Genomic DNA, 68,273 nt, shown 5'->3' with positions numbered 1-68,273 from the left:
TGGAGATGTTCATGACACAGTGTACAGAGGGAGTAAGTCAGGACACTGTCAGTGCCACAAAGCAAGGTAGAGCCTACTCCACTGTTCAGCTACATCACATTTTATGCCACCCAAGAACAAGCAGAGGCAGAGCAAGCCGAGAAGGAGAGACTACTCAGCACAGCACAGCCAATCTCCAGAGATGAGATATGGGAGGCTCAACAGGAAAATCCAGCGATCGGAAAAGTGTGGGAGTACAAGATGAAAAAACAGAGGCCAAGTGCGATGTCATTCACACAGAGGACAGTGAAGTGAGAGCCTTGCTAGGGAATGGGGAGAACTAGAGATCAAACCAGATGGAACACTGCACAGGAGAAGTCATTCCAGATGTCAACTCGTTCTTCCCAAGCTCTATCATCCTCAAGTGACATCTGGGCACAGAAAGAACATTGAGCTTAATCAGAGACCGGTTCTACTAGCCCAAAATGCAGTTTGATGTGGAACACTTTGTGAAAATAATTTTGCGAGTGCCTGAAGAAGAGGAAACCAAACAGACCATCATGAGCACGAGTTAGTCTCTGTAGACTTCCATCACCTGGAGACGTGAAATGGAGCTTATGAGTACATTCTTGTTGTCATGGACCACTACACACGCTTTTCCCAAGCCTATGCAAACACAAACAAGTCAGCCAAGACAGTGGCAGACAAACTGTTCAGTGACTTTGCACTGAAATGTGGATTTCATGGGAATATACACCATGACCAGGGTAGATAACTTGAAAACCAACTGTTACATTGACTGAAAGAGCTTTGTGGATTATGAGGGTCACACACCACTCAGTTTCACCCACAGGAGATTTAATTGTACCCTTACCTCCATGCTCAGAACACTAACATAGGAACGGAAGACTGTAAAAGTATTCTACTCAACAAGTAGCTGAAGGTGTAATTTACCTGTAGAGTTGCAATGTAGGGGCAACATTTCTCAAGATTGGGAGAATGTGAGATATATGGTCAACATTTACATTTTTAGCAAATCATTTATTTATAGAAGTGTGGTTGTGCTGGTTTAATCAAACAGAGGGGGCTGCTCGCTCTACTGGTTGCCTCACGAGCTCTCACTACTGTAGTGCTCTTGCTAGCTTGTTGTAAGTTGAATGAGTGACAAACCAACTGTAGCTGTACTGAGAAGAGCAACCAGATCTAAAGTCATTGTTTGAAACTTGGTGTCAGGCCCAATAATTCTACTCACCACATCCAATTACAAAAATGGCAACAAAGGCCATGCTGAAAAGCCTTCTTTAGACATGTTTTACTTGTCTTATATTTTGTTTTGGAATTGACTAAAACAAGCAGACAAAAAAAATGGTGTTTCAAAAATGTCAGCCACGGGTATTGCCTCCTAGAAAAATGTGCATACATTTAGGCTGTTGTTTGTATGTGTTTTTTACACAAAAATGTGAGTATAATGTTTGTATGGATGTCAACCCCAACACATGCTCATGTCATTGTTACCAATCAACTGCATTAAAGTAAAAAATGACTAGTAACAATGATTTCTGTATGCTAGCTATGCTAACCAGCGTTTACGAATGGGAGTTCGTATTCAGTAATCACTTCTTCTAAACCTGAAAAGGGACAACTTCTACATGTTATGCAGCAGAAACAGCCAAACATATCCAAATCGGACTTAAGAAGGCACATTGTGGGCCTGTTATAATACATAAATCATGACAGATTTGACGAATATCCACTTTGTTAGATCAGATTTGATTCATGTGCGCCAACCTGTTCAAGGGAACGTCTGTATTCCATTGATTCCTTTACCGCATCTATAGGGCCGTAAAACTATTGTGTCACCAAGGCAGAACTTGAACTTGTACCCTAAAACTGTGATGTCACAAAAATAAAACTATTAATAATAATTTATACAATTTCTGTAGCTCTTTTCATAAATCTCAAAGCTCTCCAAAAGCAAAAAACAAACAAGCAATACACCATTATGAGTAGCCTAGCTATAGCTATAGCTAGCTATAGCTAGGCTACTCATGGTGATGTATTGGTTGACCGGTTGTTACTAGGGCGCCGTGTCAACCAACACAGGGGTAATGCACCTTTTAAAGGCCTTGTTGTTCCCGTGTTTGTTGAGACTGCATTCACAATAAACATTGCATATGTTGGCTTTATCGGAAATGACTGCATTGACGACAAAGCGCAATCTGATTTAATCGTGGCCTTAAACTCTAAGGGCTCTATTCAATCAGACCCTCAATAGCTGCCATCCGCATAGCGGTTGTTTTGGTGGTGTCGGAGGTGGGACTACATTAGAGCTGTCAAATCAAAAGGCATTAAACCTAAACCCAAATATTTGATTTCATAGAGGGAGAAAACACGTGCATTGTCATGTCACAAAGGGAGAGACAGAGAGAGAGACAGAGACAGAGAGAGACAGAGAGAAGGACAGAGACAGAGAGAGAGTGAGCATTGGATATAGGCTTGTCCCAAAAGAGAGACCTGTGGTACTGTACTGTAAGCACATCCAAACTCACCCAGCCATTGAAAAATAACTTCCTTTCATTCCCTCAGTGAAATCAGACTTGGTGGATATTTGAGAGGCCTGATCCCGGAAGGACCTGGACCCACCTGTCTCCCCTAGTCAGAGACACAACAGCTGGGCTGCTGACGCACCAGAGGATGGTTCACTGAAAATCTGTGAAAAATGGTTCCTACACAAAACCACTGAGCTGAGAGGCTTGCTGATAGTGGGGTTGGCAGGGTCATATCTGACAGGTTCAGATCATGTTTTTCCCCCTCCTGACGTAGCACGGCTCAGAGTCAGTTAGAAAGACGATCTGGATGATACTCAGTCTCAATCACTCTGCTAATGGCAGAGAGAACCAGACAATATGTGATTTGTAGGGACAGATACACCAATACATCAAAGCAAGAGGTGGTCTCTCTTTAAGCTCATTTCTGAGGTTAAAAAGACATTTACGTCATTGACGATGATGATCAATGGCAATCTCACAGGTGAGGTAAAGACTTGTAGTGTCAATGGATGAAGTAGTGAAGTTTTCATAATGTGTAACATTGTCTAAGACCGGACGAGTTATGTTACGTCCCCAAACCAATGCCTAGCCTTTACCTCAACGTAAAAAAGCCCACTGGTCACAGACGTCAATTCAACGCCTATTCCATGTTGGCTCAACATAATTTCATTCAAATGACATGGAAACAACATTGATTCAACCAGTGTGTGCCCAGTGGGAGTTTGTGGTTCGTACACAACCCTGATTCAACAGTCAGTCATACGCATGGTATAAACCATCTCTTCTCATCTCAACAATCTGTTGTACATTACCTGGAATGTTGTTTGAAAGGGAATGTCTCTTTAACTGATTTTACTCTAACTCTGTTGGGCAGCCTTGTATCAGAGCCAAACCCCTATGTTTAAAATGAACAACTGACATGCACCCAAACACAGATACACACATGCACGCACAAAGAGAGAGAGAGAGAGAACATCTGTCTGGTTTAGAGCACTAGAGAACAGTTACCTCACCAGCCACTAGGCCTCTGAGTGACAGGGAGAAGCCCCTTGGCAGCATCCCGGAGGACGACAGGGGAATTGAATCATCATAAAGAGCTATAACTTGCTTTTTAAAAGGCCAAAACATAAAGCTTAAGGAGAATGAGGAGCTCTGGCACGAGAGGCAGGGAAGTCGTTGACTTACTTCTGCATACGGTGGCTGATATCATGTGTTGTTACATGGTGAATGTGTCAACACACAGAGATGAAAAGTCTTAATATATGTTTTCAATTTGGAATATAGAAAAGGAGTTCAAAGCTCACCTTTAAGGTTGCTGTGCTCACATCAGCAGTCAGATCATATGCTGTACTGTCTGTATATCACTATCTGGCCAAGCACTGTGGGGTGTTTCCATAGAAATGTACTGGAAGGACTCATGTATCAATGTGGAGTCAACAAGGAGAACACAGCCTGATGCAAACAGCTATGTTGCTATATTGGCACTATTTGTGCCATTTCAGAATAGAATAGACACAACATGACCTCTGGCTGGGGTTCAGACCTATTCTGTGTATGTTCAGAATGTCTACCCACACTTAAACCTATTCAACTCAATGGTTAAGATAAGGATTTGAGATGGTGAAAGTGGTCCTGGCCTGATGATATAAGACAGAAAGACCAATAGACCCTTGTCCCATGGTGATGACCTGAAGAGCTCTATCAGCCAATGAACTCACTCTCACCCTGAGACCGCTGCTCTGCTGGCGAGGCACGTGGGCTGAATGGAGCAGTAAATAAAATCAAATAAAATTGCATTTGTCATGAAATTATAACTTGCGACCCCTAACCAACAAAGCAGATTAAAAATCAAAATGTTACAAAAAAACACAGTAAAAAAGGGAATAAGAAATAAAAGTAAAAAATAATTAAAGAGCAGCAGTAAAGTAACAATAGCGAGGCTATATACAGGGGGTACAGGTACAGAGTCAATGTGCGGGGGCACCGGTCAGTCGAGGTAATTGAGATAGTATGTAAATTTGGGTAGAGTTATTAAAGTGACTATGCATAGATAATAACAGAGAGTAGCAGCAGTGTAAAAGAGGGAGGGGAGGGGGGTGTAGCCATTTGATTAGTTGTTCAGGAGTCTTATGGCTTGGGGGTAGAAGCTGTTTAGAAGCCTCTTGAACCTAGACTCGGTGCTCCATCACCACTTGTCGTGCGGTAGCAGAGAGAACAGTCTATGACTAGGGTGGCTGGAGTCTTTGACAATTTTCTTTGACACCGCCTGGTACAGAGTCCTGGATGGCTGGATGCTTGGCCCCAGTGATGTACTGGGCCATACGCACTACCTTTTGTAGTGCCTTGCAGTCAGAGGCCGAGCAGTTGCCATACCAGGCAGTGATGCAACCAGTCTCAATGGTGCAGCTGTAGAACCTTTTGAGGATCTGAGGACCCATGCCAGATCTTTTCAGTCTCCTGAGGGGAAATAGGTTTTGTTGTGCCCTCTTCACAAATGTCTTGGCGTGCTTGGACCATGTTAGTTTGTTGGTGATGTGGATACCAAGGAACTTGAAGCTCTCAACCTGTTCCACTAAATCCCTGTCAACGAGAATGGAGGTGTGCTCGGTCCTCCTTTTCCTGTAGTCCACAATCATCTCCTTTGTCTTGATCATGTTGAGGGAGAGGTTGTTGTCCTGGCACCAACCGGCCAGGTCTCTGACCTCTCCCTATAGGCTGTCTCGTCGTTGTAGGTGATCAGGCCTACCGCTGTTGTGTCATCGGCAAACCTAATGATGGTGTTGGAGTCGTGCCTGGCCGTTCAGTCATGAGTGAACAGGGAGTACAGGAGGGGACTGAGCATGCACTCCTGAGGGGCCCCGTGATGAGGATCAGCATGGCGGATGTGTTGTTACCTACCCTCACCACCTGGGGGTGACACGTCAGGAAATCCAGGATCTAGTTGCAGAGGGAGATGTTTAATCCCAGCCAGGGTCCTTAGCTTAGTGATGAGCTTTGATGGCACTATGGTTTTGAACGCTGAGCTATAGTCAATGCATAGCATGGGTGTTCCTTTTGTCCAGGTGGGAAAAGGCAGTGTGGAGTGCAATGGAGATTGCATCATCTGTGGATCTGTTTCGGGGGTATGCAAATTGAGTGGGTCTAGAGTTTCTGGGATAATGGTGTTGTGAGCCATGACCAGCCTTTCAAAGCACTTCATGGCTACAGACGTGAGTGCTATGGGTTGGTAGTCATTTGTTAGGCAAAGGGACTATGGTGGTGTCACACCCTTACCATAGTTTGCTTTGTATGTTTCTATGTTTTGTTTGGTCAGGGTGTGATCTGAGTGGGCATTCTATGTTGTGTGTCTAGTTTGTCTGTTTCTGTGTTTGGCCTGATATGGTTCTCAATCAGAGGCAGGTGTTAGTCATTGTCTCTGATTGGGAACCATATTTAGGTAGCCTGTTTGGTGTTGGGTTTTGTGGGTGATTGTTTCCTGTCTCTGTGTTTGTTGCACCAGATAGGGCTGTTTCCTGTCTTTGTGTTTGTTGCACCAGATAGGGTTGTTTCCTGTCTCTGTGTTTGTTGCACCAGATAGGGCTGTTTCCTGTCTTTGTGTTTGTTACACCAGATAGGGCTGTTTCCTGTCTTTGTGTTTGTTACACCAGATAGGGCTGTTTCCTGTCTTTGTGTTTGTTACACCAGATAGGGCTGTTTCCTGTCTTTGTGTTTGTTACACCAGATAGGACTGTTTCGGTTTTTCCACGGTTATTGTTTTGTATTATGTTCATGCTTAGTTTTCTTATTAAAAAACATGAACTTCAACCACGTTGCATTTTGGTCCGCCTCTCGTTCCCAGGAAGAATCCCGTTACAGGTGGTCTGCTTGAAACATGTTGGTATTACAGACTCAGACAGGAAGAGGTTGAAAATGTCAGTGAAGACACTTGCCAGTTGGTCTGTACATGCTCGGAGTACATGGTAATCCATCTGGCCCTGCGGCTTTGTCAATGTTGACCTGCTTTAAGGTCTTACATCTGCTGCGGTGAGCATGATCACACAGTTGTCCGGAACAGCTGAAGCTCTCATGCGTGTTTCATTGTTACTTGCCTCAAAGCGAGCATTGAAGTAATTTAGCTTGTCTGGTAGACTCATGTCACTGGGCAGCTCTCGGCTGTGCTTCCCTTTGTAGTTTGTAATGGTTAGCCAGCCCTGCCACATCCGACGAGTGTCGGAGCCGGTGTAGTGCGACTCGATCTTAGTCCTATATTTGCCTGTTTGATGGTTCATCAGAGGGCATACGGGATTTCTTATAAGCTTTTGGGTTAGATTCCCGCTGCTTGAAAGTGGCAGCTCTACCCTTTAGCTCAGTGCGGATGTTGCCTGTAATCCATGGCTTCTGGTTGGGGTATGTACGTACAGTCACTGTGGGCTGACATCATCGATGCACTTATTGATAAATCCAGTGACTGATCTGGTGTGGTGTACTCCTCAATTATTATTTTTTTCACCTTCATTTAACCAGGTAGGCTAGTTGAGAACAAGTTCTCATTTGCAACTGCGACCTGGCCAAGATAAAGCAAAGCAGTTCGACACATACAACAACACAGAGTTACACATGGAATAAACAAACATACAATCAATAATACAGTAGAACAATCTATATACAGCATGTGCAAATGAGGTAGGATAAGAGAGGTAAGGCAATAAATAGGCCATGGTGGCAAAGTAATTAAATATAGCAAGTAAACACTGGAATGGTAGGATGTGCAGAAGACGAATGTGCAAGTTGAGATACTGCGGTGCAAAGGAGCAAGATAAATAAGTCAATAAATACAGTATGGGGATAAGGTAGATTTGATGGGCTATTTACAGATGAGCTATGTACAGGTGCAGTGATCTGTGAGCTGCTCTGACAGCTGGTGCTTAAAGCTAGTGAGGGAGGTAAGATTGTCCAGCTTCAGAGATTTTTGCAGATCGTTCTAGTCATTGGCAGCGGAGAACTGGAAGGACAGGCGGCCAAACGTAGAATTGGCTTTGGGGGTGTCCAGAGAGATATACCTGCTGGAGCGCGTGCTACGGGTGGGTGCTGCTATTGTGACCAGTGAGCTGAGATAAGGCAGGGCTTTACCTAGCAGAGACTTGGAGATGACCTGGAGCCAGTGGGTTTGGCGACGAGTATGAAGTGAAGGCCAGCCAACGAGATCATACAGGTTGCAGCGGTGGGTAGTATATGGGGCTTTGGTGACAAAACGGATGGCACTGTGATAGACTGCATCCAATTTGTTGAGTAGAGTGTTGGAGGCTATTTTGTAAATTGCCGAAGGCAAGGATTTGGATGATGGTCTGTTTTACGAGGGTATGTTTGGCAGCATGAGTGAAGGATGCTTTGTTGCGAAATAAGAAGCCAATTTAAGATTTCATTTTGGATTGGAGATGTGTAATGTGAGTGTGGAAGGAGATTTTACAGTCTAACCAGACACCTAGGTATTTGTAGTTGTCCACATGTAGTCAGAACCGTCCAGAGTAGTGATGCTGGACGGGCGGACAGGTGCGGGCAGCGATCAGTTAAAGAGCATTTAGTTTTAATTGCATTTAAGAGCAGTTGGAGGCCAGGGATGGAGAGTTGTATGGCATTGTAGCTCATCTGGATGATAGTTAACACTGTCATGATTTTGGCCTCTTTGGGTATAGCGACCCCATCCCCCTCTCCCTGCCTCCCCCTTGCCTCCTTCAACTAGGCTGCTGTGGTCAGAGGTAGTAAATTCCTGAGAAGACCTCCACATGGACACACAGTATAGAGAGAGTAGATTTTCATGGAGTACAAGGGAATTTCTTCCACCTCAAAGAACTTCAGGTACGAACAAATGTCTTGTTCCCGGAGAAAGTATAAAAGATTGGTGAAGACTCCAGCTACGAACTGGTCCGTTTGTCACAACTTGGGAACCTCATGGGAGACGATGTGGCCACATTACCATAACGCTGTTTATATAATAGCCTCAGATATGAGGTTTACATCTAATTGTTGTATAAGATGAATGAGTGAGTATGATACTGTTTGTTTAATTGTGTAATATGATTTTGGACTGTTTAATGAAGAAAAATACAATTCCCTTTTGATTTGAACTAAATCAGAGGACCGCCCCTGAGCCCAGTTAGGGTCAGACATCCTGGGACAGCCCTCTTCGGCCCTTCCGAATAAAACCCCCACTCGGGTTTTCGATCAGCAGACCGAGCTTACCTCAATTACGAGAAGGCTAAAGGTTGCAGACCATGTTTTATTCCATTAGGAGGGACAAAGGTTGTAGACCATTGCTGAATCCTTTAACCATACCATGTGGTTAAACTCTTAGACTATCGATACCGACAGAATAAGAACAAGTCTTTGATATTAATTACTAGTCTGCAGCTAGGAATTCAGTATCAATGAACGCGAAGAACGACAACCGCTGAAACATACATTCTATAACGGATGTCACTCTGAACAATCCACTATAACCACGACATAAAGAGAGAGGGAGAGAGACGGACAATTCTACAAAATAAATTAACTTTTCACTAGCGATCAAGACGACACACTGAGCGTAAATATATATATTGATTGCAATTGTTCCCGAATGAGTGAGCGTTCATGGGTAAAGGATTAGCATTTCAATTGTTATAATTACCACTCTGTGGTGACTTCTTAGTCGACTCCCACTTCCCCCTTTGTCTAACAAGCCGCCATGCCGGTTTAGCCCACTAGGGAACATTCTATCATTTCATGTAACCACATTTACCTTGTTTGTTTGTTTGTTTATGCATTTCTGTGAATTACTCAGTTAGTAATAAATAAATGTTTTAAGACAATTGATGTATGGATGACTCATAGCGAAGACTGGGTTCGTGCAGATAACCAACAATTTACGACGTTTGGAATGAGACTAACGTGAGGTAAAGTAAATAATTCATTAATTCGAAGAATAATTGATCAGATAAAATATCTGAAAAGTTATTTTAGGAAATTATAACTTTGTAATCTGAATATTTTTCCTTGGTGCCCCAACTTCCTAGTAATTACGGTTACATGATTAATGAGTCAAATTGTGTAATAACTAATTACAGAGAATCTTTGAGAAAAACTATCAGTCTTCAGTTAATGATAGTAAAGACACGACAACACAGTGTCCAACGAAGAGCCAGAGGTATACAGAATGGTGTCGTCTGCGTAGAGGTGGATCAAATAATCATCAGCAGTGAGAGCAACATCATTGATGTATACCGAGAAGAGAGTTGGCCCGAGAATGGAATGCCATCGGAAGAATCCAGGAACATATTCCAGTCTGTGCTAGCAAACAGTCCTTTAGCTTAGCATCTGCTTCATCTGACCAGTATTTATTGACCAATTCACTGATGCTTCTTGCTTTAATTGTTGTTTGTAAGCAAGGATCAGGAGGATAGAATTATGGTCAGATTTTCCAAATGGAGGGCGAGGGAGAGCTTTGTACGTGTCTCTGTGTGTGGAGTAAAGGTGTTCTAGATTTTTTTCCCTTTTGTTGCAAATTTAACATGCTGGTATAAATTTGGTGAAACGGATTTATGTTTCCCTGCATTAAAGTCCCCGGCCGCTAGGAGTGCCGCCTCTGATTGAGTGTTTTCCTGTTTGCTTATGGCGGTATAGAGCTCATTGAGTGCGGTCTTAGTGCCAGCATTGGTCTGTGGTGGTATGTAGACAGCTATGAAAAATACAGATAAAAACTCTAGGTAGATAGTGTGGTCTACAGCTTATCATGAGATACTCTCCCTCAGGCAAACAAAACCTAGAGACTTCCTTAGATATCGTGCACCGGCTGTTGTTTACAAATATACATAGATCCCCACCCCTTGTCTTACCAGAGCCTGCTGTTCTATCCTGCTGATACAGTGTAAAACCCACCAGCTGTATGTTATTCATGTCGTCGTTCAGCCATGACTCGGTGAAACATAATATATTACAGTTTTTAATGTCCCGTTGGTAGTTTAATCTTTGCCAATAGATGGCAAAGGGTTTTACTCGCTTGCCTATGAATTCTCAGAAGGCCGCCTGACCTCAGCCCTCTTTTTCTCTTCACGCAAATGACGGGGATTTGGGCCTGTTCCCAGGAAAGCAGTATATCCTTCACATCAGACTTGTCGGACTCGTTAAAGGAAAAAGCTTATACCAGTTCGTGGAGAGTAATCACTGTTCTGATGTTGAGAAGTTATTTTCGGTCATAAAAGATGGTAGCAGCAACATTAAGTACAAAATAAGTTTAAAAAATAAGTTACAAACAACGCAAAAAAATAACACAGTTGGTTAGGATGTCAGACATCCACTCCAGTGCCATTCTACATACAGCCACATGCTGCTCTCTTTGTCCCTCTTCCTCTTCCTCTTCCTCTTCTCTCGCTCATGAAAAACCCGCTGGAGACATTAGTGGGCCTGAATCAGACAGAGGGAGAATGCAAAGTATGATAAAATGACACAAAATAAACCATTGGGAAAAATAAAAGAAAGATTGATAAAGAGGAAAGAGAGAGCGAGAGAGGGGGAAGAGGGAAAAAGAAAGTAAGAGTGAAAGAAAGAGAAGGGAAAGAAAGTGAGAGACTGGCAAAAAGAGGAATAAAACACCCTTTTGCTTTTATTTTGCATATAACAATGAGGGTGTAGAGAGGATTCTAGGTTTCTAGGTTGGAAAACACATAGCTACCCAGCGTTCCAGGACTCGGAAGTTGCACTCAGATATTAAAACAGATACAGGATCAGCTTACCATCTCCAAACCCCAACCATAACCATAACAGGGGAAACACAAAACTCACCTCAGATCTGTGTCCAGGGTAAACTTCATCCTACATTACTTGTACGGAGATGGAGGCGTCAAACACAGACAGGGCCCCCCAGGGGTGGCAAGAGAATGTCAATATTCACGTTATAACGTGTGGTCACAATCAGGGTTCAAAGTCCACATTAATTATCGGTGGTTCCTGAGAGTTGGTCCAACATTGCCACATTATTCTGAGTTATTATGGGGGTTTCCACATTAAGAGGTCAAACTTGGGGGTGCCAGGATTTGTTATGGGAAGTCATGCTGTGGAAAAAGCTGTCTGACACCACAGTAAGTGCCAACCCTAACATTAGCTAACAGCTTGAGTAAACCCTGGGATTGTGGACAGGACCCGTCCAGAGCCTTCTCTCACCAAGACCAGGCCTTACTCTAGGCAGTAAACATCTCTCACAGAGACCAGGCCTTACACCTGGCATTAAACATCTCACTGAGACCATGCCTTACTCAAGGCAGGAAACATCTCTCACAGAGACCAGGCCTTACACCTGGTATTAAACATCTATCACAGAGACCAGGCCTTACACCTGGCATTAAACATCTCACTGAGACCAGGCCTTACACCTGGCAATAAACATCTCACTGAGACCAGGCCTTACACCTGACATTAAACATCTCACTGAGACCAGGCCTTACACCTGGCATTAAACATCTCACTGAGACCAGGCCTTACACCTGGCATTAAACATCTCACTGAGACCAGGCCTTACTCTAGGCAGTAAACATCTCACTGAGACCAGGCCTTACACCTGGCATTAAACATCTCACTGAGACCAGGCCTTACACCTGGCAGTAAACATCTCACTGAGACCAGGCCTTACTCTAGGCAGTAAACATCTCACTGAGACCAGGCCTTACTCTAGGCAGTAAACATCTCTCATCACTCCTCATATTGATCAGTTGATCTGTTGAGCAACACAGATCTTTCATAGTTTTTCTCATCATTGTCAAAAGCAATGTGGATGTGAAATAGGAGGATAGGTGACAAATGAAAGCAGAGTTTTTTATTTTAAGTCAGTTAAGAACAAATTCTTATTTACAATGACGCTCTACCCCGACGACACTGGACCAATTGCGCGCCGCCCTATGGGATTCCTGATCACGGCTGGTTGTGATACAGCCTGAGATCAAAGCCGGGTCTGTAGTGACGCCACTGCGATGCAGTGCCTTAGACTGCTGCGCCACTCGGTCCCCCATAAGAGTGGCGCAGAGTAGAGTAGGTGTGGGCTGCAGAACCCCACAGTGTTAAAACCTGATGAGAGCAGCTCAACTTCTCAGAATTTAGCTGTAGACATGTAGAAGAGGACAGATCTAGAGGAGACGATAGCCTGGTAGAAAGCAGAACAGAGAGAGAGAAAAAAGGATGGATAATAGCCATGTAGGGGGCCTTCATGAGCCTGTAAAGCTCCTCCTAACTCAAGGTCCCAGAATGCACTGCAGCTCCATGGGTTTTCCTATGCACCCCTGTCTGCTCCTTCAGACCCAGTCCCTGTACTATCCACTACCCAGCTGCAGTAGGCAGCAGGTATGCTCATGTCCCAGACACAATGACAAAGCCCAAGGAACTGTGATGTCCTGTCCTGACGTCACTGCCTGCTGTAGCTGAGTGGGTAGGAGATCAACACAATTCTAGGATCAGTTTACCTTCTCAAAATCCTAACCAACACCAGGTCAGTGTTTAGGGGCACCCTCCTATTGTGAGCCAATCTCACTCTGTGTGTGTGTGTCTGACAGAGTGCCAGGGATCACCCAGAGTGACTATAGCCAGAGAACTGAGCCCATAGCCAGAGAACTGAGCCCAGACTGAACCACCTGGAGGAACTCAGTGTGTTGGGTCTAATGATGTATACACACACTGTGGTCACGGAGAAGTCCCACACAGATGGCAGGTGTAGTGGAGCGATCTAGGTGTGTGTCTGCGTATGTGTGCCTAAGGCAAGACGGTGAAGGGGCATAATGTCTACAAACGGTATTAAGTCATCTGGGTCTCATGCATCTGATCCAAGATGAGTCACTCTCTACACGAACAAGGTTTGAGAAGGTCTTCAGGACAAAGTTGTGCTGTAATTGTACTTTTTCCCCCTGTACACTACTGGAGGCTGTATGCTCATTAATTATATGGACATTAAGTTGGCATGGGCATGGCAATGTACTGAGGTTAAAGGCAGATAGCCTCCAAATAACACTCACATGGCTCAACCATTTCCAAATGCGGGGTGAACCAAGACGAATCATAGTTAGGAAAGTATCCCCCCCTCTCCTCTTTGTGGTTCTGTCGTCCCTCCTCTGGTGACATCAGGCGGATAAGGCTGTTCCAGGAAGTGAAGCTCTTGTCCCTAATGCGAGCTGTCACAATGCATCAGCCACTCATCTTCAACACATTAGGCCTTAATGCCAAGACTTCTCACTGACACGAACACTGGACTTATACACATTGACTGACCCAACAAATGTATTTTCTATTAGAAGTGACTGAACATGATGCCAAAAGTTCAGTAGAGGTTCCACCAAATTACAGATCATACATCTTGCATGCATTATGGTGTGTGTGAGACCGTGCACGCATGTTTGTATCACATGCAACCATACTAAAGATAGGCGGCTCCTGGTAATGGCAGTGTGTGTGATTACTGGCACACATTATTTTATGTACCTCAAGCTGGCTGGCCCAATCCACAGCTCCTAATGCTGATCACTTTTTTCAGATTAGCGCTCATCAACCCGTCAATACTGGATCAATCGAACAGATTGACGAGCAGAACAGCTCCAATAGATTCAATCAGGTTGAGCCTTAACCAGCATTGACCAACATCTGCATATCAGATGTTTTGGCTGTGTGACTGCGGTATGAGCTGACATGTTGGTGGGCAGCTCCTCGTGTGTCACAAACCAATCCTCTATTGTCCCTATCGTGTTAGAAGTTGAAAACAGCACTAGAAAGTGAAGGCTCTATCGATAATAGAAATAATGACTGTCAAATGTAAAACCATTGATGTTAGGCGGATGCATGTTTCATGTTCATTTGGATGGAGGGATTTTGGCCTATCAGTCAAATTAGAGTGTTTGAACTTGTACCACGGCTGTCGGGTCGTAGTCGGGTGTGGTTTTGTTGCATCTAATGGTAGTGTCCTCGATAAGGTAACGCAACGTGCCACTTGTGGATTTGACAGTTCTAACGCAGTTCCACCTCAGACACTAGCAAAAACAACCACAATGAATATAGCCCTAAATTGAAGCTCTCAGTGAAACTGCTGTAAACAAACCACGTTTCCACAGACCTTACAGAACAATATGAGCAATCCTTGACACAAGTATGTCAACGGGAGACTTCTGTAACAAACACAGCACGAGTCATAATTCAGTATAAAACATGTATTTTTAATCATTGCTTTGTTTTAATCTAAATTTTTTAAGAATAAACATTGACAAAACTGCAAGTACTGCACTTTATGCACACCAAAAAATGTATATAAAAATGCACACACAGATTGCAAAGGCATGCCTTTGTCATAAGTGGAAGGTAAGAGCATGCTTTACCAGAATAACCTGTGTTTTCACTTACGGGGAGACATACAGAGGACTGAGAGAAGAGGACAGGAAAACATGAACATAAAACATTAAATATCTCCTAGATTTCTGTGGCTACGTCCCAAATTGGACCTTTTACCTTATATGGTGCACTACTTCAGGCAAGTGGTGCACTATATAGGGAATAGGTTGCCATTTGAGATTCGTTCTGTATATTCTTATGACCTATGACTATTCACATTCAAAACAAACGTGATAAAGTCAATCTATAGCGTGAAGAGTTGCAACTTTGAGGATTCACTCTGGACATAAGGGTCAAGCAAGTGACCCCGTGGAGGAACAGATGAAAGTACCAAAGGAACAACATGGAAACCACTCCTCTCGATGTGAAATGCTAACAGGTTGAAAGTCATGGATAATGGTCAAACTAGTGGTTCCAGAATGGACCTTTTCACATTGCTGGTGAATTCAATTGAAGTAAAAGCTGCAGCTAAGAGTTTGCTTCTCCACAGAGCACATGTTGTGTAGCCATTTACATTTAATGCTCTTTTTTGAATGTTTTCTATGGCATTATATCTGAAAAAAGACAGCCTGATCAAATCTTTGGTTTGCTTTCTTTTCCCTTGAAGATTGTTTCCATTCTAAATGTGTTTTCTTTTATATTTTGGTCCTCGGGCAAAATATTTCTCTCTCTGTGCTCCCTCTCCCCTCTTTTCCCTCTCTCTCTCTCCTCTCCCCTCTCTCCCCTCTTTTCCCTCTCTCTCTCCCCTCTTTCCTCTCGATCTCTCCCCTCTCTCCCTGTCTCTCTCTAATCGCGCTCGCCATCTCCCTCCCTCTCGTAACATTTTATTTCTACCGAAAACAAACTGATTCCTGATGTAGAGTGAGAGAGAAAGGGAGAGAAAGAAGGGAATTTATTGCAGCAGAATTAAAATGGAAGATTTACCCTACATTTTCCACTTTTCCTGAAATAAAGTGCACTACTTCTCACCAGTGCCATACATGGCTGAGACTTGAGATTTGCCAACAAAGTGCATCAAGCAAGTTTCTCCCCAACTTCAGGAGAACACTACCCAGGCTTACTACTGCCCGGAAACCCAGACAACAGAGACAGGCCCCATAGCACCAAGGACAGCACAGACACTGGCCAGTCAGCTGCTCTCAATCTCCCACAACCTACAGCTGTGTATAGAACAAGGGCACACAGCTCTGGTCCAGAGGGCAACAATATCGGCTGGTTTTAGTCCCTGCAGAGGACCTGTGTTACCTGAAGGCCTGAGTTACCTGAAGGCCTGAGTTACCTGAAGGCCTGAGTTATGCACCCCTGGTATAAACCATTACTTTGAGAACTGGCTCTAGTTCATACATAATATGTACAACAGCAGATACAGTGACAATGACACATTAAAGTACACATCCAACATTCACACTTTCCTCAACCCCTATGAGCTGAGATATGATGTTAAATGCAAAATAAAGACTTTATCATGTCTTATCTGCTACCTGAAGAACAGGTATCCTAGACAGCATTGCATTTTGTATGTCATCATTTCAGGCAACAAATATGATTCCAAATGGAGGGAGGCGGGTCTTCCCCCAAAAGGAAGACATCCAATGAGCAGCGGATCTGCCCCCAGCCACCACACCCATTCCAGCAGAGCTCACCCAATCGAGAGAAGACACTGAGAAAAGAGGAAGAAGGGCGGGACAAGAGAATAGGGCACCCCGTTTTTCAAGGCATACAGCTGAGAGTCCCGTACAGGTCTACGTGGACACGCTCTCTCTGCGTGTATCAAGAGCGCTCTCTCTGCGTGTATCCAGGGCACTGTGGAAGACACACACACACAAACACACACACACTGATTAGACTGGGCAGTGTGGATACTGAGCAGCAGACACTTGGCACTAACTAAATACAGTACCTCACATACAGACTAGACACACACACACACACATATACACACAGTCATACATGATCACACTAATACGACTGCAAAATCACCACGCAATGCAACCCAACACACTCACACACTTCTTTTCTCTGACACAGACATACCCTGTCAGTCAAAATGAGACCAGAGTGACCGTCTGTCTCCACTAACGTGGCCTGTCTCTCTGGGACAGACATACCCTGTCAGTCAAAATGAGACCAGAGTGACCGTCTGTCTCCACTAACGTGGCCTGTCTCTCTGGGACAGACATACCCTGTCAAAGTGAGACCAGAGTGACCGTCTGTCTCCACTAACGTGGCCTGTCTCTCTGGGACAGACATACCCTGTCAGTCAAAATGAGACCAGAGTGACCGTCTGTCTCCACTAACGTGGCCTGTCTCTCTGGGACAGACATACCCTGTCAGTCAAAGTGAGACCAGAGTGACCGTCTGTCTCCACTAACGTGGCCTGTCTCTCTGGGACAGACATACCCTGTCAGTCAAAGTGAGACCAGAGTGACCGTCTGTCTCCACTAACGTGGCCTGTCTCTCTGGGACAGACATACCCTGTCAGTCAAAGTGAGACCAGAGTGACCGTCTGTCTCCTCTAACGTGGCCTGTCTCTCTGGGACAGACATACCCTGTCAGTCAAAGTGAGACCAGAGTGACCGTCTGTCTCCACTAACGTGGCCTGTCTCTCTGGGACAGACATACCCTGTCAGTCAAAGTGAGACCAGAGTGACCGTCTGTCTCCACTAACGTGGCCTGTCTCTCTGGGACAGACATACCCTGTCAGTCAAAGTGAGACCAGAGTGACCGTCTGTCTCCACTAACGTGGCCTGTCTCTCTGGGACAGACATACCCTGCCAGTCAAAGTGAGACCAGAGTGACCGTCTGTCTCCACTAACGTGGCCTGTCTCTCTGGGACAGACATACGCTGTCAGTCAAAGTGAGACCAGAGTGACCGTCTGTCTCCACTAACGTGGCCTGTCTCTCTGGGACAGACATACCCTGCCAGTCAAAGTGAGACCAGAGTGACCGTCTGTCTCCACTAACGTGGCCTGTCTCTCTGGGACAGACATACCCTGTCAGTCAAAGTGAGACCAGAGTGACCGTCTGTCTCCTCTAACGTGGCCTGTCTCTCTGGGACAGACATACCCTGCCAGTCAAAGTGAGACCAGATTGACCGTCTGTCTCCACTAACGTGGCCTGTCTCTCTGGGACAGACATACGCTGCCAGTCAAAGTGAGACCAGAATGACCGTCTGTCTCCACTAACGTGGCCTGTCTCTCTGGGACAGACATACCCTGTCAGTCAAAGTGAGACCAGAGTGACCGTCTGTCTCCACTAACGTGGCCTGTCTCTCTGGGACAGACATACGCTGTCAGTCAAAGTGAGACCAGAGTGACCGTCTGTCTCCACTAACGTGGCCTGTCTCTCTGGGACAGACATACCCTGTCAGTCAAAGTGAGACCAGAGTGACCGTCTGTCTCCACTAACGTGGCCTGTCTCTCTGGGACAGACATACGCTGTCAGCCAAAGTGAGACCAGAGTGACCGTCTGTCTCCACTAACGTGGCCTGTCTCTCTGGGACAGACATACGCTGCCAGTCAAAGTGAGACCAGAGTGACCGTCTGTCTCCACTAACGTGGCCTGTCTCTCTGGGACAGACATACCCTGTCAGTCAAAGTGAGACCAGAGTGACCGTCTGTCTCCACTAACGTGGCCTGTCTCTCTGGGACAGACATACCCTGTCAGTCAAAGTGAGACCAGAGTGACCGTCTGTCTCCACTAACGTGGCCTGTCTCTCTGGGACAGACATACCCTGTCAGTCAAAGTGAGACCAGAGTGACCGTCTGTCTCCACTAACGTGGCCTGTCTCTCTGGGACAGACATACCCTGTCAGTCAAAATGAGACCAGAGTGACCGTCTGTCTCCACTAACGTGGCCTGTCTCTCTGGGACAGACATACCCTGCCAGTCAAAGTGAGACCAGAGTGACCGTCTGTCTCCACTAACGTGGCCTGTCTCTCTGGGACAGACATACCCTGTCAGTCAAAGTGAGACCAGAGTGACCGTCTGTCTCCTCTAACGTGGCCTGTCTCTCTGGGACAGACATACCCTGCCAGTCAAAATGAGACCAGAGTGACCGTCTGTCTCCACTAACGTGGCCTGTCTCTCTGGGACAGACATACCCTGTCAGTTAAAGTGAGACCAGAGTGACCGTCTGTCTCCACTAACGTGGCCTGTCTCTCTGGGACAGACATACCCTGTCAGTTAAAGTGAGACCAGAGTGACCGTCTGTCTCCACTAACGTGGCCTGTCTCTCTGGGACAGACATACCCTGCCAGTCAAAGTGAGACCAGAGTGACCGTCTGTCTCCACTAACGTGGCCTGTCTCTCTGGGACAGACATACCCTGTCAGTCAAAGTGAGACCAGAGTGACCGTCTGTCTCCTCTAACGTGGCCTGTCTCTCTGGGACAGACATACCCTGCCAGTCAAAGTGAGACCAGATTGACCGTCTGTCTCCACTAACGTGGCCTGTCTCTCTGGGACAGACATACGCTGCCAGTCAAAGTGAGACCAGAATGACCGTCTGTCTCCACTAACGTGGCCTGTCTCTCTGGGACAGACATACCCTGTCAGTCAAAGTGAGACCAGAGTGACCGTCTGTCTCCACTAACGTGGCCTGTCTCTCTGGGACAGACATACGCTGTCAGTCAAAGTGAGACCAGAGTGACCGTCTGTCTCCACTAACGTGGCCTGTCTCTCTGGGACAGACATACCCTGTCAGTCAAAGTGAGACCAGAGTGACCGTCTGTCTCCACTAACGTGGCCTGTCTCTCTGGGACAGACATACGCTGTCAGCCAAAGTGAGACCAGAGTGACCGTCTGTCTCCACTAACGTGGCCTGTCTCTCTGGGACAGACATACGCTGCCAGTCAAAGTGAGACCAGAGTGACCGTCTGTCTCCACTAACGTGGCCTGTCTCTCTGGGACAGACATACCCTGTCAGTCAAAGTGAGACCAGAGTGACCGTCTGTCTCCACTAACGTGGCCTGTCTCTCTGGGACAGACATACCCTGTCAGTCAAAGTGAGACCAGAGTGACCGTCTGTCTCCACTAACGTGGCCTGTCTCTCTGGGACAGACATACCCTGTCAGTCAAAGTGAGACCAGAGTGACCGTCTGTCTCCACTAACGTGGCCTGTCTCTCTGGGACAGACATACCCTGTCAGTCAAAATGAGACCAGAGTGACCGTCTGTCTCCACTAACGTGGCCTGTCTCTCTGGGACAGACATACCCTGCCAGTCAAAGTGAGACCAGAGTGACCGTCTGTCTCCACTAACGTGGCCTGTCTCTCTGGGACAGACATACCCTGTCAGTCAAAGTGAGACCAGAGTGACCGTCTGTCTCCTCTAACGTGGCCTGTCTCTCTGGGACAGACATACCCTGCCAGTCAAAATGAGACCAGAGTGACCGTCTGTCTCCACTAACGTGGCCTGTCTCTCTGGGACAGACATACCCTGTCAGTTAAAGTGAGACCAGAGTGACCGTCTGTCTCCACTAACGTGGCCTGTCTCTCTGGGACAGACATACCCTGTCAGTTAAAGTGAGACCAGAGTGACCGTCTGTCTCCACTAACGTGGCCTGTCTCTCTGGGACAGACATACGCTGCCAGTCAAAGTGAGACCAGAGTGACCGTCTGTCTCCACTAACGTGGCCTGTCTCTCTGGGACAGACATACCCTGTCAGTCAAAGTGAGACCAGAGTGACCGTCTGTCTCCACTAACGTGGCCTGTCTCTCTGGGACAGACATACCCTGTCAGTCAAAGTGAGACCAGAGTGACCGTCTGTCTCCACTAACGTGGCCTGTCTCTCTGGGACAGACATACGCTGCCAGTCAAAGTGAGACCAGAGTGACCGTCTGTCTCCACTAACGTGGCCTGTCTCTCTGGGACAGACATACGCTGCCAGTCAAAGTGAGACCAGAGTGACCGTCTGTCTCCACTAACGTGGCCTGTCTCTCTGGGACAGACATACCCTGCCAGTCAAAGTGAGACCAGAGTGACTGTCTGTCTCCACTAACGTGGCCTGTCTCTCTGGGACAGACATTCCCTGTCAGTCAAAGTGAGACCAGAGTGACCGTCTGTCTCCACTAACGTGGCCTGTCTCTCTGGGACAGACATACCCTGTCAGTCAAAGTGAGACCAGAGTGACCGTCTGTCTCCACTAACGTGGCCTGTCTCTCTGGGACAGACATACCCTGTCAGTCAAAGTGAGACCAGAGTGACCGTCTGTCTCCTCTAACGTGGCCTGTCTCTCTGGGACAGACATACCCTGCCAGTCAAAGTGAGACCAGATTGACCGTCTGTCTCCACTAACGTGGCCTGTCTCTCTGGGACAGACATACGCTGCCAGTCAAAGTGAGACCAGAATGACCGTCTGTCTCCACTAACGTGGCCTGTCTCTCTGGGACAGACATACCCTGTCAGTCAAAGTGAGACCAGAGTGACCGTCTGTCTCCACTAACGTGGCCTGTCTCTCTGGGACAGACATACGCTGTCAGTCAAAGTGAGACCAGAGTGACCGTCTGTCTCCACTAACGTGGCCTGTCTCTCTGGGACAGACATACGCTGCCAGTCAAAGTGAGACCAGAGTGACCGTCTGTCTCCACTAACGTGGCCTGTCTCTCTGGGACAGACATACCCTGTCAGTCAAAGTGAGACCAGAGTGACCGTCTGTCTCCACTAACGTGGCCTGTCTCTCTGGGACAGACATACCCTGTCAGTCAAAGTGAGACCAGAGTGACCGTCTGTCTCCACTAACGTGGCCTGTCTCTCTGGGACAGACATACCCTGTCAGTCAAAGTGAGACCAGAGTGACCGTCTGTCTCCACTAACGTGGCCTGTCTCTCTGGGACAGACATACGCTGCCAGTCAAAGTGAGACCAGAGTGACCGTCTGTCTCCACTAACGTGGCCTGTCTCTCTGGGACAGACATACCCTGTCAGTCAAAGTGAGACCAGAGTGACCGTCTGTCTCCACTAACGTGGCCTGTCTCTCTGGGACAGACATACGCTGCCAGTCAAAGTGAGACCAGAGTGACCGTCTGTCTCCACTAACGTGGCCTGTCTCTCTGGGACAGACATACGCTGTCAGTCAAAGTGAGACCAGAGTGACCGTCTGTCTCCACTAACGTGGCCTGTCTCTCTGGGACAGACATACCCTGTCAGTCAAAGTGAGACCAGAGTGACCGTCTGTCTCCACTAACGTGGCCTGTCTCTCTGGGACAGACATACCCTGTCAGTCAAAATGAGACCAGAGTGACCGTCTGTCTCCACTAACGTGGCCTGTCTCTCTGGGACAGACATACCCTGTCAGTCAAAGTGAGACCAGAGTGACCGTCTGTCTCCACTAACGTGGCCTGTCTCTCTGGGACAGACATACGCTGCCAGTCAAAGTGAGACCAGAGTGACCGTCTGTCTCCACTAACGTGGCCTGTCTCTCTGGGACAGACATTCGCTGCCAGTCAAAGTGAGACCAGAGTGACCGTCTGTCTCCACTAACGTGGCCTGTCTCTCTGGGACAGACATACCCTGTCAGTCAAAGTGAGACCAGAGTGACCGTCTGTCTCCACTAACGTGGCCTGTCTCTCTGGGACAGACATACGCTGTCAGTCAAAGTGAGACCAGAGTGACCGTCTGTCTCCACTAACGTGGCCTGTCTCTCTGGGACAGACATACCCTGTCAGTCAAAGTGAGACCAGAGTGACCGTCTGTCTCCACTAACGTGGCCTGTCTCTCTGGGACAGACATACCCTGTCAGTCAAAGTGAGACCAGAGTGACCGTCTGTCTCCACTAACGTGGCCTGTCTCTCTGGGACAGACATACCCTGTCAGTCAAAGTGAGACCAGAGTGACCGTCTGTCTCCACTAACGTGGCCTGTCTCTCTGGGACAGACATACGCTGCCAGTCAAAGTGAGACCAGAGTGACCGTCTGTCTCCACTAACGTGGCCTGTCTCTCTGGGACAGACATACCCTGTCAGTCAAAGTGAGACCAGAGTGACCGTCTGTCTCCACTAACGTGGCCTGTCTCTCTGGGACAGACATACCCTGTCAGTCAAAGTGAGACCAGAGTGACCGTCTGTCTCCACTAACGTGGCCTGTCTCTCTGGGACAGACATACCCTGTCAGTCAAAGTGAGACCCACGTGACCGTCTGTCTCCACTAACGTGGCCTGTCTCTCTGGGACAGACATACCCTGTCAGTCAAAGTGAGACCCACGTGACCGTCTGTCTCCTCTAACGTGGCCTGTCTCTCTGGGACAGACATACTGTAGCTTGTTAGATGTTTTTGGGATTGCAATTGTCTTCCCAGCCAACGTCATTCTGATTAAAGTCTGATTTCCACTCTCAGATATCAAGTTAAAGCTGACAGAATGAATTGAGCCACACAAACGTTTGATGCTGCCGCACAAAGTCTGCAAACTGCCGGTCCTTCGCGTAGAGCTCGATGATGCGGATCCTGTCCTGGATTTCCTGTGGAAGAAGGGTGGGTGTGGTTAACAGGGTGGGAAAGGTTACATGACAGACAGACGTTGTGTCCAATCGGTAGGTCTATGTCCAGAGAGTACAGATTAGATTAAGGAAGGCAACGATACGTATAAAATAAGTATGAGAAGGGATCCCACACATTGGCTATCACCGTCCCTCCACCCCACCAGCGCACGCACGCACACACACACACGCACACACCTACCTCCTTGGTCAGTTCGCTGTTCTCGTAGATGTGGCGTATCTCCTCACTGCTGAAGTCTGTGGAGGCCTCAGCGCTGGCGCTGCTGTAGACCGGGGCTTCTGGGTAGCGGCGGTAGTAGTGGCTATAGCCCGTCGTAGCCTCACTCTCATACATGGGGTTGTACTTAGTGGCCCTCTCTAGAGACGGGATACTCTCCCCTCGCCTGGGGGGACAGACAGCGACAGAGAGAGAGAAAGAGAGAGAGAGAGAGAGACAGAGAGAGAGAGGGAGGACAGAGAGAGAGAGGGAGAGAGAGAGAGAGAGAGAGAGAGAGAGAGGGAGAGAGAGACAGAGAGAGAGAGAGAGGGCGAGAGAGAGAGAGAGGGAGAGACAGAGAGAGAGAGGGAGAGAGAGAGAGAGAGGGAGAGAGAGAGAGAAAGAGAGAGAGAGAGAGGGAGAGACAGAGAGCGAGGGAACGAGAGAGAGAGACAGAGAGAGAGAGAGGGATAGACAGAGAGAGAGGGAAAGAGAGAGAGAGACAGAGAGAGAGAGGGAGAGACAGAGAGACAGAGAGACAGAGGGAAAGAGAGAGAGAGACAGAGAGAGAGAGGGAGAGAGAGAGAGAGACAGAGAGAGAGAGGGAGAGAGAGAGAGAGAGAGACAGAGAGAGACAGCTTAATCTACTAATAGGAGACAGAGACCGACAAGTCTTCTGATTGAATCATGACTGACCAAGGCTTGAATATTCGATGTCCTTCTTACAGTGAATATTCAGACAGGTTCAGTCTGTGGTGGTACTTACAACTAACATGACACCTCTAAAGCAGCTGTATTGTACTGTAGTATAACGTAGAGGCCAGGAGTGTTCCTGACAGGATTAGAGACACCTACACTTTGTTTAGCTACTAACACACAAACATGATTTATTTCATAATTTTTGTCATTTGTCATTACCTAGAGCGACTTACAATAGTGAGTACATACTATTTTGTATTGGTCCCCCATGGAAATTGAAACCACAACCCTGGCATTGCAAGCACCAAGCTTTACCAACTGAGTCACACAGGACCTCCACACACACATACTGTACACACACAAAACTCAGACTGTACCATCCCTCTGAGAGGCTATGACAAAGGAGTGGTGTGTGTTGACTGTCACCGTAAGGGGTCTTCTGTCTCATCCTTATCGTACTGATCCCGTAGTGTCCTCGCCAGGAAGAAGATCACACCGGAAGCCACCAATAGGAAACCGGCTACGGAGGCAATCGCTATGCCGACCACTAGTGGTTCTGACACGTACTCCTCACAGTGTTCTCCACGGTACCACCAGTTCTCCCCTACACGACATCTAGAACCACAAAGAACAACAGTCAGTGCCACTCACACACACAGCTAGAACACTACCAGGTCTCAATTAAATGACAGCTAGAATAGTAAGAATGATCTGTTAGAGCAACTCAATAACGCATATATAAACACACACACACACAGGAACTGGAAATGAAACGTTCCATCGAGGGTGTGTGAACTGGAAATGAAACGTTCCATCGAGGGTGTGTGAACTGGAAATGAAACGTTCCATCGAGGGTGTGTGAACTGGAAATGAAACGTTCCATAGAGGGTGTGTGAACTGGAAATGAAACGTTCCATAGAGGGTGTGTGAACTGTAAATTAAACGTTCCATAGAGGGTGTGTGAACTGGAAACGAAACGTTCCATAGAGGGTGTGTGAACTGGAAACGAAACGTTCCATAGAGGGTGTGTGAACTGGAAATGAAACGTTCCTTAGAGGGTGTGTGAACTGGAAATGAAACGTTCCATAGAGGGTGTGTGAACTGGAAATGAAACGTTCCATCGAGGGTGTGTGAACTGGAAATGAAACATTCCATCGAGGGTGTGTGAACTGGAAATGAAACGTTCCATAGAGGGTGTGTGAACTGGAAATGAAACGTTCCATAGAGGGTGTGTGAACTGGAAATGAAACGTTCCATCGAGGGTGTGTGAACTGGAAATTAAACGTTCCATAGAGGGTGTGTGAACTGGAAACAAAACGTTCCATAGAGGGTGTGTGAACTGGAAATGAAACGTTCCATCGAGGGTGTGTGAACTGGAAATGAAACATTCCATCGAGGGTGTGTGAACTGGAAATGAAACATTCCCTAGAGGGTGTGTGAACTGGAAATGAAACGTTCCATAGAGGGTGTGTGAACTGGAAATGAAACGTTCCATCGTGGGTGTGTGAACTGGAAATGAAACGTTCCATAGAGGGTGTGTGAACTGGAAATGAAACGTTCCATAGAGGGTGTGTGAACTGAAAATGAAACGTTCCATAGAGGGTGTGTGAACTGGAAATGAAACGTTCCATAGAGGGTGTGTGAACTGGAAATGAAACGTTCCTTAGAGGGTGTGTGAACTGGAAATGAAACGTTCCATAGAGGGTGTGTGAACTGGAAATGAAACGTTCCATAGAGGGTGTGTGAACTGGAAATGAAACGTTCCATAGAGGGTGTGTGAACTGGAAACGAAACGTTTCATAGAGGGTGTGTGAACTGGAAATGAAACGTTCCATAGAGGGTGTGTGAACTGGAAACGAAACGTTCCATAGAGGGTGTGTGAACTGGAAATGAAACGTTCCATAGAGGGTGTGTGAACTGGAAATGAAACGTTCCATAGAGGGTGTGTGAACTGGAAACAAAACGTTCCATAGAGGGTGTGTGAACTGGAAATGAAACGTTCCATCGAGGGTGTGTGAACTGGAAATGAAACATTCCATCGAGGGTGTGTGAACTGGAAATGAAACATTCCCTAGAGGGTGTGTGAACTGGAAATGAAACGTTCCATAGAGGGTGTGTGAACTGGAAATGAAACGTTCCATCGTGGGTGTGTGAACTGGAAATGAAACGTTCCATAGAGGGTGTGTGAACTGGAAATGAAACGTTCCATAGAGGGTGTGTGAACTGGAAATGAAACGTTCCATAGAGGGTGTGTGAACTGGAAATGAAACGTTCCATAGAGGGTGTGTGAACTGGAAATGAAACGTTCCTTAGAGGGTGTGTGAACTGGAAATGAAACGTTCCATAGAGGGTGTGTGAACTGGAAATGAAACGTTCCATAGAGGGTGTGTGAACTGGAAATGAAACGTTCCATAGAGGGTGTGTGAACTGGAAACGAAACGTTTCATAGAGGGTGTGTGAACTGGAAATGAAACGTTCCATAGAGGGTGTGTGAACTGGAAATGAAACGTTCCATAGAGGGTGTGTGAACTGGAAATGAAACGTTCCATAGAGGGTGTGTGAACTTGTGATGGTGGGTGTGAAACAGAGGGTTCACACTCATGTTGGCACACAAATATGTTTATGCACACTGTGTGTGTAAATGAATGTGAGCGTGTTCATTATGTCAGTATGTCAGAGTCTGCTTTACAATATGGAAATGTATTGTAATTGAATAAAGAGTGGGATCAGTGCCCCCCCCCCCCCCCCCCCCCCCCCCCACACACACACCTACCTGCAGATGGCCCCCTGTCCAGGTATGATGTCACACTTCCCGTCATTCATACAGAAGTCTGTCTGTAGGTCACAGATGCTCTGACAGGGCAGTCCGTCCACACTGAAGTATCCAGCGTTACACACACACTCCGCCTCGCCAGACCAGCGGTTCACAGAACACTGTGCAAACTCATTACACGCCTGGAACTTACACTGGTTCGCCTGGTCACCTGGCAACAACACACAGGAAGTGTTAGGGTAGATACAGTCAACTCCTGATAAGTGCACATTGGATAAATCCAGTTCACCAGTTCCAATTCAAATACATTATTTTGAATTGCTCTGGATATTTATTTGAAGTTTAGTCCTGAGTCATAGAATACAGTATATACTGCATAGTTTCTCCTTGCATTAGAACGGGGGGATATAACAATTAGTAGAGGTAAAAGGTTATTATAAGAACATAATATTATTCCTAGAAACGTCATGTTGGGATATAATCATAATAAGACGTAGCTATTTTTGTTGTGATTGGCTCAGACAGATTGTGACGGCTCATCTGTCACGATGAGACAAAAAACAGTCATCAGTCAGATATTATCTAAGGCCTCATATGATCCCATACTGTCACAACCACAAACAAACACACCGTCACTGTCACATACAGTCAAACAGTCCCGCTAGTCTCTGAGCCTCTAGGAGAAAGAGGAAAAGATTACACACATACAAATGTATTACAGGATGGTATTTGGATGCATAAGTAATATGTTCAATACCTTCATAAACTTCATTTAACGTAATATACTGTATAACGTAACATAACTTCACCTCATGATGCCAATAACAAGTATCACCAAAGAAGATACAGATGTCCAACGGGAGGGAAGAGGAAGTGGATGTCTTCTCACAGTTTGCTATTCCACAGTGGGATATGGGTTATCTTGCTGTAGTTACACAATCAGTGTGACCAAGACATTGAGTAATGAAAGGAACGCCTGAGAATGCCCGAGACATTTAACACCTAGCTTACACACACACACACACACACACACACACACACACACACACACACGCGAAGATACCCGCAGTCTCTGATTTTGAAAAGTGATTCATTTTCTTTGTCTTCAGTCTAGATTAGAACCTCCCTGGAGAGAGCTTTCATGCCAAAATGTATCCATCTACCATGCTTATAACTGACAATCCATGTGCCATGCTTTTAACTGATAATCCATGTGCCATGCTTTTAACTGACAATCCATGTGCCATGCTTTTAACTGACAATCCATGTGCCATGCTTTTAACTGACAATCCATGTGCCATGCTTATAACTGACAATCCATGTGCCATGCTTATAACTGATAATCCATGTGCCATGCTTATAACTGATAATCCATGTGCCATGCTTTTAACTGACAATCCATGTGCCATGCTTTTAACTGACAATCCATGTGCCATGCTTATAACTGACAATCCATGTGCCATGCTTATAACTGATAATCCATGTGCCATGCTTTTAACTGACAATCCATGTGCCATGCTTTTAACTGACAATCCATGTGCCATGCTTATAACTGATAATCCATGTGCCATGCTTTTAACTGACAATCCATGTGGATATGCACATTTTAATGCATTTGAACTCCCCAAAACCAAAGGGAGGAGTGCCTAGGAATAATTAGGAACCCTCCGTTGTGTCTCTGGTGAAATATGTGGTAGTTGTCAGCCTTACCTGACTCTACGTCCAGTGAGTACTTGTCGATGGCCAGGTTCATGGTCTTGTAGGCTGTGTTAGCGAAGTCTTCCAGGATCAGGTAGACTGCGTTGTTGACGCCGCGAGGCACCGGCTTCCCGAACTTCATCCGGCTGTTGACCACAATACTCCCGTTCCGGAAGTTCAGGATCTCCAGGTTCTGGAAGTTACTAAGGTTGGACTGGAGGTAGGGGAGCAGCTAGAGGGGGGCAGGGAGGGACGGAGGGAGGGATGGAGAGAGAGAGTTACAGAGAGAGCGCACCCTCTACATATAGTATCACACCAAGTAAAACATCTATTTCTAATTGTCTACAGGGGGAAAGGGGGAATAAAGGCTTAAAATGAATAGCTCACCAGCTCTATGAACCTTTGTTCCAGGGCCTTGTATTCCGGGGAGCTCTTATTGAAGAGGTCATCTGAGAACTTCATGTTGGTTACCCTCAGACTGAAGAACACCATCAGCGCCCGCCCAGGGTTGATTGGCATGGCAACGCTGTGGTCCACACCATGTACCCCTCCAGAGGGGTACCCGCTGCTTCCCTCCTCTGTTTGGTTGGTGCCACCGAAGGAGACCAGGTCATAGTCTGTCACAGGGTCGATCGTCTGCAGCTGGTTTAACAGACATGAAACAATTCATGGTGCAACTGGTCAATGTGGAACAACATTTGGTTGCTTTTATGATACAACAAGGAAATGTCTGCACTAACAGATGAATAGACAAAGTAAAGTACCATAACAAGGGGAGTTTTTCCTAGTCAGGTTACATGGTCACTCAGACAGGAAAAACTCAGGGTCCTGACTAATGTCCATTACAACCATCATCTCTCCATCATTTTTTATTACCTCCAGAGTGATCGAAATGTCTGGGCCAGGGAAATACTTGGCAGGTGTGAGAGCTGGGGTGACTCCCTGGTCCTCTGCTTCTGCCTCCGGTTCTGGGGCTGTGTCTAGGCCTGTGGCCTCTGTTGCCTCTTCTTCTACTATGGCATCAGAGACTTGGGTGAAGGGCGACTCCTTCTCTGCAGAAAGAGTGTTAGGGTAAACTGCCTCTGGAACAGCCTCGTCGACCAACATAACCTCATCTTCTACCAGGTCCTCCACCGAGGTCTCAGTCATGTCCAGAAGTTCCATCACCACTTCTTCTTTTGCCACCTCTTCCTCCACCTCCAAGGCATCCTCTCCAGTTACTGGCTCCTCGATGATTGGTCCCTCCTCTAAGCTCTTAACTTCCTCTCCATATCCTGATATTTCTGGATGACCCAACACCTCGTTAGCCTCTTCTTCAGGCTCATCTGGGGGTACAGTCTCCATGGCATTCTCGGGGACATTAAGACTCTCCGCTGGCTCGGGATTATCCATCGTTTCCACAGGGACAAAGGCAGGGTTCACTTTCTCCAACTCTTCTATGGTCTCTGTCTCTCGGATGTAATACTCAAGGTTTTCTGAGGGTTCAGCTTCTTCTAGAACCTCTGCAGTATCAGAGACCTCCACTACTTCCTCCTCTACCTCTTCTTCCTCAGGGACTTCCACTGCTTCCTCCTCTACCTCCTCTTCCTCAGAGACCTCCACTGCTTCCTCCTCTTCCTCAGGGACCTCCACTGCTTCCTCCTCTTCCTCAGAGACCTCCACTGCTTCCTCCTCTTCCTCAGGGACCTCCACTGCTTCCTCCTCTTCCTCAGGGACCTCCACTACTTCCTCCTCTACCTCCTCTTCATCAGAGACCTCCACTGCTTCTTCCTCTTCCTCAGGGACCTCCACTGCTTCCTCCTCTTCCTCAGGGACCTCCACTGCTTCCTCCTCTACCTCCTCTTCCTCAGGAACCTCCACTGCTTCCTCCTCTACCACCTCTTCCTCAGGGACCTCCACTACTTCCTCTTCTACCACCTCTTCCTCAGGGACCTCCACTACTTCCTCCTCTACCTCCTCTTCCTCAGGGGCCTCCATTGCTTCCTCCTTTACCTCCTCTTCCTCAGGGACCTCCATTGCTTCCTCCTTTACCTCCTCTTCCTCAGGGACCTCCACTGCTTCCTCCTCTACCTGCTCTTCCTCAGGGACCTCCGATTCTGCTTCCTCTGTTAAGATCTCTTCCTCTATGATCACCTTTTCCAAAACTACCTCTTCTTCTATGGTATGTTCCTCTTCTGCAGCTGAGGAAGTCTCTTCTTCTTCCTCGGGCTGGAAGGGCAGGTCCTCAAGTCTATCAACACCTGACCCAGAGGCCTCTATCTCCAGAGGAGGCTTGGGGAGCGTAGTGCCCTCTGGCTGCTCGGGGGAGACAGGGTCTGCAGGGAGGAGCTCCGGGGGAGGGCTCTCTATAGCCACAGTGTTCCCCAACAGCAGACCCTCCTCCTCCATCCCCGTGTCATCGATGGTCACCTCTGGCTCAGGGGGGAGGGTCACGCTCTCCTCCAGAATGATGACATCATTCTCCCCCGTCGCCACATCCTCAGCTTCAACCTCAGAGGCATCTGGGGTCATCTCAGTAGCCAAGATTTCCTCCTGGACATTAGAGGAGAAACACATTATAACCTAAACTGTCACACAATTAGGTTGGAGTTGCATTCCATTTCAGTCAATTCAGGACATGGAATTGACCCCAACCCTGAACTCCATACTATTAAAATCAAAATTAGGAATTATAGGTTTCCATGCCTTAATGACAGGTAAAAAGGATTTACTTACATATACATCCTTTGCATATTAAGTTTAATCTACCTACATGGTGTGACAGCTACTCCAAGGCATAACACTACCTGATAAAACTTGAATTGGAAAAGGCAGCTTCTGTCTGATAGAGAGAACTCTAGTCTAAGATATTGTAGTCTGTTTCTGGGCAGCTCGATGCCTAGTGCTTCTGTTATGTGTAGTTGGCTGTAAATGCCAGTTACTGACTGGTAGTTTGCCAACCTCTTCCAGTCCATGTAATTACTCCAATTAATCATGTAGGGCCTTAGCAGGCAAGTAAACCAGCAGACCCAGTTACTGTCCAAGACCAAGACTGGAGCTCCCTGCTCTGTTTATCACAATACAGCTGCTAGTCTACTGGCAGAATCCACAAAGATCATAGGGTCCTGCATTCACAAACTGAGTGATAACCTCCCTCCCTCTCTCGCTCTCTCTCTCGCTGTAACTCTGTAGCCCCAGAATAGTAGTGGATTATTATATCAAGAGCCAATCTAATCCTCAAAGCCTTCACCTCATCCCTTACTTCCAGGAGAGCCCTGGTTAACACCACCTAGCAGCTGTCTCACCACTAGACAGGAGAGTCATGGTTAACACCACCTAGCAGCAGTCTCACCACTAGACAGGAGAGTCCTGGTTAACACCACCTAGCAGCTGTCTCACCACTAGACAGGAGAGTCCTGGTTAACACCACCTAGCAGCTGTCTCACCACTAGACAGGAGAGTCCTGGTTAACAGGACAGCATACATCATCACAGCCATATAAGATTCTGCCTCTCACTGTTTCCCAGAAATAACCTCTGGACCAACTGGAGGTCAAGGGTCAAAGGCTGACTTACCAAGCAGTCATCCTTGGTAATTCCAGCCGTGGACTCGATGGACTCAGGAACACTGGACACTGTAGAGTCAAAGAGGACAGAGTCAATACTGTGAATCATAGGGAGGCCTATTCAATCAAACCTGATCATTAAAACAACAACAGGTTCTTCCCTATAGCGGAGGGAGGTAGCCTAGTGGTTAAGAGCGTTGGGCCAGTAACCGAAGGGTTGTTGGTTCAACAACTGCTCCCTGGGCACCCATGATGTCTACTGAATGAGAGGGGTTGTGTTAAATGCGGAAGACACATTTCAGTTGAATGCATTCAGTTATGTAACTGACTACGTATCCCCTTTCCCTTCCCACACTTGAGTCCATGCACCCAACAAAGATGGCAGTTGGAAACCAAACTTAACTGCATAATAAGTCAAACTTTCTCTAATAATGTACTGGAGGAATGACGTTTAAACACTCTCCATCTTTTCTGTATAATCCATTTGTCCTCTCCCCAGTCCTGACAGTGGTGGTGCCGACTATGTGTTTACCTAAGGGGAAACTAATCACCTACTACTAATCACCCTAGAGATCTAGCCCCTATACCTGCCACTATGGGCCAAGACCATTACTGCATTTACCATCAGGCCTGGAGCCTGGGACTGGAGCCTGGTGGCGACAGCTTGGAACCAAGCAGTGCCTGTAAGTCACCACACACTGTGCCAGGCAGGCATCTGACATTATTTACCCCTCATATCAGATGTCTCGGCACATAATGAATCAGGCCGTCAGACGGCATCCATCTTCAGGGAAACACAGTAAACTAATAACAGCAACTCTTTTACAACACTGTCAGGGAGAATTCCAATAGACCAGGGAGATGGTATTATCATCAGTACCATAGAACGTGTTCCATTCGCTGGACAAAACCCTGCCAGGAGTTAGAGCTAACCTACTTACTGGCTAGCTAAATCTAGTGTGTGTGTGTGTGTGTGTGTGTGTGTGTGTGTATGTGTGTGTGTGTGTGTGTGCGTGTGTGCGTGTGTGTGTGTGTGTGTGTGTACGTGTGTGTGTAACTGAAGCACTGGAACCCAGCAAAAATAATAGATGAAGTAGAGGGAGAGAGAGAGAGAGAGGTAAGGGCTCTGATTTTTCAAATCCAGTTGTCTCACTTCTATCAAAGACTGTTTAATGAGCTAGATTTAACTGTTGCAAAGTACAATCATAGTCCCAATAAACGAGGAGTCTGTTATTTGTCCATCAAAAAGGACCCACTTCTGGACAGAAATCACCACAAAACACTGTGTAAGACAAAGCGCTGTTGAATAGAATGAAGGAAATGAGGCCCCAGAGAGCCAGTGACATACCCATGGTTTGTCATACCCATGGTATACGGTCTGTTATACAACGGGTGGGTCTAATCCTGGATGCTGATTGATTAAAACCGCATTCCAGGTGGTGTCTATTCCACAAGTTCGCTCAGGCTAAATCTATGGCGTTGAAATGCCTATTTACTCTGTTCCATCTGACTGCGCAATCTACTGTCTCATCAGCCCAGCCAGGCAATTTATAAACTAGATCTACACTGAAAAAAGCATCTATACATTATCTTGTATTTCTTTTAGACCAGCATTTGGTTTTCAACAGCGGAGATTTGTAATAACCTTGCTGTCTGTCTCTCAGACATTTGCAACATTGTTTCAACATTGAAATTCAATCTTCAGCTGTCCTATGGTAATGAACTGTCACACCCTGGTCAAAGTATTTTGTGTTTATCTTTATTTATTTGGTCAGGCCAGGGTGTGGCATGGGTTTTTGTATGTGGTGTGTATGTATGGGGATTGTAGCTAGTGGGGTGTTCTAGCTAAGTCTATGGCTGTCTGAAGTGGTTCTCAATCAGAGGCAGGTGTTTATCGTTGTCTCTGATTGGGAAACATATTTAGGCAGCCATATTCTTTGAGTTTGTCGTGGGTGATTGTCCTTAGTGTCCTGATGTCATTGTTCTGTGTTAGGTTACACAAGTATAGGCTGTTTCGGTTTTCGTTAAGTTTATTGTTTTGATAGTGTTTGTGTTTAGTGTGTTACTTCATTAAACATGGATTGCAATAGACACGCCGCATTTTGGTCCGACTCTCCTTCTCATCAAGAAAACCGTTACAGAATCACCCACCACAAAGGGACCAAGCAGCGTGTCAACAGGCAGGAACAGCCCAAAGTGGAGTACAGTATGGACTATACTTCTTGGGAGGAGATAGACAGGTGGGCGGTCGACCCAGGGAGAGTGCCGGAGCCCGCTTGGGATTCGATGGAGCAGTGCGCGGAAGGATATAGGAGAATGGAGTTTGCGAAGCAAGCAAGGCGGCGCGGACGGAGGCCCCAGAGTCAGCCCCAAACATTTCTTGGGGGGGGGGCTCAGGGAGTGTGGCAGAGTCAGGGTTCAGACCTGAGCCAACTCCCCCTGTTTATCGTGAGGAGCCAAGGAGGAGACCAGAAACAGAGCCGGTGTTGGAGGTGAGCGAAGCAGAGACTGTGAAGGAGTTAATGGGGAAATTGGAGGAGAGAGAAATTAGGGAGTTGCTGTGTTGGTGCATTTTGCATAGAATTCGCCTGACGGAACGTGTCAGGGATTTGATGGCACCTGGGTTAGCGCTCCATACTCGTCCTGAGGTCCGTTTTAGTCGGCTGGTGAAGTTGGTTCCAGTCTCACGCATCAGGCCTCCTGTGCCCATCCCTAGCCTTGCACGTCCTGTGCCAGCACTACGCATCAGGCCTACAGTGCGCCTCGCCTGTTCAGCGCAGCCAGAGCCTCTCTCCTCTCATGCGCTATCGGAGTCTTCCGCCTGTTCAGCGCAGCCAGAGCCTTTCTCCTCTCCTGCGCTGCCGGAGTCTCCCGCCTGTTCAGCGCAGCCAGAGCCTCTCTTCTCTCCTGCGCTATCGGAGTCTCCCGCCTGTTCAGCGCAGCCAGAGCCTTTCTCCTCTCCTGCGCTGCCGGAGTCTCCCACCTGTTCAGCGCAGCCAGAGCCTCTCTTCTCTCCTGCGCTATCGGAGTCTCCCGACTGTTCAGCGCAGCCAGAGCCTTTCTACTCTCCTGCGCTGCCGGAGTCTCCCGCCTGTTCAGCGCAGCCAGAGCCTTTCTGCTCTCCTGCGCTGCCGGAATCTCCCGCCTGTTCAGCGCAGCCGGAGCCTCTCTCCTCTCCTGCGCTGCCGGAGTCTCCCGCCTGTTCAGCGCAGCCAGAACTGCCAGTCTGCATGAAGCAGCCCAAGCTGCCAGTCTGCAATGAGCTGCCAGTCTGCAAGGAGCTGCCAGCCTGCAAGGAGCTGTCAGTCTGCATGGAGCAGCCTGAGCTGTCAGTCTGCATGAAGCAGCCCGAGCTGTCAGTTTGCAAGGAGCAGCCAGAGCTGTCAGTCTACATGAAGCAGCCAGAGCTGCCAGTCTGCAAGGAGCTGCCAGTCTGCAAGGAGCTGCCAGTCAGCATGGAGCTGCCAGTCAGCATGGAGCAGCCAGAGCTGCCAGTCAGCATGGAGTAGCCAGTCATCATGGAGCAGCCAGTCAGCATGGAGCAGCCAGAGCTGTCAGTCGACCAGACTCTTCCAGATCTGCCAGTCGACCAGACTCTTCCAGATCTGCCAGTCGACCAGACTCTTCCAGATCTGCCAGTCGACCAGACTCTTCCAGATCTGCCAGTCGACCAGACTCTTCCAGATCTGCCAGTCGACCAGACTCTTCCAGATCTGCCAGTCGACCAGACTCTTCCAGATCTGCCAGTCGACCAGACTCTTCCAGATCTGCCAGTCGACCAGACTCTTCCAGCCAGCCAGGATCTGGTAGATTCATCAACCTGCCTGAGCTTCCCCTCAGTCCCGAGCTGCCTCAGTCCCGAGCTGCTCCTCAGTCCAGTGGGGTTCTGGGTGAGGACTACTAGGCCATGGTCGGCGGCGAGGGTGGACTATCCAGGGACGCGAGGAGAGGGGACTAAGACATTGATTGAGTGGGGTCCACATCCCGCGCCGGAGCCGCCACCATGGACAGACGCCCATCCGGACCCTCCCTATTGTTTTGAGGTGCGTTCGGGAGTCCGCACCTTAGGGGGGGGGGGGTTCTGTCACACCCTGGTCAAAGTATTTTGTGTTTATCTTTATTTATTTGGTCAGGCCAGGGTGTGGCATGGGTTTTTGTATGTGGTGTGTATGTATGGGGATTGTAGCTAGTGGGGTGTTCTAGCTAAGTCTATGGCTGTCTGAAGTGGTTCTCAATCAGAGGCAGGTGTTTATCGTTGTCTCTGATTGGGAACCATATTTAGGCAGCCATATTCTTTGAGTTTGTCGTGGGTGATTGTCCTTAGTGTCCTGATGTCATTGTTCTGTGTTAGGTTACACAAGTATAGGCTGTTTCGGTTTTCGTTAAGTTTATTGTTTTGATAGTGTTTGTGTTTAGTGTGTTACTTCATTAAACATGGATTGCAATAGACACGCCGCATTTTGGTCCGACTCTCCTTCTCATCAAGAAAACCGTTACATGAACGTGTCGGGAGTCAGGATGAGACAGACAAGCTGGCAGCTTTTCTAAGCCAGTCAAAATAATTTATCAGCATTATTTTTATGGATATATAAAAAATTAATATATGAAATGCAGATAGTTTTCTGTCATTGCAGCTTCAGTTCTGTCCTTGCGCTGTTCTTGTCTATTGATGTTCTGTATTATGTCATGTTTCATGTTCTGTGTGGACCCCAGGAAGTGTAACTGCTGCTATCGCAACAGTTCATTATAGTGGTTTTGCTGTGTATGGTAGTGTATATATACAGTGTATTGTACAGTAGTGTTTGGTAGTGCTGTATGTCTTACCACTCCTGATAAAATACCAAAATGCAAAAAATGTGTTCACTGAACAGTGGCCTGGCGAGAGAGAAGATTTTCTATGCCAGGTGAAATCGCAGGTCATTAGCTCATTGTTATGAATGAATCCCAAAAAATCACTAGAAAACATCTTAAACGCAAAGCTACTTTGCTGTTACTATGGCTCCACTGTTTTACATGTTTTTATTTTACCCTTATTTTACCAGGTAAGTTCACTGAGAACACATTGTCATGCACAGCAACAACCTGGGGAATAGTTACAGGGGAGAGGAGGGGTGATGAATGAGCCAATTGGAAGCAGGTGATTAGGTGACCATGATGGTATGAGGGCCAGATTGGGAATTTAGCCAGGACACTGGGGTTAACACCACTACTCTTATGATAAGTGCCATGGGATCTTTTACTGACCACAGAGAGTCAGGACACCTGTTTAACATCCCATTCGAAAGACGGCACCCTACAGAGGGCAATGGGATGTTTAGACCAGAGGAAAGGGTGCCTCCTACTGGCCCTTCAACACCACTTCGTTTGAGGTGACTGTGTTTGCCAAAGTTGGCCAGCTAGCAAGCAAGGGGTAAGAATGTTGCCAGCCATCATGGCAATGGAACATTTAGAACGAATGACTGTGTCGCATCCATAGATTTAGAACAAAAAGACTTAACGACTGGGTCACGTCTCTGACAACCGAACCGATAGAATGAACGACCAGCCAGTTTGGATAGTAACCCTAGATTTGTGTCGGGAGTATATCTCCTTGAAGGATGAAATAGTTAGAAAAATTCATCAAAATAACGTTTTTAATGAAAATATTTAAATCATTATTTGAATAGGTTGGTAACACGTTAAAAGTGATAATGCCCTTGAAGCCGATGTTTGGAGGATATATATTGGCTTTGTCTCGGGTCTAACAACACCAATATATCCTCTAAACACCAGCATCTTGGGCATTCTCACTTAAATATATCACGGCATTCAGCGAATCAGGATTCAGGGCTCAAACCACCTGGTTCATAATGTATATTTTACCATTCATAGTTTTTAAAAAAATTTTTTTTTACCTTTATTTAACCAGGCAAGTCAGTTAAGAACAAATTCTTATTTTCAATGACGGCCTGGGTTAACTGCCTGTTCAGGGGCAGAACGACAGATTTGTACCTTGTCAGCTCAGGGGTTTGAACTCACAACCTTCCGGTTACACAACCTTCCGGTTACTAGTCCAACGCTCTAACCACTAGGCTACCCTGCCACTAGGCTACAGTGCCAGAGTACTGTGTATAGTCGTTTTACTGTGTATGGTAGTGTATAGACAGTGTATTGCACAGTAGTGCTGTGTGTCTTACCACTCTCTAGTTGCAGTAAGTCATGGTCCCGGGCCAGGGTTATGTCTCTGATGATGTTGTCATTTAGCAGGGGCTCAGTGATGTTGTTCCTGAAGTCAGTGATGTTGTAGACCACTGTGGGCCTCTCCTTCAGCTCTCTGTAGGAGTTCTCCACCAGGTTGGACTGCAGGGTCAGGTAGTCCAACTGCTCACTGCTCACCCCCTCCCCTTCCACCTCCACCGTCACCGCATAGACCACCACTACGCCATCCAACCTGCACAGGCAATACATGTACAGATACATCAGTCAGTTAATCTGTCAGTTGATCTGTCAATCAATCTATCAATATATCAATCTAATAAATATACTCTACCGTTCAAAAGTTTGGGGTCACTTAGACATTTCCTTGTTTTTGAAAGAAAAGCACATTTAGTGTCCATTAAAATAACATCAAATTGATCAGAAATACAGTGTAGACATTGTTAATGTTGTAAATGACTATTGTAGCTGGAAACGGCTGATTTCTAATGAAATATCTACATAGGCGTACAGAGGCCCATTATCAGCAACCACCACTCCTGTGTTCCAATGGCACGTTGTGTTAGCTAATCCAAGTTTATCATTTTAAAAGGCTAATTGATCTGATCAATTTGATGTTATTTTAAATGGACAAAAACAAGGAAATGTTTAAGTGACCCCAAGCTTTTGAAAGGTAGTGTATATCCATCCATTCCTCCACCATCAACATCTATCCACCCATACACCAATGGAAAACCCATCAAATTTCACTGTCAATTGATACATAATTTTATTGATCAGTTTATGAATCTACTGTATATAATATGATTAGCTAGAATCAGAGTCTCTAACAGGAAAACAGTTACCCTGAGAACAGTAGAGTTCCAAACACAGTACTTTTTTGGACTATTCTGAAATGATAGATGGTAGTGTGATAGATTTACACCCGTCTGGAGCATCATCTATAACTTCCATGACTTCCATCCAACCAGCCCAGCCACCCGAGTGATCAATATGGTCATAAACACGACAAACACCCCACAACAGACTCTTGATGTGGAACCTGACTGTGTGGAAAAAGCCATCTATCAGACTTCATATGGCTTCAGAGAGCCCTTCTCTTCTCCCTGTGACCTAGATCTCTCAGCAGGCTTGGCTTGGCCCAGTATGAGGCACGTGCCTGTAATCGGCCCACTGCACCACTGCACCACCACATCCCAGATCCCATTTTTCCTGCTGACAGCTCACACTGGGAAAATGGTACGAACATTTTCACAAGTGTTTAATGACACTTGAAACTAGTTGATGTTCTTTTATACTCTTCTGATGCTGGCCCTACTGCGGAGCTCCGGTCAGATCCACACTGTAGCGCTGCTGACCTGGGAATCTGGAATGACCACTCAGAAGAGAGCAAGGCTTTTCTTAGTAAAGTCCCACGTAATTGCATGAGCAGAGGACTGCTGCATGACTTGTGCGTGTGTGCGTATCTCTCCATACCTGTCTGTCCCAACTGTTGACAGTGACAGGCCAGGAAGCTGATTGCAGTGGGCATAAAGCCTCAGAGATGAGCTCCTCTCCTGGGTTGGGGTTAGGTAGCAGGCATAAAGCGCCATAGATGAGCTCCTCTCCTGGGTTGGGGTTAGGTAGCAGGCATAAAGCCTCAGAGATGAGCTCCTCTCCTGGTTTGGGGTTAGGTAGCAGCCATAAAGCGCCATAGATGAGCTCCTCTCCTGGGTTGGGGTTAGGTAGCAGGCATAAAGCCTCAGAGATGAGCTCCTCTCCTGGGTTGGGGTTAGGTAGCAGCCATAAAGCGCCATAGATGAGCTCCTCTCCTGGGTTGGGGTTAGGTAGCAGGCATAAAGCCTCAGAGATGAGCTCCTCTCCTGGGTTGGGGTTAGGTAGCAGGCATAATGCCTCAGAGATGAGCTCCTCTCCTGGGTTGGGGTTAGGTAGCAGCCATAAAGCCTCAGAGATGAGCTCCTCTCCTGGGTTGGGGTTAGGTAGCAGCCATAAAGCGCCATAGATGAGCTCCTCTCCTGGGTTGGGGTTAGGTAGCAGGCATAAAGCCTCAGAGATGAGCTCCTCTCCTGGGTTGGGGTTAGGTAGCAGGCATAAAGCCTCAGAGATGAGCTCCTCTCCTGGGTTGGGGTTAGGTAGCAGCCATAAAGCGCCATAGATGAGCTCCTCTCCTGGGTTGGGGTTAGGTAGCAGCCATAAAGCGCCATAGATGAGCTCCTCTCCTGGGTTGGGGTTAGGTAGCAGGCATAAAGCGCCATAGATTAGCTCCTCTCCTGGGTTGGAGTTAAGAAGCAGCTGGTTCATTGTCAAGCCACGCCCTTATCCTTCTTACCAGGTGAGCGACCACCCTAACACCATTAAAGGGATACTTTGGGATTTTAACAATGAGGCCCTTTATCTACTTCCCCAGAGTCAGATGAACTCATGGATACCATGTTTATGTCTCTGTGTCCAGTATGAAGGAAGTTAGAGGTAGTTTGGCGAGCCAATGACTGGAAGTCTACGGGTATCATCACAACTTCACACGAACCTACGCACACTTACAGATAAAGCCAGCATGGATCTCACATGACCCTCAGACACACACACATACACACACAAATTTAAACAGGTTCTCTGGCACAAAATGAGTATCAGCCAATTAAAATCTCTCTCTTTCTTCAGCCTTGCACACAACACACTGCTATTGCGTTTCTCGTGGCCAGTGATTTTAAAGCAGGGAAATTGAAATCCTTTTTAGCTCGTTTTTACCAGCATGCCACCTCTAGACCACACTTATTCCACACACAAGGCTCTGCCCCGCCCTCCTTTTGGCAAATCAATCCATAACTCTATCTTTCTGCTTCCTGCTTACAACAAAACAAAATTTTAGAGAGGATATCATGTTAATTACTGTTGAAATAATATGACTAGAGGTTCATCTGCCTCAGCTACAGCCCATTCTGGTGAGAAGCTGCTATAGACCAAGTGCTAACAGTCCGTATCTGGATAACGTGTGAAATGCTTGATAATGTATGTGACATCAACAGATAGATATATTTTCTGGGTGATTTAAATATTGACTGGCTTTCATCAGGCTGCCCACTTAAGAGAAAGCTTATTTAACTAGTGCTTGCAACCAGGCTATCAGTCAACCTATCAGGGTAGTTACAAACAGCACAGGAACGAAATCATCAACATGTATTGATCACATCTTTATTAATGCTGCAGAAATGAGCTTTGAAAGCAGTATCCAGAGCCATTAGATGTAGTGATCACAATATAGTAGCCATATCTAGGAAAACCACATTTCCAAGGGCTGGGCCTAGTATAGTGTATAAGAGTTCATAGAATACATTTTGTAGGGATTCCTATGTTGTTGATGTAAAGAATGCGTGTTGGTCTGTGGTGTGTAATGAGAAGCAACCAGACGCTACACTTGCCACATTTACGAAATTGCATATCACAGTTACTAATAAGCATGCACACATTAAGAAAATTAAGAAAAACAGTTACATCCCTGTGGATTGATGAGGAATTGAAAAATTGTATGTTAGAGAGGGATGAGGCAAAATAAATGGCAAATCATTCTGGCTGCACAACTGATTGGCAAATGTTCTGCAAATTGAGAAATCATGTGATTAAACTGAATAAAAAGAAGAAGAAACTACACTATGAAACAAAGGAAAATGACAAAGAATGATAGTAAAAAGCTTAGGAGCACCTTAAATAACATTTTGGGTAAAAAGGCCATTTTTATTATTTATTGAATCAGAATGCTCATTCATCACAAAACCCACTGATATTGCCAACTACTTTAATGATTTTGTTCATTGGTAAGATTAGCAAACTTAGGCATGACATGCCAGCAACAAATGCTGGCACTACACATCCAAGTATATCTGACCGAATTATGAAAGACAAGCATTGTAATTTTGAATTCTGTAAAGTGAGTGTGGAAGAGGTGAAAAAAGTATTGTTGTCTATCAACAATGACAAGCCACCGGGGTCTGACAACTTGGATGGAAGATTACTGATGATAATAGCGGATGATATTGCCACTCCTATTTGCCATATCTTCAATTTAAGCCTACTAGAAAGTGTGTGCCTTCAGGCCTGGAGGGAAGCAAAAAGTCATTCCCCTACCTAAGAATAGTAAAGCCCCCTTTACTGACTCAAATAGCTGACCAATCAGCCTGTTACCAATGCTTAGTAAACTTTTGGAAAAAGGTTTGACCAGACTTTTGACCAGACAACAGACTTTCAGCACACTTATAGGAAAGGACATTCAACAAGCACAGCACTTACACAAATGGCTGATGATTGGCTGAGAGAAATTGATGATAAAAAAATTGTAGGGGCTGTTTTGTTAAACTTCAGTGTGGCTTTCGACATAATCGATCATAGTCTGCTGATGGAAAAACGTATGTGTCATGGCTTTACACCCCCTACTATATTCTGGATAAAGAGTTACTGTACTTGTCTAACATAACACAGAGGGTATTCTTTAATGGAAGCCTATCCAACATAATCCAGGTAGAATCAGGAATTCCCCAGGGCAGGTGTCTAGGCCCCTTACTTTTTTCAATCTTGACTAACGACATGCCACTGTCTTTGAGTAAAGCAGTTAGTTTCAGAATGGGTGGCAAGGAATTAGTTATTCCCAAATATTTAAAAAATTAAAGCATTGCATTTGAGACAAATCATTCATTAAACCCTAAGCCTCAACCAAATATTGTAATGAATAATGTGGAAATTGAGCAAGTGACTAAACTGCTTGGAGTAAGTCTGGATTGTAAACTGTCATGGTCCAAATACAACAGTAACTAAGATGGGGAGAAGTTTGTCCATAATAAAGCACTGCTCTGCCTTCTTAACAGCATTATCAACAAAGTAGGTCCTAGTTTTGTCGCTCCTGGACTACTGTTCTGTCGTGTGCTCACGTGCCACCAAGAGGGACTTCAATTGGCTCAGAAAACAGGGCAGCACGGCTGTTCCTTAGATGTACACAGAGAGCTAACATTAATAATATGCATATCACTCTCTCCTGGCTCAAAGTGGAAGAGAGACTGACTTCATTCCTACTCGTATTTGTGAGAGGTATTGACATGTTGAATGCACCAAGCTGTCTGTTTGAACTATTGGCACACCGCTCAGACATCCGTGTATACCCCACAAGACATGCCACCAGAGGTCTCTTCACAGTCCCCAAGTCCAGAACAGACTATGGGAGGTGCACAGTACTACATTGAGCCATGACTACATGGAACTCTATTCCATATCATGTAACTAATGCATGCAGTAAAATAAAATTTGATTTAAAAAAACAGATATAAATACACCTTATGGAACAGAGGGACTGTGAAGCAACCCAAACATAAGCACAGACACATGCATACACACACACGATAGCATATACACTATACACACATGTACACATGGATTTTGTGTTGCAGATATGTGGTAGTAGAGTAGGGGCCTGAAGGCACACACTTATTAATGTGTTGTGAAATCTGTTGTGAATGTATTGTAATGTTTCTAAAATTGTACAATTGCCTTAATTTTGCTGGACCCCAGGAAGAGTAGCTGCTGCCTTGGCATCAAATTGTCAAAGACTCCAGCCACCCAAGCAATAGTCTGTTCTCTCTGCTACCATAGAGCAAACAGTTCCAGGGCACCAAGTCTGGAAACAACAGGACCTTTGAACAGCTACACCCAAGACGTAAGGCTGCTCAACAACACTGCTAAATAACTCATCAAATGGCTACCCGAATTGCCTGCCTTTACCTTTTTTACTAACTCTCGACGCACTGACTCTATGCACAAACACTGGACACTACCCACACTCACACATACTTACACTTTGACCACAACACCCATATACACACACACACTACATACTACCACACACACACTACATACAACCACACACACACATAACATGCGCACACAAGCATACTGATGTCACACACACACACACACATTTTCGCACTCACCACATACGCTGCTGCTACTGCTCCATATGCACTCCTGCTACTGCTCCACATGCACTCCTGCTACTGCTCCACATGCACTCCTGCTACTGCTCCACATGCACTCCTGCTACTGCTCCACATGCACTCCTGCTACTGCTCCACATGCACTCCTGCTACTGCTCCACATGCACTCCTGCTACTGCTCCACATGCACTCCTGCTACTGCTCCACATACACTCCTGCTACTGCTCCACATGCACTCCTGCTACTGCTCCACATGCACTCCTGCTACTGCTCCACATGCACTCCCGCTACTGCTTCACATGCACTCCCGCTACTGCTCCACATGCACTCCTGCTACTGCTCCACATGCACTCCTGCTACTGCTCCACATGCACTCCTGCTACTGCTCCACATACACTCCTGCTACTGCTCCACATGCACTCCTGCTACTGCTCCACATGCACTCCTGCTACTGCTCCACATGCACTCCTGCTACTGCTCCACATACACTCCTGCTACTGCTCCACATGCACTCCTGCTACTGCTCCACATACACTCCTGCTACTGCTCCACATGCACTCCTGCTACTGCTCCACATGCACTCCTGCTACTGCTCCACATGCACTCCTGCTACTGCTCCACATGCACTCCTGCTACTGCTCCACATACACTCCTGCTACTGCTCCACATGCACTCCTGCTACTGCTCCACATGCACTCCTGCTACTGCTCCATATACACTCCTTCTACTGCTCCACATACACTCCTGCTACTGCTCAGTCTTATCTATCCTGTTGCCTAGTCACTTTACCCTCAGCTATGCGTACACAGCTACCTCAATTACCTCGTACCCCTGCACATTGACTCGGTACTGGTATTTCCTGTGTATAGTCATGTTATTTTTTACTCGTTATTGTTATTCAATATTCAGTATGTATTTATTCCTCGTGTCACTATTTCTATTTGATCTTCTTTATCTTTATCTCTGCATTGTTTGAAAATGACCCATGAGTAAGCATTTCACTGTCATTTACGAAGCATGTGACAAACACGTTTTTATTCGATAAGCTAATAATATTATTAATAAGCAATATTACATGGACGATGAAAACTTACTCTTGCGGGCCTCCTGAGTGGCGCAGTGGTCTAAGGCACTGCATCGCAGTGCTAGCTGTACCACTAGAGATTCTGGGTTTGAGTCCAGGCTCTGTCGCAGCCGGCCGCGACCGGGAGACTAATGGGGCGGTGCACAATTGGCCCAGTGTCGTCCGGGTTAGGGGAGGGTTTGGCTGGCAGGGATGTCCTTGTCCCATTGTTCACTAGCGACTCCTGTGGCTGGTTGGGCAGCAGTGCACGCTGACACGGTTGCCACGTGCACAGTGTTTCCTCCGACACATTGGTGCGGCTGGCTTCCGGGTTAAGTGGGCATTGTGTCAAGAAGCAGTACGGCTTGGTTGGGTTGTGTTTCAGAGGCTATCGACCTTCGCCTCTCCCGTGTCCTGATCAACTAGCCCATGTCAGCTAATGTTTTTTTAGTAGATAGATATTTTTGTAATTATTTGGTAACTGAAAAATCACATCACAAATTAGACATGCCAAAATGTATAGAATTGCAATACATTTAGCTTTAAAACGGCTAAATGTTCTTTGCACCCCATGCCAAAATGTGTAGAATTGCAGGAAATAAGCTTAAAACCTGCACAATTTTCTCCACCAACAAGAGGGGTGTGAACAGTTTGTGTCATGAACAGTGCCTGTGCACATAGAAATAGATGTGGTAAAAGTGTGAGAACCCCGTGGTCTAGATAACTGTTGTTTGACAAATCCATAAGGCTCTTTGTTTTTTGTTTTTTAAATGAATGTTAAATGTACATGTTTTTTCCATAAAAGCACATGGATGTGTGTGAAACAGATAAACAAGTAGGATTTTGTCATATTTGAAAATGTGAGTAGTAGCTAGTAGCCTAGTCAAGGATGCATCAATGCAATATTGGCACACAACATTTTGTCACAGACCAACGAAACAAAAGTAAACCTTGAATTTTTAGGTTTTAAATATCCCTGTAGTGGCTAGGGTTGACTTATTTCAAGAAATGCCATGCGTTGGTGGATACAAAGTCTAAGATCTTTGATAGGCTTATGAAGAATTTGTGATCAGTGCCACCTGTTGAGGTTAGCATATGGCTGACGTGTGCCATGTTATCTGATGGAAACAGCTTCCATTTAGCTTTCTGTTGCCTGCAAGTAAATCAACTAATTGAATTGGCTGATATGCATTTTGTGCCAGAGAATCTGTTTAAATGGAAATAGTTGCTTATGTTCGCAAGTATGGACACACACACAAACACTCAAGGCTAGGTTATCCTTAACCACAGATCTAGGGTCAGATTACTAGCCTACTGGCTATACACATCCAGGACTACAGGTAAGGGTCTATACTCACCCTTGGGCATCCTTCTGAAACCTGAAAACAAATAAAAAACTAGATCTCAGGCGTCCCGAGTGGAGCAGCGGTCTAAAACACTGCATTGCAGTGCTAGAGGTGTCACTACAGACCCGGGTTCGATTCCGGGCTGTATTACAACCGGCCGTGATCGGGAGTCCCATAGGGCGGTGAACAATTGGCCCATACGGGTTAGGGGAGGCTTTGGCCGGGGGGCTTTACTTGGCTCATCGCGCTCTAGTTACTCCTTGTGGTGGGCTGTGCGCCTGCAGGCTGACGCCAGTCGTCAGGTGAACAGTGTTTCATGTGCGGCTGGTTTCCGGGTTAAGCGGGCGGGTGTTAAGAAGTGTGGTTTTGCAGGTCATGTTTTGGAGGACGCATGATTCGACCTTCGCCTTCCGAGCCCGTTGGGGAGTTACAGCGATGAGACAAGATAGAAAAGGGAGTAAAATACACAAAATTAAATAAATAAAAATAGATCACAGACTCTAAATATGACTCCCTGTTTGACCTCTAAGTTTTATGGGTATTAGAACTCATACTGTGGTACTCTATCAAGGGAGGACGGGCTCATAATAAAGACTGAAATGGAGTAAATGGAATAGGATCAAACACAGGAAACCATGTGTTTGATGTATTTAATACCATTCAAATCTTTAAACTCCAGCCAATAATATGACCCGTACTCCACAACTAAGATGCCACCAACCTCCTGTGTTCTCTATAGCCCTACCGTTTATGCATTCGAATGGCTGATGCGCTTCCCTCCATTCATTACTTTAATTGTAATGCCAGACACTCAAGATTGTAAAACGCTGACAATTACACAACAATTTGAGTTGAGGAATACATCACACAGAACTGAAAAGCTGGGACCCTGCTCTTTTCAATAATTGCAGTCAAAAACTGTTGTATTTTCCCAAGATTGCATTTGGGAATATTGTGCAGCGACTGAGCTTATTAGAACCCATTTGTTCCCTTGCACCAATCAGCTGTGTGCGGAGTTGCACACACTTGCTACCAGACAGGTTATATTAAGCTGATAAATAAACAACATAGCTCATGAACAGCTTCAGGAATTCATCTGGTTTCTAAATAATTATATAGGCCTAGACTACATAATAGTTTTACTCAGCCCTTTGTATTTAACCAACAAGAGATTTGTGTAAATAATGTTTATGTCTTGACAAGCAAGCAGTTCCATAGTGTCGGGTCTGTGTAAATCTTCCTGTTTCTGATATGAAAAAAGACTAAAGCAGGTGGAGGACTTTTGAATGCGAGTGCCGATGTTCAACTCTGAGTCGATACGCTTCCCGCCTCCGACAGGCTTTTACTCGAGACTGAGAGGGAAGGTTTTGACATTCTTACTTCCGCTTGGAAACCGAATGCTGGTTGATAACAAAAATCTGGATTAAATACAATACAATACACCAATACATTTTTTGTTGTTGTGTTGGAGTTTTAACATGTAGGCTCCTGACCCAAGCGAACCATATGAAAACTTGATTAACTGGCCCGGTGAGCTCGGCAGATGTTGCCAGGCCAGCCAGTCTCCTGAGATAATCCACTCCCTGTAGGCTACTCCATGTCATGTGCCAAAGAAATAACGCCACCTGCTGTAGAAGACAGATTTTGGGCCCAGTTATACCTCTTGCTTTGTAAATACTGGATCTCTATGACAAGACACATCATTCAATGTCGTCAAAATCGGGCCAGTCATGTATGACATATCGCGTGTGAATAACGGACGGACAGAAGGAACGGAGACCGATCCACGGTCCCCTCCCCGATTTCATGGTGGGGGACAACTAAACACACTTTATCTAAAGAAATGATGTTTGACAAAGATCAGGTGAGAAGGTCAGGTCAGTGTATCAAATCAATGGCCTACACCACACAGATGTGTGTGTTTTATCCAACTCTTCAGATTATTGCTGTCATGCCATACATATGTCCAGTATAGCATTCCAATGATAGCTAAGGGAGTTGGCTAAACTAAATCACATCCTAATGTGACCAGGACCAGGCAAATACACCACTACAGTAGAGACTGACCTGAACTCCAGCACAGTCACACTCTTCAAGCCTGGCAGTCCCCCCAGAGCATCTTCTATCTGCAAACACAACGAGGTCACCTTGAGTTCAACAGTTAATTCTGAGGATATTGCTAGTTTATGTCCTCTTTTTATTTATTTATTTTATTTAACCATTATTTTACAGCTCTTTAATTCTGTTATTTTACTTTAATTGCATTGTTTTACTTTTAGATGTGTGTGTATTGTTGTGAATTGTTAGATACTACTGCACTGTTGGAGCTAGGAACTCAAGCATTTCACTACAACCACAATAACATTTGCTAAATATGTGACCAATTCAATTTGGTTTGATTTGATTTGTAGCATGGCCATCTAGTGACTACTCACTCAGACCTCTGATTGAACCTTGTTGCTGGATGCTAGTGAGTGTTTTGTGCAGAGAACCATGGTTTTGTTGACTCAAGGACCCAGCATTGTGGGACACCTCAGTGACAAAGTTGAATTCCGTTTCAGTGTGCCAACAACCCTGCCATTACACCCTCTCCTACCTTTCCCAATCAATGTGCCAACAACCCTGCCATTACACCCTCTCCTACCTTTCCCAATCAATGTGGCAAATACCCTGCTTTTGCAATCACTATTATTCTGACACACTTGGCAACACAGCCGACTTCTTTAATCGTCAGATTGTGTTTTTCCGAACATGTCCGTCCCTCTCCTCCTCCTGTCTCTCTCCTTCTTTCATTGTCTATCTCCCTCCCCTTTCCATACACAGAATGATCCAAGTTTAATACAGAGTCATAGCCGTGGGAATTCGGGGTGCTGAAGGCGCTGCAGCGCTGTCCCTCCATGACAACAACAAATAGTCAGCACCCCACCCGTCGAACTACTTCCCGCGGGCTATGGACAGAGTAATAATGAGTACATTAACGGCTTCCAGGGGAGAGTCAATAACATCTTATTTTCCCAGCAGCAGTAAAATGTCTGACCTATTTGTTGTCAGTCAAAAAGCCTTGATGGTGGAGGAAAGTTATCTGTGTGTGAGTGAGTGTGTGTGTCCTGCTTTCTCTATTCCAGTAGACTCATAAACTCTAACTTTCAGCATCTTTTCACACAGAGTATGCCTAGTGTACAATACCAACAGTCAAATGAAGGGAATTTCAAACTGTGTGGGTTCTGCCCTGACTGTGTGTGCTTAAATGAAAAATGAATAACTATAGCCTCAGAGCCTACAAACAAAGTGATGGATTAGGAGATGCCAGAAGAGGACAAAGGGGATGGAGAGAGTAGAAAAGGTTGAGGGAGGATTAGAGAGAAGATTTAGAGGAGATACAGATGACAGGAGGAGCGAGATGAAAGGATAGTGAGAAAGGAGAAGGAAAGAGTGGAAGACATAAGAGGAGTACTGTAAAGAAGTGAAGTGGAGAAATGAGGGGAGGAGGGGGAGGAGGAAGAGAGAGAAGGGGGAGAGTGAGGGAAGAGAACAGAGGGGAAAGAGGGAAAGGGTGTAGGAGGGGGGAGAGAAAGCAGAAGGGGGGAGAGAAAGAGTAAATATACAGCCAGAGGTGGGAGAGAGGAGGGACAGAGAGAGATGAGAGGAAGGGGAGGCAGGGAAAGGAGAGAGACAGAATGCAGGGTGAGGAGGGATAGAGAGAGATGAGAGGAAGGGGAGGCAGGGAAAGGAGAGACAGAATGCAGGGGGAGGAGGAAGAAAGAGAAGGGGGAGAGTGAGGGAAGGGGAGAGAAAGAGGGAGAGAGGAGAATAACAAGAAAATTGTCAACCCTGTGACACTCTTCTTTCCCATTGATTGCAATGTATTGAGAAAAACATCATCAAAACATTACCTCTCTTCTTTTTTCTTTTTTTTACAGGCCAGGATAAAGATTTCCTATGATATCATGTTGGGAGGAAAGAATGTGAAGTAGGAATGAGTGAATGAGGTAGGGAGAAGGAGAGAGATAAAGAGGGAAACAGACATTTCTGAGTCTTACCTTGTCAATGAACTGCTGGTTGAGTGTCTGGTACTGGAAGCTGGCAGTGTCTCTTAGAGCATCGCTGTACCTCTCTCCCTTCAGCAAGATACTCAGCTCAACCACCTGCTCCAACTGGGCCCGAGTAGGCCACACCAACACTTCCATCTCTATGTCATTGGTGGGTTCTGTGGGAAGCTCCACCTCTATGTCATTGGTGGGTTCTGTGGGAAGCTCCACCTCTGCCCCTTCTATGATGACCTCTGGGGGTTAGGGAGAGAAAAGTTGGTGTTTTTAAGAAAGCAGCACTTTTCTTATAACACTGATGTCTGATTCAACTTAATCAAGCTCTTTACAGTGCCTTGCGAAAGTATTCGGCCCCCTTGAACTTTGCGACCTTTTGCCACATTTCAGGCTTTTTTAAAATTTTGCACGCCCAATTTTTCAGTTTTTGATTTGTTAAAAAAGTTTGAAATATCCAATAAATGTCATTCCAATTCATGATTGTGTCCCACTTGTTGTTGATTCTTCACAAAAGAATACAGTTTTATATCTTTATGTTTGAAGCCTGAAATGTGGCAAAAGGTCGCAAAGTTCAAGGGGGCCGAATACTTTCGCAAGGCACTGTATATTTAGTTCATTAGCCGACTCAGGTACATTGGTAATGGTCTGGAACAAAAGCCTGCACAAAGTTGTGGGACCGAGATCAGTAAGTTCTTTAGACAAATCCTGGTAAGTGTACCTAGGGCTGTTGAGGTGACCATAATGCCGCCACACAGAGAGTCATGACCGCAGTGAAATTCCATGTGACTGTTCATGGTAATCTCCTCTTATGCACTCAGGACATGTGTTGGTATTAACCAACTCACTAATGAACATCAGGTCCTAATGGCCTGGTACTCAGGCCTCTATTGTCCTTCCATCAGGTCCTAATGGCCTGGTACTCAGGCCTCTACTGTCCCTCCATCAGGTCCAAATGGCCTGGTACTCAGCGCTCTATTATCTCTCCATCGGGTCCTAATGGCCTGGTACTCAGGTCTCTATTATCTCTCCATCGGGTCCTAATGGCCTGGTACTCAGGTCTCTATCAGGTCCCTCTAACAACTCTGACATCAATCTAAAATCACATCAAACACTTATCATCAAAACAGTATCATGCTTTTAAAACTCACCTCACTGTGATGATCAATTTGAAGAAGTACAACAGGTTGAAACTGAGTGGAAAACATGGTCATTGTGGATGTTGTTTCAAAGCCAAACAATGAAATGGAGAGCACTTTCTAAGGTGATGATTATTTAAAAACACCCATATGCATATCAGAGTTAATGCATCGGCACTGGCATAAACAGTATACGAGCCCAATCCCCCCCCAAAAACTGAATTAAAATAATGATTGTGCCATTATACAATACATAGCCTAGCCGAAGTTTACACGCAGCAGATTTTTATTTATTTTTAAAACTGATTTAAGATGTCTTTGGTACAGAATTGGTTTAGCCTACAGTTCATTCGAAAATATTCAGATCCCTTGACTTTTTCCAAATGTTGAAACGTTACATCCTTATTCTAAAATTGATTTTTTTTTAAATGTCACCTAGTCAATCTACACACAACACCCTGTAATGGCAAAGCAAAAACCTTTACATAAGTATTCAGACTTTTTACTCAGTACTTTGTTGAATCACCTTTGGAAGCGATTACAGCCTTAAGTCTTCTTGGGTATGACACGACAAGCTTGGCACACCTGTATTTGGGGAGTTTCTCCCATTCTTCTCTGCAGATCCTCTCAAGCTCTGTCAGGTTGGATGGGGAGCATCGCTGCACAGCTATTTTCAGGTCTCTCCAGAGATGTTCGATCGGGTTCAAGTTCGGGCTCCAGCTGGGCCACTCAAGGACATTCAGAGACTTGTCCAGAAACCACTTCTGCATTGTCTTGGCTGTGAGCTTAGGGTCACTGTCCTGTTGGAATGTGAACCTTCACCCCAGTCTGAGGTCCTGAGTGCTCTGGAACAGGTTTTCATCAAGGATCTCTCTGTACTTTGCGCCATTCATCTTTCCCTCGATCCTGACTAGTCTCCCAGTCCCTGTCACTGAAAAACATCCCCACAGCATGACGCTGCCACCACCATCCTTCCACCATAGGATGGACTCAGGTTTCCTCCAGATGTGATGCTTGGCATTCATGCCAAAGAGTTCAATCTTGTTTTCATCAGACCAGAGAATCTTGTTTCTCATGGTCTGAGTCCTTCCTTTGGCAAACTCCAAGCGGGCTGCCATGTGCCTTTTACTGAGGAGTGGCATCCATCTGGCCACTCCACCATAAAAGTCTGATTGGTGGGATGCTGCAGAGATGGTTGTCCTTCTGGAAGTTTCTCCCATCTCCACAGTGGAACTCTAGAGTTTTGTCAGAGTGACCGTCAGGTTCTTTGCTCCAACATGCACTGTCAACTGTGGGACCTTATATAGACAGGTGTGTGTCTTTCCAAATCATGTCCAATCAATTTAATTTACCACAGGTGGCCTCAAGTCAAGTATTTTTCATTATGAGGTAGTGTGTTTAGATTTATGAGGGAAAAATGTTGTATGTAATTATGTAATCAAATTTAGAATAAGGCTGTAATGTCACAAAATGTGAAAAAAGTCAAGGGGTTTGAATACCTGCATACTCCAGAATGCACTGTATACTACAAAATTGAACAAATTCTAGTAATCGCCTTTGAGGGCATTTTTAATATTTTCATAATTAATCGGCTGACACCTTACCTTTAGCTACAGAATATCTCACCAACATGTTTTCCATCTCCTCCCCTCTCTCTTTCATTCCATTCTCGAGCGCGCAGAGAGAGGGTCTGTCAACAGTTTAATTAAATATGTTTCTTGTGAAAACATGTTACTATCGATGAACAGGGTTGGAGAGCCCATGGCATACAGAGTTTGGGCGGAATATCACCTGTTACGCAGCAAGAGGCTGCATGCTCCTCAAACAGTGGTTGATGCATGGAGTGAAATAACCACAATAACCCAGTATGAAAGTGGCCTCCAATCACTATTAGAGTGCATATGGATGACATGTATTTTTACCCCTGTTCCTGCCCCTGTTCCTGCCCCAGTTCCTGCCCCTGTTCCTGCCCCAGTTCCTGCCCCTGTTCCTGCCCCAGTTCCTGCCCCAGTTCCTGCCCATTTCATAACGGGCCATTCTAAATCTAAACTAATTTTACATATTAGAAAAGACAAGACTCAATTGAGAATAGTCTGTTGGGTGAAAATATGATCACTTGATGAGAGAAGAGCTGTGCAGCATTATGCAAGGAACAGAGCACAAGCTTTATTTGTGACTTTCTCAAATCATCAACAGCCTATAGTCGCATCATGCAGCCCATATATGTTTGGATTTCTATGGTTCGTATCATTCACAACTAAAGTTACCTAATAACTCTAAATGTATCTTATAGAACCTGTTTCAAATGATCACTTTTACCTCAACATAACCACTTCATATGTACACTCACTCTGGAATGGGAAAAATATCCTTTCTGTTATATTCAGCTAAGTTGAATTGTATTCTTCTTACTATAAAATCATATAAGATAAAATAATAGCATGGGACTTATAAGCATATATTGTCAGCTAAATGAATAAGCCTACATCCTATGGCCCTGAACATAGCCAGATAACATATAGTAAGCCAACTCATATGCTGTTCTTCTGAAATACATTTTCTTCATCTCATAATGGTTCTTTAGACCTGACTAAAAGTAATAATGGATGTATTGTGATGGTGTATATTAAATTAATATATTAGACGTTTGTATGCGGGTTGTATGCATGGAGGACTGGAGATGCTTGACGTGTTTATGCTAATTCAAAGTAAAATGACCATGAGACCGGCAGTCTTTTGCACGACAATAACCAGCTGATGAAATGTCATGACTGCCACAGCACTATGTGCACCACAACACATCGATAGTCAGAGGCATTGCTTGGCTTGAGCCTGTAATGTGGGGCAAGAAATCAATAGCCAGAGGGGTTGGTGTGAGTGAACTGCGTGGATGCGCTGCTTACTAATGTGGATTAGACAGCCATAGTGGGCTATTACCGGTCTGAGCACGTCACAGAGCAGAGAGAAGGACATGGAGAGAGAGAGAGGTAACAGAGAGAGAAAGGATGGAGGGATAAAGAAGTTATAAAAGGTGTGTGTGTGTATGACACTGACCTCCTTGAGCCTCCTGTTCTGTGGCTGGAGTTGAGGTGCTGTGGAAAAACAACAGTCACTCACAGTTGAGAGGTTTCCCTCAGAGATCCAATCAAATCAAATTATAATAGTTAAGAAGCACAAAACTATCTGGTGTTCTACTTGTAGTGGAGCCATAGAGATAGATACCATGTATCTGCAGCCATAGAGGTAGATACTGTGTATCTGCAGCCATAGAGATAGATACTGTGTATCTGCAGCCATAGAGATAGATACTGTGTATCTGCAGCCATAGAGGTAGATACTGTGTATCTGCAGCCATAGAGGTAGATACTGTGTATCTGCAGCCATAGAGGTAGATACTGTGTATCTGCAGCCATAGAGGTAGATACTGTGTATCTGCAGCCATAGAGGTAGATACTGTGTATCTGCAGCCATAGAGGTAGATACTGTGTATCTGCAGCCATAGAGGTAGATACTGTGTATCTGCAGCCATAGAGATAGATACTGTGTATCTGCAGCCATAGAGATATATACTGTGTATCTGCAGCCATAGAGATAGATACCATGTATCTGCAGCCATAGATATAGATACTATGTATCTGCAGCCATAGAGATAGATACTGTGTATCTGCAGCCATAGAGATAGATACTGTGTATCTGCAGCCATAGAGATAGATACTGTGTATCTGCAGCCATAGAGATACAGTAGATACCGTTTATCTGTTTATACAATGTGCCAAGCTTTTAGCGTCATACCCAAGAAACTCGAGGGTGTAATCACTGCCAAAGGTGCTTCAACAAAGTACTGAGTAAAGGGTCTGAATACTTATGTAAATGTGATATTTCCGTTTTTAATTTTGAATGCATTTGCAAACATTTCTAGAAACCTGTTTTTGCTTCGTCATTATGGGGTGTTGTGTGTAGATTGATGAGGATTATTATTTTTTGGATGCATTTAAGTATAAGGGGGTAACATATCAAAATGTGTAAAAAGTCAAGGGGTCTGAAAATGTTCCCAAATGAACTGTACGGCCACAGCAACGGGGGAGAGGATGAGGAGTAATATGGCCAGGTAAGTTTGAAGAACATTCAGAACTTTACCTGCACATATGTAGCCATGAGTTGTTGGGCTCACTACGGTTGGTGGAGCAGGAGTACAGAGAGAGAGCAGCAATGGGGAAAAGAATGAGACACATGTAAGACAAGGGTAATGCACAGTGAATACGCTCCAAGAAATGTTACAATGGCAATGAAAGTAACTACGACAGGATTGCATACTTTACCTTGTTGACCTTGTCAGCAACATTCTCTGAAATGGCAAAGATGGAAGACAGAAATGATACAACAGCAAGTAACGATTGAAGCGTGAATATAGTAGTTACACACACACACATACAAAATAACAGCTGAAAGCCATCACAATTTGGATGAATAACGATGTGGAAGTTGCAGACATACAGTACCAGTCAAACGTTTGGACACACCTACTCAATGCAGTCATGACACACACCTCATGTTTATATGGCTGTTTATATGGCTGTTTATATGGCTGAGGACTGTAGCATATCCAGAGCCTTCAGAAAGTATTCATACCCCTTGACTTATTCCACATTTTACTATTTTCTACATTGTAGAATAATAGTGAAGACATCAAAACTATGGAATAACACACATGGAATCATGAAACTAAAAAAGTGTTAAGCAAATCAAAATATATTTTAGACTCTTTAAAGTAGCCACCCTTTGCCTTGATGACAGCTTTGCACACTCTTGTCATTCTCTCAACCAGCTTCATGAGGAATGCTTTTCCAACAGTCTTAAAGGAGTTCCCTTATGATGAGCACTTGTTGGCTGCTTTTCCTTCTTTCTGCCGTCCAACTCATCCCTAACCATCTTAAAAATTGGGTTGAGGTCGGTGATTGCAGAGGCCAGGTCATCTGATGCAGTACTCCATCACTCTCCTTCTTGGTCAAATAGCCCTTACACAACCTGGAGGTGTGTTGGGTCATTGTCCTGTTGAAAAACAAATGATAGTTCTAATAAGCGCTAACCAGATGGGATGGCGTGTGCAAGAATGCTGTGGTAGCCATGCTGGTAAAGTGTCCCTTGAATTCTAAATAGATCACAGATCACAGTGTCACCAGCAAAGCATCCCCACACCATCCCACCTCCTCCATGCTTCACGGTGGGAACGACACACATGCGGAGATCATCCGTTCACCTACTCTGTGACTCTCTTCATGTCTTCAAGTAATAATGGACTGTCGTTTCTCTTTGCTCATTTGAGCTGTTCTTGCCATAATAAGGACTTGGTCTTTTACTAAATAGGGAGAAAAAAAATATTCTGTATACCAACCATGCCTTGTCACAACACAACTGATTGGCTCAAATGCATTAAGAAGGAAATAAATTCCATAAATTAACTTTTAACAAGGCACACCTGTTAATTGAAATGCATTCCAGGTGACCACCTCATGAGGCTGGTTGAGAGAATGCCAAGAATGTGCAAAGCTGTCATCAAGGCAAAGGGTGGCTACTTTGAAGAATCTAAAATATGTTTTGACATGTTGAACACTTTTTTGGTTACTACATGTTTCCATGTGGGTTATTTCATAGTTTTGGTGTGTTCACTATTATTCTACGGTGTAGAAAATAGTACAAATAAAGAAAAACCCTTGAATGAGTTGGTGTGTCCAAACTTTTGACTGGTACTGTACATGATGATGGTAATTTCATGGAGACTGGAGAGACTCACACTCTCAACCAGGGCCAGGTGCTCCTTTGATTGGCTAAAGTTTTTGCCCATCGCCAGAGCGGTGGCTGTGCCGTCCAGGCATTGGCTCATCCAGGTCTGGTACTCTTCCTGGTTTGGGAGGCGATCCCAGAAGATCTTGAAGGCCTCCCACACCGTCTCCTGACACACTAAACACACACGTCACATATTGGTGAAAGAACCCATTCTTTCTGTCTCTAAGGATTACAAGGGGCATTGATGAAAACTACAGTGCGCAGGCTGTGGCTGTCTAGTTCTAGAGCTGTGACCCCTGAGGTAAATCTTAGCTGGCATATTAGCTCATGTGTCGATCACAGTGTGACTATAAGTGTTACAGTACATACCCCCCACCAGGTTAGAGTTAACTGATTCCATGTTTAGCCCTGCCACAGCAGGGTTGTGGTTACGCAGACTTGCTGTGTGCCTATCTTCCTGACCTCAGTATCACTCTCCACTGTCATGCCAATGCCAAACCAGTGATGTAACCCTTCTCCATAAATCAGCTTACAAGTCACCAACCCAATGACCTGCAGCTACCTACCCAACCCTCACTGCTTTTCCTCCACATCTACACTCTTAATAAAAAGGGTTCCAAAAGGGTTCTTCGTGTCCCCATAGGATAACCATTTTTTTTACTTCCAGGTAGAACCCTTATGGGTGCCATGTAGAACCCTCTATGGAAATCGTTTTACATGGAACCCAAAAAGGTTCTACCTGGAAGCAAAACATTGGTTATCATATGGGGACAGCCAAAAACCCTTTTAGGTTCTAGATAGCACTTTTTTTCTAAGAGTGTACTGTCTCATCCCTGGACCCAAAGTATTTCCCCAATCCCCATATCATCAAGCTTCTCCTGGGTTAATACAGTTAAAGATGAGTTCATACAGCAAAGTATCTGCCCCAAACCATAATGCTGTCCCAACTATTCTCTTCTCAATTCAGCTCATCTACACGGGAGGGGCCGTGCACCTATATAATATTGCACTATATTTCCTCAATCATTGTGCTTACCTCACCTACCTGCATCTATACTCTTACATTCACCAACCACAGCCCTGGTCTAAAGAGCTACAGGGTGGGATTTGTTCCAGTCCAGCTGGAGGAAGGTCTTGATGAGCAGATGTTGAGTTGAATCAGGTCTGTTAGTAAGTGCTGGGCTGAAACTAAAGTTTTGGTTGCCAAATTGGACCAATCTCTTGAAAGTCATTATTTTATGTATTAATTTATTTACTGTACAAAGAAAACATTCTGGAATAGTTTGGTAGCACTTTATAATAACTGCACCTAATAAAGCATTCATAATGGATTTGTAAATAATTTATTCATCGGTGCTCCATTCAAATAAAATCTAATGAATTCAAGTTTTATTGGTCACATACACGTCTACCTGATGTTATTGTGGGTGTAGCGAAATGCTTGTGTTCCTAGCTCCAACAGTGCAGTAACATCTAACCATACACAACAATACACACCAATCTAAAAGTAAAAGAATGGAATTAAGAAATATGTAAATATTAGGGCGAGCAACATCAGAACAGCATTGATGTTTATTATATATCCTTATAAACCATTTACCTGTCACATCCTGACCATAGAGAGTCCTTATTTTTTATGGTAGAGTAGGTCTGGGCGTGACCGGGGGGTTAGTCTAGTTTATTATTTATATGTGGGGTTCTAGGTTTGTTTTTCTATGTTGGTGATTGTGTATGATTCCCAATTAGAGGCAGCTGGTAATCGTTGTCTTTAATTGGGGATCATATTTAAGTAGCTATTTTTCCCACCTGTGTTTGTGGGATATTGTTTTGAGTTAGTGCACGTAGCATCGCTGTAGTCACGGTTCATTGTTAGTTTATTGTTTGTTTGTTTTTGTCTTTGCTAAGTTTCACTTTATCATTAAATTATGTGGAACTCAACATCCGCTGCGACTCGGTCCGATATTTATTCTAACGAACGTGACATTACTACTATTCATTAGTTAAGTATTTCGTGGGCTGTATTGAGTGGCCAGTGTAATTTCTCACAAAAAGATGGACATGTCATGAGTAGACATTCCAACAAAACCAGTTGCTCCTTAAGGTCTCAAAATATTCTAGAACATATCAATGGTAAAACAATAAGCACACAACACAGGACGTTAAAGGAAATATATCCAACATTTTATTCACACAAACGGTTGTGAAACAACTGTTGCAAGGACTTGAGGTAGAGTTGTAACGTTAATGTTTTGCTAAAGTCGGCAACCTCGCTACCGTAAACTAATCATACAACAGGGAGATGTAGCCTACACACAACAGCTGGCTGGACTGGATCCTTTTTGTTATTCCATTACTACTAATATGGTGATTGAGGTATACATGTTTGATGTACGGTTTGCAGGTAGAAATGTTACATACTGTATACAACATTTAAATCTTCCAGTGCTTCAGTCTTTTAACCGCAGACAAATAGCAACCAAAAAAAATTACACCGAAGCGCAAGAGCAGCAACACAGATGAATGAATAACAGTGCACATGGGAAAATAGAGCTTCTGTTGTGATCAAAGCAAAAATAGCCTATATGAAAGTAAGAGAGTAAACATTGTTTCTAGTTGAGGTTAGTTCTGGCTTTGCATCCTTCAAAAGATTGACTAGTGACTGAAGTGATCTCTGAGGAAGAGCCGGGCCAATCAGCTCAATTAGACAACACAACTGAAAAATTTAAATTTTTCCAAATGAGAGGCTTGCATGAACTATTCTGTATGCATGCTAAGCATTGGACAACTGATGAATTGGAGCTTCATGTCAAATATTGTAACGGCTCTCGTTTGTGGAATGAAGAGTGGACCAAGACGCAGCGTGGAATGAAGAGTGGACCAAGACGCAGCGTGGAATGAAGAGTGGACCAAGACGCAGCGTGGAATGAAGAGTGGACCAAGACGCAGCGTGGAATGAAGAGTGGACCAAGACGCAGCGTGGAATGAAGAGTGGACCAAGACGCAGCGTGGAATGAAGAGTGGACCAAGACGCAGCGTGGAATGAAGAGTGGACCAAGACGCAGCGTGGAATGAAGAGTGGACCAAGACGCAGCGTGGAATGAAGAGTGGACCAAGACACAGCGTGGAATGAAGAGTGGACCAAGACACAGCGTGGAATGAAGAGTGGACCAAGACGCAGCGTGGAATGAAGAGTGGACCAAGACGCAGCGTGGAATGAAGAGTGGACCAAGACGCAGCGTTGAATGAAGAGTGGACCAAGACGCAGCGTTGAATGAAGAGTGGACCAAGACGCAGCGTGGAATGAAGAGTGGACCAAGACGCAGCGTGGAATGAAGAGTGGACCAAGACGCAGCGTGGAATGAAGAGTGGACCAAGACGCAGCGTGGAATGAAGAGTGGACCAAGACACAGCGTGGAATGAAGAGTGGACCAAGACGCAGCGTGGAATGAAGAGTGGACCAAGACGCAGCGTTGAATGAAGAGTGGACCAAGACGCAGCGTGGAATGAAGAGTGGACCAAGACGCAGCGTGGAATGAAGAGTGGACCAAGACGCAGCGTGGAATGAAGAGTGGACCAAGACGCAGCGTGGAATGAAGAGTGGACCAAGACGCAGCGTGGAATGAAGAGTGGACCAAGACGCAGCGTGGAATGAAGAGTGGACCAAGACGCAGCGTGGAATGAAGAGTGGACCAAGACGCAGCGTGGAATGAAGAGTGGACCAAGACACAGCGTGGAATGAAGAGTGGACCAAGACGCAGCGTGGAATGAAGAGTGGACCAAGACGCAGCGTTGAATGAAGAGTGGACCAAGACGCAGCGTGGAATGAAGAGTGGACCAAGACGCAGCGTGGAATGAAGAGTGGACCAAGACGCTGCGTGGAATGAAGAGTGGACCAAGACGCAGCGTGGAATGAAGAGTGGACCAAGACGCAGCGTTGAATGAAGAGTGGACCAAGACGCAGCGTGGAATGAAGAGAGGACCAAGACGCAGCGTGGAATGAAGAGTGGACCAAGACGCTGCGTGGAATGAAGAGTGGACCAAGACGCAGCGTGGAATGAAGAGTGGACCAAGACGCAGCGTTGAATGAAGAGTGGACCAAGACGCAGCGTGGAATGAAGAGTGGACCAAGACGCAGCGTGGAATGAAGAGTGGACCAAGACGCAGCGTTGAATGAAGAGTGGACCAAGACACAGCGTGGAATGAAGAGTGGACCAAGACGCAGCGTGGAATGAAGAGTGGACCAAGACGCAGCGTGGAATGAAGAGTGGACCAAGACGCAGCGTGGAATGAAGAGTGGACCAAGACGCAGCGTGGAATGAAGAGTGGACCAAGACACAGCGTGGAAAGTGTTCATGATTTTAATATTCAAAAAACACTCAAACAAAATAACAAACGTGAAAGTGAACAGTTCTGTCAGGCAAAAACCACTAAACAGAAAACAAGATCCCACAAAACCCAAAAGGAAAAACTTATATATGATCCCCAATCAGAGACAAAGATAGACAGCTGCCTCTGATTGGGAACCACACTCAGCCAAAAACAAAGAAATAGAAAACATAGACTTTCCCACCTGAGTCACACCCTGACCTAACCAAACATAGAGAACAATAAGGATCTCTAAGGTCAGGGCATGACAAATATAATGTCCATTAGTATCACATGGAATTATTGTCCTAAAATGAAAAGTAATGTACTAGTTATCCTTTTGTCCTTAGCATCTCATCTCTATAGTAGGTCGCTGGCGAGTAATTTTCGTCAGTCATTGTTAACAAGATTAACACTGCCATGTCAGCTAAAGTACTCTAGTAAACTAACTTGTAGTGATCATAGTTGAATTACCAACCGGACACGCTCCCCAACTAAATGTATCTTGGGGCCCACAAAAGGCTAGGCCCTAAGACAATGCCTCCATCCGCTGCTGCCAAGAAACGCTTATGTTAGCATTTAAAAAAAAGGTATTTTACTCAGCATACTCAGTGTGTCTGAAGTGTGTCATATCACACTACTACAACAGTGGGACTGTTTTGGAATAAAAGTTTCAATATATTTTGTGTGCTTATTGTTTAACCATTGATATGTTCGAAGGGCGATTTTGAGCATCAGGTACTGCAGGAATGTCTACCAACATCTTTTTGTGAGAAATCACATTGGTCACTCAAAACATTTACAAAATATTTCTAAAGTGTAAATAGCCAACACTATTTTTTTTAACTAATGATTATTAAATGATGTAAACCATATGCCATGGCCATCTCCGTTACTAGAGCTTAACCCAATTCAACATTCTGGAGTGACGCCTGAGACGTTTTCCACCATCATTAACAAAACTCCAAATGATGGAATTAAGGACCTACAGATAACTACCAAAATAAAGGAAACGGCAACATAACGTGTCATAATAAGGCAATGAGCCAGAACAGCTTCAATGCACCTTGGAATAGATTCTACAAGCGTCTGGAACTCTACTGGAGGGATGTGACACCATTCTTCCACCAGAAATTACATCATTCAGAGTTTTGTTAATGGTGGTGGAAAACTCTGTCTCAGGCGTCACTCCAGAATCTCCTGTAAGTGTTCTGGTAACGGAGACGGCCGTGGCATATGGTTTACATCATTTTCATGCTCATCAAACCATTCAACTACACGTGCCCTGTGGATGGGGCATTGTCCTGCTATGGGGGTATAGCCATGGTAGCCAAATTAATAGCCTGCCCAGTATTTTTATACATGCCCCTAAGAATGATGGGATGTTAATTGCTTAATTAACTCAGGAACCACACCCGTGTGGATGCGCCTGCTTTCAATATACTTTGTATCCCTCATTTACTCTCGTGTTTCCATTATTTTGGCAGTTACTTGTATATTAAACATCTTGTGAATGATCTGATGAATCGTTATTAAATACTTTAAAAGTTGTTTATAAATGTATGAATAACTAGGTTACCAACATTTACAATTATGGGAGTAATTAATGAATAAATGGTTTACTAATCCTTTATAAATGCTTTATTATGTGGAGTTGTAAAGTGCTACCAATAACTTTACTATTTATCGCGAGACAATGCCGGGAGACTCCAGAGTTCGCCAAAAATCCAAGGATGGAATGTTAGCAACCCTCTAACTTAGTCCAGCCAGGTCAGTGTCTCAGTAACCCACAAGACTGGAATCCCATACAGAGCTATCCTGCACACTGACCACTGATTAGTCCCACTACAGGCCCTACAGACCCACTCACTCCACCATCTCAAAACCCTAAGCCTCTCTCTCTCACCTTGAGTGGCTGGACATATGTTGTGAGAGTTGACTTTTAACCCGCCTGCTCACGCCCAACATCCTTCTGAGTCAGGAATGTCTCTCCCTCCCCCTCTGTGTAGGTGCTGCTACCTGGCTCAAGTCTCTAAATGGGCTGATCCTCACATACAGTGCGACCTACAATGTGACATACTTATTGCCAGGAAATGAATCTAAAGTAGAGCAGATGTTGCCTGAAAATTGGATGTTGGAGAGGGAAAATACGTTAGGTTGAGACCCAAATCGCAATACGGTGATAACACACACACACACCTCATGTTTTTAGGGCTGTAGACTATAGCATATACAGTACCTTCATAAAATATTCATACCTATTCCACATGTTGTTGTGTTACAGCCTGAATCTCAAATATAAAATATATTTTGATTGGTTTAATGCTTTTTTGTTTGCTACATGATTCCAGATGTGCTATTTCATAGTTTTGATGTCTTCACTGTTATTCTACAATGTAGAAAATAGTCAAAAAAATAAACTGCAATGAGTACTGCCTGGTACTTTAAGAATTCACACCCTTGAGTCAATACATCTTAGAATCGCGTTTGGCAACGATTACATCTGTGAGTATTTCTGGGTAAGTCTCTAAGTCTCTCTAGTTTTGCACACCTGGACTGTACAATAATTGCACATTATTCTGTAAAAAAATATTCAAGCTCTGACAAGTGGGTTATTGATCGTTGCTAGACAGCCATTTTCATGTCTTGCCATAGATTTTCAAGACGATTTAAGTCAAACTGTAGCTAGACCACTCAGGAACATTCAATGTAATTTTGGTGAGCAATTCCAGTGTATATTCTTTCTCGTTTTTTAGGTTATTGTCCAGCTGAAAGGTGAATTTGTCTCCCAGTGTCTGTTGGTATGCAGACTGAACCAGGTTATCCTGTAGGATTTTGCCTGTGCTTAGCTCTATTCCATTTATTTTTATTTAAAAAAAACTCCCTAGTCCATGCCGATGACAAGCATACCCATAACATGATGCAGCCACCACCATGCTTAAAAATATGAAGAGTGGTACTCAGTGATGTGTTTTGTTGGATTTGCCTTAAACATAACACTTTGTATTCAGGACATACAGTTATTTTACTCCTGAATCACAATTTTACTTCAGCGCCTAATTACAAACAGGATGCATGTTTTGTAATATTCTGTACAGGCTTCCTTCTTTTCACTCTGTCAATTAGATTAGTATTGTGGAGTAACAATGTTGTTGATCCATCCCCAGTGTTCTCCTATCACAGCCATTAAACTCTGTTTTAAAGTCACCAATTGGCGCATGTTGAAATTCCTGAGCGGTTTCCTTCCTCTTCGGCAACTGAGTTAGTAAGGACGCCTGTATCTTTGTAGTGACTGGGTATATGGTTACACCATCCAAAGTGTAATTAATATCTTCACCATGATCAAAGGGATATTTCATCCCTGCTTTTTATTTCTACCCATCTACCGTCCTTGGTCTTTGTGGTTGAATCTGTGTTTGAAATGTACTGCTTGAATGAGGGACCTTACAGATAATTGTATGTGTGGGGTACAGAGATGAGGTAGTCATTAAAAAATGATGTTAAACACTATTATTGCACACAGAGTGAGTCCATGCAACTTATTATGTGACTTGTTAAGACATTTTTTACTCCTGAACTTATTTAGGCTTGCCATAACAACGGGGTTGAATACTTATTATTAACAATTTGTTAAAATGTATAAAAACATAATTCCACTTTGACATTATGTGGTATTGTGTGTTGGCCAGTGACACAAAATCTCAATTTAATACATTTTAAATTCAGGCTGTTTACACAAAAAAATATGTGAAAAGTCAAGGGGTGTGAATCATTTCTGAAGCCACTGTAGGCCTTCTCTATGGTCTGGGTAGGGGTTGACGGAATGGGCCACACGCGCAGACTTGCCACCTCAGATTTGGGGAGGGCCACTTCTTCCTCCATCATTATACATACAGAGTGGTGGTGGTCTTACCTCGCAGGTGAAAGTAGCTGAGGTGATTTGTAATGGATTGTTGCACGCTCTCTTCAGCACAAAGTTTGACCCCGCTGGGGAAAAGCACGTTGCGCTTCCGACGGAGGATAGCGCCATGGTCCTTGTGTGAGACCTTGAGGAGAGGTGAATGAACTATGCTTTGAGGAACCGATAGAATAGGTGATATTCTAACTGTTTTGTAATATAGATCCTGTCCGTCAGGAAGAAGAGGTCCTTCCCCAGATGCAGCGTCTGTGATAAAACGATAAAACGCATTAGACAACAACTCCATCTTAATTGCGAACGTGTAGCTTGACTGTTTGTTAGGCCTGCATACATACCCGTTCTTACTCCCAAGAGTTCAAACGCTAAGATGAACGAAAGTGTACACAAAAGGCATTTCAATGAAGAGTCTGACATCTTAAATCCGTAGTGGTTTTAACTCCGAAGCGTTGAAAAGGGGTCACGTTGACACGACAGGTACTTCCTTTGGAATCGTACAACAATGTTAGGCCCTCCTTATGAGTTTGCATAGTTCAGAATCCAGAAAATGTATATGTTTTTTTAACCAGTCATTCTGAAGTGATTCTCTCCTCCTTGCTTATGTCGGCTGAGGAAGGTATGTTCCATGATGCTACCGAACAGCTCCAGGTCAGGGCTCAGGCTCAGCTAGGCAGATGGCCCATTGAGAGAGATTTTGTTCTTTAATCTTGTTTGCTAAGCCCTTTATAGCAGCTTGTCAAGAAGATACTGGTGTAATACTGGAAAGGGTGCTTAGTGCGAGGGAAACAAGGAAGGAGAGAAAGGGGGAAGGGTGAAGAGGCCACCCGCAGAGAGATATGGCTTTAAGTGCAAAGATAGGCTCCTCCATTAATGAAGACAGGTAGCAGACAATCCTGGTCAAAACTAACCTCAACTCAAGGCTGGGGCTGGCTGAGTGTCACGCCCTGGTCTTAGTATTTTGTGTTTTCTTTATTATTTTGGTCAGGCCAGGGTGTGACATGGGTTTATTATGTGGTGTGTTTTATCTTGGGTTTTTTGTAGGTATTTGGATTGTGGTATAGTGGGGTTTTCTAGGAAAGTCTATGGTTGCCTGAAGTGGTTCTCAATCAGAGGCAGGTGTTTATCGTTGGGAACCATATTTAGGCAGCCATATTCTTTGAGTGTTTCGTGGGTGATTGTTCCTGTCTCTGTGTTAGTTTGCACCAGATAGGCTGTTTAGGTTTTCGGGTTACGTTTTTGTATTGTTCGTGGTTAGTCGTTTATTAAACATGTATCAAAATAACCACGCTGCATTTTGGTCCGATCCCTGCTACACCTCTTCAGAGGAAGAGGCGAAAGAAAACTGTAACACTGAGGCCTATTTTTTTCAGACTGTCATTAGAACTAATGGATAGCCGACATCACCAGTGGTTCAATTAAGAATTCAGGTGTATGATCTGAGCCGCTCAGCGTTGTTTTTATCCCTCATATAGCCTATAGGGTCAGGCGTTCTTCTTGACCATGTGACCTAGACCAGGAAACTGAGCTCAACCATGGGAGACTCTCAATTGCATACTCCTCGCAGAGGGAAGGGACCTCTGGTTTTCTCATCCGATGGGTTTTGAGGAGGAGAGGAGTAAGCAATTGAGATCTTGCCCATATTGCCATAGCCAGATCTGTTTGTGCTTTAGCCAACCCCTTGATCATTCATTGTTGTGTCAATGAGACTGGTCCAGTAAAGTTGGTTCACTGCACAATGAAATTGGAGAAGCATTTATAAAAAAAATATGTAATAGCCTCTATCGTAATCGCTCCTCTTTCACCCCAGCTGCCAAAATAACCCTGAATCAGATGACCATCCTACCCATGCCAGATTACGGAAACGTACATTTATAGATCGGCAGGTAAGGGTGCTCTCGAGCGGCTAGATGTTCTTTACCATTCGGCCATCAGATTTGCCACCAATGCTCCTTATAGGACACAACACTGCAGTCTATAGTCCTCTGTAAATTGTATACCCGTCGCAAGACCCACTGGTTGATGCTTATTTATAAAACCCTCTTAGGCCTCACTCCCCCCTATCTTGAGATATCTTCTACATACAACACCCGTTCTGCCAGTCACATTCTGTTAAAGGTCCCCAAAGCGCACACATCCCTGGGTCGCTCCTCTTTT

The 68,273-nt window shown here is 45.2% G+C and overlaps 1 protein-coding gene across 1 annotated transcript; it reads right to left on the bottom strand.

The window, feature by feature from the left end:
- Nucleotides 1-14,718: 14,718 nt before the first annotated feature.
- Nucleotides 14,719-58,449, bottom strand: LOC110504631 (interphotoreceptor matrix proteoglycan 2). The gene is made up of 16 exons (XM_036965159.1): nucleotides 57,846-58,449; nucleotides 56,374-56,399; nucleotides 56,192-56,224; nucleotides 55,109-55,146; nucleotides 50,916-51,157; nucleotides 48,943-49,001; nucleotides 38,473-38,726; nucleotides 32,307-32,365; nucleotides 29,629-31,284; nucleotides 29,140-29,394; nucleotides 28,765-28,984; nucleotides 27,055-27,265; nucleotides 24,708-24,896; nucleotides 23,568-23,769; nucleotides 23,268-23,347; nucleotides 14,719-16,700 (listed from the first exon to the last, which is right to left on the bottom strand). The coding sequence occupies exons 1-16, from the start codon at nucleotides 57,933-57,935 to the stop codon at nucleotides 16,640-16,642; spliced, it is 3,675 nt and encodes a 1,224-aa protein (XP_036821054.1). The 5' UTR covers nucleotides 57,936-58,449; the 3' UTR covers nucleotides 14,719-16,639.
- Between the last annotated feature and the right edge of the window lie 9,824 nt (nucleotides 58,450-68,273).

This window comes from Oncorhynchus mykiss, chromosome 3 (genome assembly GCF_013265735.2).
Source record: "Oncorhynchus mykiss isolate Arlee chromosome 3, USDA_OmykA_1.1, whole genome shotgun sequence".
Classification (NCBI taxonomy): Eukaryota; Metazoa; Chordata; class Actinopteri; order Salmoniformes; family Salmonidae; genus Oncorhynchus; species Oncorhynchus mykiss.
Note: the sequence above shows the minus strand (reverse complement) of the source record. Positions and strands in the feature narration are given on the sequence as shown.

What these genes read in the sequence shown, in the direction of transcription:
- LOC110504631 (XM_036965159.1), bottom strand. Translation starts at nt 57,935, where the DNA reads ATGAGCCAATGCCTGGACGGCACAGCCACCGCTCTGGCGATGGGCAAA. An exon ending in AACAAAGGTTCATAGAGCTG is followed by an intron (nt 28,985 to 29,139) that starts GTGAGCTATTCA and finishes GCCCCCCTCTAG; the next exon opens with CTGCTCCCCTACCTCCAGTC. An exon ending in GAGACAGAAGACCCCTTACG is followed by an intron (nt 23,770 to 24,707) that starts GTGACAGTCAAC and finishes CTGTCCCCCCAG; the next exon opens with GCGAGGGGAGAGTATCCCGT.